Source organism: Olea europaea, unplaced genomic scaffold (assembly GCF_002742605.1).
Source record: "Olea europaea var. sylvestris unplaced genomic scaffold, O_europaea_v1 scaffold626, whole genome shotgun sequence".
NCBI classification, from domain to species: domain Eukaryota; kingdom Viridiplantae; phylum Streptophyta; class Magnoliopsida; order Lamiales; family Oleaceae; genus Olea; species Olea europaea.
In genome coordinates, this window is record NW_019264618.1 from 225,284 (window position 1) to 297,372 (window position 72,089).

General features: G+C 34.4%; 3 protein-coding genes across 3 annotated transcripts in view; all 3 read right to left on the reverse strand.

Moving 5' to 3' along the window:
• LOC111389824 overlaps positions 1–918 on the reverse strand; it is a 4,794-nt gene extending 3,876 nt beyond the window's left edge. The window contains exon 1 of the mRNA XM_023014802.1: positions 768–918. The gene's annotated coding sequence lies outside the window, so the exon portion shown is untranslated. The remainder of the gene's footprint in view (positions 1–767) is intronic.
• A 25,621-nt stretch (positions 919–26,539) lies between these two features.
• Positions 26,540–29,007, reverse strand: LOC111389829 (pentatricopeptide repeat-containing protein At3g12770). Its single transcript, XM_023014807.1, has one exon. It carries the CDS (start codon positions 28,850–28,852, stop codon positions 26,684–26,686), a length of 2,169 nt encoding a protein of 722 aa, XP_022870575.1. The 5' UTR covers positions 28,853–29,007; the 3' UTR covers positions 26,540–26,683.
• Positions 29,008–61,098: 32,091 nt separating this feature from the next.
• LOC111389830 (plasma membrane-associated cation-binding protein 1-like) lies at positions 61,099–62,725 on the reverse strand. Its single transcript, XM_023014808.1, has 5 exons — positions 62,623–62,725; positions 62,361–62,525; positions 62,171–62,260; positions 61,857–61,941; positions 61,099–61,768 (listed from the first exon to the last, which is right to left on the reverse strand). The coding sequence occupies exons 2-5, from the start codon at positions 62,472–62,474 to the stop codon at positions 61,431–61,433; spliced, it is 627 nt and encodes a 208-aa protein (XP_022870576.1). The 5' UTR covers positions 62,475–62,525; positions 62,623–62,725; the 3' UTR covers positions 61,099–61,430.
• Positions 62,726–72,089: the final 9,364 nt, after the last annotated feature.

Below are 72,089 nucleotides of genomic sequence, written 5' to 3' on the forward strand. Positions count from 1 at the left end.
ATTGCAAAACGTCATGAATCTGTCATCTAATGAGCCAATGGGGAAAGAAGAGAAGCAGAACCAGTTGAAGAGAAGAAGGAAAGGAAGAGGAGGAGCCAACCGAAAATTCCATCAACATATTAGTAAAATTGAAACCTAGAAATAATTAATCCAGGAATCTTTTTCCCAATTGCAAGACTTTTAAAAAGTCAATGGAGTATAACAATTCACCAGTTTGATTTTTGGAATTGTAAACTGTACATCAAAACAGCAGCAATAATCAACAACCTGCCTTCAAAAAACACCTTTCCTTGCTGCCTAGACAACCAAAAAATCCAGCAACAATACCAACGACATCACTTAATGCTTCCTAATTACATCACCCATACAAGCAGCAAAACCATCAAAAGACACATCAAACACCGTTCATCCAATCAAATGGTGGATACTATATTTAAGTTGACATAAACGAGGGTCGTTACATTCAAACACAAATAGAAAGCGTAAAATATTGAATCATTCAGTTACGACATAAGAAACATACACCAAGCGTAGTTTAAATATAAAAAACCCAAATTCTTGAGACAACATTGCATCGAGGAACTTCATTAATAAAATTAGATAAAGTAGATAAACTAAAATTTGACCTATGGATATGCCAGACAACAATACATAGGGCTTGTCATGCCCAAGACAAGCATTTTGATCAAAGAATTTCGAAGCTTTTTGTCTTGCCTTCGGTATCCACTTATTAAATGGAGAAACGAAATCTATGTTCGAAAACTTACCCAAATAGCTAACTTAGTAGCGTCTTCTTCCTTCGGTTCTGGTAGCGGTAGGTGGGTCGAACTCCTTGTTTGACAAAGATCACCGGATTCGCTAGTTTTTCGCCCTAGAATTTTTGGGGTATTTCGCTTGTGTTGAATTTGTTTATTTATTTATTATTTATTATTTTTTAACAAATAATAAATGTTGCAATCCTTGTTACAATATACACATTTTGCAACATTCAATTGAACATTAAAAAAATAATAATAATAAATAAATTTTTTGCAACATTTAAAGAACGTTGTAAAAAATAAAATTTTTCACAATAATGAATTAATATTGTGAAAGACTATGTATTAAAGAGTTTCAGCAACAGGCATTGAATATTGCTGTAGAACTAAGTTTTAAAAGTATTCATTAAACATTGTAAAAAATTAAATTTTTCGCTAAGTTCAAAAAACGTTGCAAAAATTGAAAATTTTGCAATAGCTAATAAACATTGGAAAATGCTATATATTAAGATTTTCAACAATAGTCGTTGAATTTTGCTACAAAACCAAGTTTTAACAACAATTATTAAATATTGCAAAAAATAAAATTTTTGGCAACATTCAAGGGACGTTGCAAAAATTGAAACTTTTCAAAACAGTCAATAAACGTTGTAGAAGGCTATATGTTAAAAATGTTACAATCCAAATTTTACTAGTCAGAAACTAAAAGTTGAATTGTCAAAATCAAAGTCAAATAGGAACTAAAATAAAATAAATTACTTTATTTGGGACTTAATTTATTATGGAAAATATTTTGAAGGTTTTAAGTTGGACAAATAAAATTTTGGGATTTACTATATATTTTTGAAAGTTTAAGATTTAAAAATGGACTTCCTTAGTAATTTAAGTTAGTGATCCATTATTTTATTCCATTAAACCCATTTTACACCAAAAACACGCACACAGAGTTGACATCGGGCATAGAAGTTGGGGAGGAGGAAAAATCAAGAAAAATGAAGAAAAAAAAGTGGGGAAAAAAAGAGAAGAAAAAGAAAGAAGAAGAAAGAAAAGAAGAAAATGAATGAAAACTTGGATTCAAGCTCTTCAATTTCTTCAATAGATAAAAGTCATAATTTTTTAAAGGAATGACGATGTTGAATTTTCTAGGATTTAAAGTAGTTGGTTTAATTTGTGAGCATAACTTATAGATTAAGAGAAATTAATACCATACTTTGATGAAGTTCATTGATTAGTTAATCTCTGTATACCTTAAGTTGAGAAAAACAAATTTTTAGCAAACCCTAGATTTTATAGTGGATGCTTGAGTAAAGATTATATGTGGATATGATTATGTGATGGAATTATTCACTTGAGAAAATGATTTGATGGAGCAAGATATATATTAAATTGGTTGTAGTGGGATTACTAGTTTTCACTAGAATAAAATGGATAAATTATTTTTATGCTTTGGTTGAAGGTTACCTTGAGGAATTAGTTATTAGAAAATGGATGAGAATAAAGTGGAATTAGCTCCTACTGATCAAAGGAAAATTTGGGAAATTTATTCAAATATCGGAAAATCTAGTTTAAGTACTATCATTACAGATAAAAAGGTTTCTTGTTTTGACAGTGATTAAATTGGAGCAAGGAGATCTGAAAAGCTTATGTACCTTCCTAGGCTATAGCTTGACTTGTGATTGGATAAAAATTTATTTTTTAGAAATTAGTATTTATTAAATTTATATTAGATCAAAAAATCTATTATTCCATACATTTGATTTGATATCATGATTTTGAGAAAAAATACATCTTATAATCAGTTGTTTTTAAAGTTAAATTCAGTTTAGTTAAATAATTTCATTAGCGTGTTATGTAAGTATTAAATATATCAATATATCTAAAGTTATTTTTAAAATCACTTGAAAGTACACAGGTAATTTTACCCTAGTCTGCACTGGTGTGAATGTATTTTCACATTGTATGACTTCATATGGTTATTTTACCCTAGTCTGAACTGGTGTGAATGTGTTTCTACAATGTATAATCAGTTATGGTGATTTTACTCACTTTATACTATTGTGAATGTGTTTTCATAGTGTACGACCTGATTATAGCCTTCCGGTAGCTTTGCTCGCGTATGATCAGAATTGCAGAATTTCATAATTAAATAGCTTTGCCATGTATATCGATACATGAGTAATGTTATTCCAGGTACCTTTTTGGTGTGATTTTCCATTATTATACAGCTTATCAGGTTTTAGATTATAGAATTTAGTTTATTCGGTTTTTCAGAGTAATGATTTCAGCTTATAGTTTCGTGAAAGTATATTTTCACTTATATTTACTGATATCAGACTATTTATATTTAGTATACCTTACAGTTGTTCATCTAGAATTAAAAACAAAGAATTTTATGATACAATCATGTTTAGCTTTAAAAGTGTTACTAAATTTCAAAATTTCTCAAAGTTTTAATAGAGCACAATTTTCAGAAAATATGTATAAATGGAAAAATTATACTTATTTGCAAATTATCCACTCACTGATCTATAAGTTCATATATCTTTTAACCTTTTTCTTTATCAGATAGTAGCCAAGTTGAACAGCTTTGTAGCCCATTGATCTATTAAGTTGAGGTGCGTATTGTCATTAGTTGTATGACCCATTTTGTCAGTTTAGACAATTCATATTTTTAAGATACATGCATTTTAGTCAGGAAATGTATCCATATCATGGGCTCATTGCATATTTGATATATTTTGATTATGTTGGTTTTTTAGTGTCCGTGACTTGTTAAGAAGTGTAAATTTTATTCATGTGAACTTTATTTTGAATGGTTTATATTCAAAGGGACTGGCTATATTTTAAAGAAAATTCTGCCAAATTTTTTATAAAAAGTATTTTACAGTTAAAATAGGTCAAGTTGCCTTGGTGGTGGGTTCGGTACTTAGCTGGTATCTATCATCGACGTATGGCATGTGTCGAGTCTAGAAGGGTGATTCGATATGGGTCTTGTCAAAAAGTTTCAGCAACAAGCATTGAATGTTGCTATAGAATTAGATTTTAACAATATTCATTAAACGTTGCAAAAAATTAAATTTTTCACAATATTCAAGAAAACGTTGCAAAAGGAAAAATTGGCAACATGCAATTAAAAAGGGTCATCAAAACTTAATTAAATTAATCAATGTCAACATTCACTTATTAAAAGTTTGTGATAGAGCCTTTTAGCAATCAGTTTTGCAACAGACCTTTGTTGTTATGGTGAATAAATTCTAAATCATGAACTTCTAGTTTTTTGGATCACGAACTTCCAGCTTTTAATTGCACGAACTTGATGATTCAAACATCTAAGTCTTCTTTGGAATTTTTTAAAGTCAATACTATACCAGTGGGTGGATGCATTCTTTTAATTAAATCAAGAAACTAATTTTTGAATTAGACATATAGAAGCCCGAAAAATAAAATGAAATTAGGTTCATTTTTTATGTGATAATTTAACACCACGAGCCTAGCCTATAGATGAACATTATGCTCGGCCCGTATAAGAAATGAAAAACCCAATACTAGTCAAATATGTCTTAAAATGAATTTCTTTACAACCTTGTGGTGGTTCAAAGTTCAACCCAGGTCCGGCCACCAACATTTTTTTAAAAATTCTTTTGATGAAGTTGGGCGAAATTATTTAATGTTTTCCCAAAGTTTTGACCCGATGGTAAAGATTTATTTTATGTATAGTAAAATTCATTCGCGAAAATGTTATTTTTCAAAACGACGGAACTATAAGTAAAAGAGATTTTATAAGTTTTTACTTGAGGATATATGTTAATATTTTTAAGTTGAATAAAGTTTAGAAAAAAAATGATGACAAATATATAGTATTATATACACACTTTCCATGAAATATGCCCCATTAATTGGTATAAACAAGTCAAATAAATTTCAATTAAACACACACCTTATCACAGGTCATTATAATGTAACTTAAAACCTTTGCTTTTAAAATGTTTTTAAATCCAGAATTTGGGAATGAAACCTCCAAGTTAGCCAATTAACCAATTTAAAATTTCTCTTAAATTGGGGAATGAGGAAAGCCACTGTATTGTTTGCCTTCCATTTTCAAATTTCGTTTCTTTCAACTTATACGTGTAATCATAGATACACATACAAACGTAACTGATCAAAATTGTTAGGAATGAAACCGGCCATTTACTATTTTTGACCATTTTATGGCTGGCAACGTCCTGTTATATTGAAGTTTTAATTTCCAATTCTACAAATCATTTATATTCTTCAAAGTTTCAAATTAAGGTAGGTAAAGGTGCAGGTATTTATTTCATTTTCAAATTATGATTTTTCGTTTAAAAGATTGAATTAAACGGTACCTTCGAATACGGTGTTTCGATACCATTATAGTTTAAATGAAGTTGTACTTTCGGGTACGGTGCTTCGACACTACAATTGTTGAATAATCATTCTCTGGTTCTATGTGTTATAATAATGCTATAGAAATTGGATTTTGTTGGAAATCCATCTACGTGCGACGGTATGAATCTATAGTTCGAAATTTCTAATTTAAGAACGAAATGCGCCGTTAATATCTATTGAATTTCAAACTTATAGGTTAATTCCCTTCCTACAGGTTGAATGGATTTTCCTTGGGGCGGGATGATGGTAAAGGATGATGCGACATGCCATGGAGAAAGTCAGTGACTTGAAAATTTTAATCAAATCATGAAATGTTTACGTTTATTTTTTTGGATTTCTACGGACGACATATATGGAACTCTTCTAAGAATATTTCTTTATGAATAAATAATGTTTAAAAGTAGATATGTATCATAGAAATAAATTTACAAATCACCGTTTACAAAAAAAAGTTAGCGATTCAAAGTCTTGCTATCTCTTCAAAAATTTCAGTCTCTGCCTCGTTTTTAAAAATTCATAACTCTTTCGTTAATTGGAATTTTTATTCAAAGTCAGTGGTGTTGGATAGCCTCATAAGTCAGCTACTGAATGAACCTAGAATCATGTCAATCTGATATCGATAGAATTTTATATGTCGCATAAAGTAAACTGCATTGGGTAGTGTTGCCATTTTTCAGCTTCTGCCCTTGATTTCAAAAATTCATAACTCACGTGTTATTTGAAATTTTTGGACGATACCAATTGGGTTTGATAGTCTTAGGGGTTAGCTACTGAGTATAGTTGAAATCATGTCGATTCGATGCGTGTAGAATTTTATATGACACTTAAGGTAAGCTGCGCTGGGTTACGTTCCAGCCCGAGTCACTGCGGGGTTTTGAAAAATATTTTAGTACCATATGTGCTGCCGATGGGAGCCAATTTTTGGATATGCCATATTATAAGGATTTTTATACTTTATAAAAAAATTTCATGAAGTTTCAAGGTTGATAGTTATGCAAACAAATTTATTTTGACAATTACCATTTGAGATAAAAACTAAAATAGTAACATTACTTTTAAAATTTTGCCAAAAATTTCTCGTTAATAGTCGTTACATGCATGGAATCCATTCTAAAAATATTTTTGAATTTTTTTTCTTTTAGTATTGAATTATTTTTTTAAAAGAAATTCTTGAATTAAATTCTAAAATTTAATCTTTATACCTTCCACTATAGTTAATTAATTTACGGCTAAAGTACAGTTAATCTTATGACGCTTCGATCCATGTGGATCGTGGCGTTATAGGACAATTGATAAAAGCAAGAAAAATAATTTTCTCTCTCCAAATTAGAATACTATGAATTATGTATTATAATTGTTGTACAATTCTATAGGATGTCTAATTTTCATCTAATCTCTATTTGTATAGATAGAATAGTTTCATTCCTTGCATAAAAATATTTCCACATTCAAATAATAGTTCTAATTAAAATCCAAGTGGAAGTTTTAATTAAAGTTCACATACAATTAGTTCATATTTAATTACATGTGTAGCCCTAAAACTTCAATTACAATTATAATTAAGTTTACAACTTTTAAAGTAATTATAACTGAGTACAAAACTCCATTGTAATTACAATCAAGCCCAAAACTACTATAATTACCATAATTAAGTTCAAAAACTTTATAGAGCTACCACAAGGACCTGATCGAACATATATCATCCAAAATTCTAATAATTAGATCCTGTCTTGTCGAGCCTAGACCGTCCAATCTAATTATTAGTCTTTACTTTTTTCACTAAAGGTAAAAGACTAAACTCTTGGAATATATAAGATCACAGAAGCCAATAAATTTGTAATACTTTCCTTTGACATGTTATATATGTATTTTATCTCCATCCGATAATTAGGTGCGAGTTAAATGACCGTTTTATCCTTCTAATTATTTTCCCTAACATAAGTACAATTTTTTTCAATGGCTCTGCGAACAAATCGCAGATGTCGAAATTTAACTTAAGTACATTTTTTTTCCGATACAAATCTCTTTTCCTTTTGAGGTCAATTCAAAATTAAAAAATAAATAAAAGTATAGAAATATTTAGAAAAATTAGGTAAGATTATTCAGAAAATGAATTAATGAAATAGAATCTTGAAATAAAAAATGAATCAACAGGTTCTAGAAAGTCGTCTGAAAATTAGAATTTTGCTGGAAGTGTTGTTCGTACTTCGTGTTTCAGTTTTCCAAAGGCAAAAAAAAGGGAGAGAGAGAGAGACAAGAAAATGAAAGAGAAACGTCTAGAGAACTACAGACATAAAGGAGATAAGGGGTGGCAAACAGGCCTAGCAGCTTGTTAGCTCGACCACTTGACTTGCAAAAAGGGAACTCGTGGGTGACTCGGGCTAGTTATTTTACGAGCCCAAGCACGAGCCGAGCGAGCAAGCCCGTTTGGCAAGCCGAGAGCCTGCTTGGCTCGCCCATTGACGAGCCCCTCGTGTGGTATGAGCCTAGCTAGTGTGAAAAGTGTGACCGAAACCAGAGGCAAAGCCAGGACCCACAAGCCGGTGTGGTTGCCTGTGGTGGCTCATCGGAAGAGAAATTTACGTATTAATCGAGTTTTAAAGTTAAATAAGTTAAACCTAAACTTTTAATTGAAGATGGCTATAGCGCATATGGTGACAAGTTTCTTTTGCATGTGAGAGGGACTTGGTTCAGTTCCCCCCACTTGCACTTCGTCTTTTATTTTCAATACAATAAACAATAATTAAAATTTTTGTCTTTATTGTTTACTTTTTGTGTAAACTTCATCTTGTTTCCCTTAAGTTCATAAAAATTTGAAATTTGATCATAATATATGATTCAAAAAATATATTTTAATTTTTTATTCCTTACTATTGTAAATTGTATCGAATTATATTTTTGTATGTATATGCTTTTTACGTTTTCATGCATTTATATATTGATTGGAGATTCTTTTAATATAAACTAATTAAATATTAGAAGACAATCTCGCTATATTGGATGGTTGTTTGATGAGTACTTGACGCTCCGCTCTAGCTCACCCGAGCAATTGGATCCGTCCCTGACCGAAACTGAAATGGTCACTTAATTGAAAAAGTGATTGTTTCAGTCACTTTTATGAACTTTTCGGTGACCATTTTGGTCATTGAATTTTTTTGTCTGTCTCTTCTATAAATAACCCCTAATTCCCCCAAATATTTTTCATCAAGCAAACAATTCTCTTTCTCTTAATCTCTCTTGTGCTCAATAGCATCAAATAGTCAATTATCTACAATTATACAATATAAATTCATTTTTACAATTTAATCATCTTCAATTTCAACCATTCAATTTCAATTCATTCAATTCTCATTTCTCACGCTACAAATTCACAATTTTAACTTTGCTCTTTACTCAAGTCTTAATACCTGCATCTTACTACATCATCTATACTGTATCGTTACAGTTCACAAATTGAAATGGATCCACATTCATTTGTCTAGGGCTTGTTCGATATGAGAGGCGAATCACCTGTGACGCTGCAAAGACAATATCGAAATCAAATTTTCGATCTAAATGAAGTACAAATTCCTGCATATATTCCAAATTTAGGTGCAGAAGGAAGCAATAATCTAATTAATTTGGATGACATTGATGTTTCCAAAGTTGAAGTGGAGCAAGAGGAGGAACCCGAATTAGACATCCTCGATGCTAGAAGGAAGTGAAAGGGAAAAAAAGGCAAAATGTTGTAATCACTTCAATTTGATTTCAATGGACCGTGTTGTTGATGGAGTCCAGAGTCTAAAGTAGTATGTAAATACTACCAACAACAATTGGCATGGTAAAAAGGCACTGATACCACATACCTTAACCGTTACTACAAAGCGTGTACGGCCTAACATGGACTTCTTCAACACAACTACAATTTGGTAGTACAGGCACCATTTCTACAATTTCGCTCCTCAACATATGGATGTATTCAAAGGAGAAAGCTCGTACGAGAATGGTGAAACTTGTTGCTTGTGTTGAGTTACATCTTGTAATAGCGGACAACCGACATTTCGTCTCATACATAAAAGAATATCTTCAACAGAAGTACGTTATGTTAAGTCAAAATACTCTTCATTCAAATACAATAAAATATTTTTTTCAAACAAAGCAACAATTGATTTTGGATTTGCAATAATATGGCGGTGTTATATCTTTAATTTCGGATATATGGGAGGTGATTAATAAAAGAGTTTATATAACTACAAATGCACACTATATAGACCCACTTTGGTGTATACTTAAAAAAATTATTGCTTTTAAAATTATTGTATTCCCCCATAATGCTAACAATATAAATAATGCAATTATGACCATTATCAGAGAATATCGGTGAGAAAGTAAAATTCGTTCTTTTATATTCGACAATGCTAGTGTTAATAAAATAGTTATTAATAAATTGTGTAGGGTATTGCAACTTGATTTCGGTAGTTATTTGTTTTATATTCGTTGTGTGTGCCCTATTTTAATTTAAATATAGAAAATGGTTTAAAGCATATTAAGGATGAAATACAAAGAATTAGGAATGTACTAATATCTATCACGATCTCCTCTAGTAAAAAAAAGCATTTGAGGAACTTTGTGTCAATACGGGGTGACAAATGCTAAAACATTTTTAGCGACGTAGGTCATAGATGGAAATCCACTTACTTATTACTAAAGTCATGCGAAGGTTTTGAATATTTAATAACTGAGTTTTATAATAATAGGCATATTAGAAATGGTGACAACATTGTTTTTGATGAATATAATTGGCTTTTAGCTTTAAAAGTTTAAATTTTTTTACAAGTTTTTTTGACATCACAAATATTCTATCTGAAATTTACTATCCCTCTAGATGTATGGTACTCGAATATCTTTATATAATTGCAAGAACATTTTATAAATACAAAAATGACCCGATTTTAGTCAATTATATATTCTATGGAATTAAAATTTAAAAAATATTGCGAATAATTACCTATGTTATTTCCTTTAGCATGCATCATGGACCCCAATATAATTTATCAGGAACTAAATATGTAATTGATCAAATTTCAAGAGCTTTAACATTTAATACACTTATGACGTATTGAATTTTAGAACAAACTTTATGTAAAATGTATGAGTTATACGCATATTGAATGTATACAAATATTAGTCGAGTACCCTCTGCGTCTACTCCTTTCGCTGATATTGAAAAAGATAATGCTAAAATATTAAATTTATTTGAAGGCATTAACATGTATAGATATGTTGCAAATGCAATAGGTTCATCTGGTAATGCTTTATCTTTTGCGTCTAACCAAACATTGGAGGCAAGTGCAAATATATTACCTGTTGAATTAATTGATTATTTTAATCATAATATGCCTACTAATAAAACTATTAAAAAAGCTTCGAAAAAGTTATTGAATTTTGGCGACGGTATAAACGATGACGGCCAGTAGTTTCCGCAATTGTAAAATATTTACTGACATCTCCGATTAGCACTGTAGTTTCGGAGTCTGCCTTTAATGCATGTAAGATGGTTTTGTCCGAGGTCAGGAGTCGACTGGAAGAAGATATTTTGGAAGCATTAATGTGCGTGAAAAATTGACAGGACGCTCATTTTCAACTACAAGATAAACACGTCAAAATTGCAAGTCGTTCGGTAATTGATATTTAATTTAACCATATTAATTAAATTTTGTTATTTTATAATACTGTTTTTAATTTTTTTTCAAAAAAATTGTACAATTTGTAAGTTTTTCGTGTACAATTTTAAACTCTGCTTACTCAAAACTTAAGTAGCCGATCCCAAGTCCGGATAAAGGAGGAGGATTTACTGTTTTTATTTCTACCTTTTTGCAATATATGATTTATTTTTTGCCTATTTTTTTGTAATAATAAAAAAAGAGCTCACGAGCTTAAGCTCGCCTCGGCCCATGAGCCAGGAGCTCAAGGGTCGAGACGAGTTTGCCCATCGAGTAAATAGCCGAGCTTGCCTATTACAAACGAGCCACAAATCGATCTCATGGTTATAAAAGCTAGCTCGGCCCATTGCCACTGCTAGAGGAGACTATTTTTGGCATGATATTTTGCTCCTATTTGACAGTCATTATTAGAGAAAAATAAATGCTTTGAAGTTAGGAGAATGTGTAGTTAAAAAAAAAGGAAATTTTGAAATTTATATACAAAATATTTTATTTTATAAATGTATAATTAAAAATGAGTATCTAAAAAAAAAGTTTTCAAATAATAATTTTGAAAAGGTGTTTAACGAAGAAAAATACATATGGATCTATAATGATTTAAAACAAATAAATTAATGGTGACGTCACAAAATTAGGAATGACAATAGTTCAGGCTACGAGCTAATCTCAAACTAGAGAAAAGGAAGGTTAGTTTGTGACTTACCTAATCCTTAATTAATTTCTCTCAAATTTGAAACTTAAGCGGACAATGCTAATCCCATTAATCACACTACTACGAGAAGTTTATGGCGACCAATTCTTTACTCAATGCTAAGAAGGATGTGTAAATTGTTTCTATCAAGCTTATCAAGACCAGATTATGAATATTAAGAAATTATAGCAAGTAATGAAAAGTAGAGCCATAAGTTGATAAGAAATCAAATTAAAATTTGGGACTTAATTGTGATTTCCGAGAAGTCCAGGGCCTAAATTTAAATTTGAAAAGATTGCAAATAAGTTATTTTAAGGCTGATTTCAAGTCCACGATATGTTATTTAGTGCCTAAAGACTTGTGAGAGATTCGAGAAGTTCGGTATAATTTGCAATTTTGCACTTTTTAGGGACCAAAGTGCAAATAGGGTAAATTCATTTTCTACTCTAGAAAATTATTATTTGTGAAAACCGGTGATTTTTGGGTTCTAGAAATTTATTTTGAATCGTGCCCTGTCCGTCCAGGGGGCTAACATTGCCCTGTCCGTCTAGAATAATTCATTTATTTTAAGCTTCGGATATTAAATTAATCTATTTTCTGAAGAAAAAAACTAATTAATTGTCAATTGCATCTCGAAATCTTAATATCAGCTTTTTTCTTTTTTTTTTCTCATTTGTTCGAGTTTTCCTTTTGATTCTTTTTATTCAGGATTATGTTTCGAGTGGAGGTCTAAAACTTCATGAAACTAATAAAGAATTTTCAAACTTTTAAACTTGTTTGGACTTATGCTAGGAAAAAAAATCTCAAGATGTCATGGTTTTAAAACCTCATTAATGGTTAATTTCCAGTCGAGCAGTTGTCATCGTGCTTAACCACATCCCATTGCCAATTGTTGGTGATGATAAGGGCATATTAAGCACTTATTTGGATTTCTAAATTTGTTTATTTATTGGGCAGTAATTTAGTGTCAATAATAATAGGTAAAAATTCAAGTTGGATGCAATTTATACGAAAACGGTGTTTTGGAGCTTAATTGAAGTTGATTCGAATTAAATTGAAAATCATCTCGATTGTAGTTATTCAATATGAATAATTAAGGGATCAATCACAAGAAATTCAGAAGTCTTAAAATATTTGAGGACTAAATTGTAAACTAGCAGAACTTGCATGAGATTGATTTGGGATTTTTTGAATGTGGCAAGCCAAATGATAATGACTTAAAGATAAATGACCGAGATTTCACATAGGAAGGGTTGAATTGAACAAAAAGACAGAGTCGGAGATTGAACATGCAGGAAAACTCGTGTCTTGCGATTGCATAGCAAACGCCCTTGTAATTGCAAAGTCCTAATGTTGACAAGTAGTAGGCAATAATCCAAGTAGAATGTTTTATTTCCTTGTTCGAATAAAATATTTTTTTCGGTATGGCTCAAATTTTGACCTAATTTTGGGTGATAGAATTTGGATGTGACCTGAATTCTTGGAAGATAATTGAAAATTCTAATTAAATTTGACTTAAGAAGAATTCTATTTGAAGTCTGATTGGAAAATTTTAGTTTGAGTTCTATTTGAAAGCCCATTTAGGAGTTTGTGTTGAATTTGAAGAGATGAAATTATAGATCAGGGTGGACTTTTCAGTGCAATTATGCTTGTCTGTCACTTGCGCACCCAAAGTAGTAAAGCCCTGAAGCCAATTGGAGTACCTTGCTCGGGCTTGTTTTTGCATCTTACACGTGTTTTCCTCTCCAACACCAAGACTAGGGTTGTGACGTACTCTAGTTGTTCCTATATGTATTTGGCTATTCTCTAGAAGTTACATTGGTAATTTAACATAATCATAAGTTAGACAAATTATAAACAGAAAAATATTATATTTTTTCTATATATTTAAGGGAATTCTTATTTCCTCTACAAATTATTTTGTCCTTAAGTTTGAGATCAATCACTTATTACTACGTCATATTTTATTTTTTCACCTATTATTACAAAAAATTGCGTATCAGAGCAATCCGATAATTTCTTCGTTGCATATAACAATTGGTATCAAAGTCAATGTTTTATTCATAAAGAGATTTTTTGTTTTTTTGTTTCTTTGTTTTTCTTTTGTTTTTTTGTGTGATGGCAATCACGAAGATTGATGTCCCACTATTAGATCACAGTACAAGATCTTCGTTATGTATTCGCTTATATGGAATTGACTTTATTGTGTTTTTTGCCTGTTCCATATTTGTTGTTTAGAGACACGATTTTACGAAGCCTATGATACTCTATTTTCAAAGGAGAAATGAAGCATATTATTGAGGTTCATGGAGATGGCTTTATCCTTGATGGTGGTTGTGTAAAAGCAAATTAAGATCTAACTTCAAAATTTATTGCAAGAATTCTAGCACTTAATTAAGAATTGCTATAAGTTATAGAATAGAGAAAATTTGGCTGCAACTTTTCAAAATGAAAAGCAATTAGATACTTGAGGTGACGCCATCACTGCAGTAACTACTTACAGTGCCATAGAACTTTTACTTATTTCTAGCTAAAACTACAAATTTGACGAGAATTGGATTCATGATACAACTTGCACTTTTCATTTGTGTACCTATTGGAATTTATTTTCAAAATATGGAGCAATTTCAAAACTTCTTGTTGTAATGAGAAAATATACTCATTGTACAATAACTAGTATTCGCTGGGTTAAAAAAAAAAAAAAAAAGATGTTTGATGAGACTTAAATTAAATTTTGGTGCCAATCTCACTTATGAGAATTTAGGTCTCATAAGATAGAGGTCTTGAGTTCAAATTCTGAGAAATGCAACAAAAACTCGTGAGGGGTAAATGGACTACGTTCTCCCAAAGTAGATAGTACATAAAAGAATGGTTAGGCACAAGACTTGGATCATTGCATAAAAATGAACATTTTCTTATAATGACTAGACCTCTATAGAGAATAGATAATATTAATTAATATCAATGAACTTATTTGACATCATAATTTGTGAAATAATAAAATATCAAACAATTCCATAAGGTAAAATACATGGTCCAAAATGATTTATTACTGATAGTAATTCTTAAAAGTTCAAATTATTAATTTAGAATATATCTAGAATGTTTGATCTGGGACAGTACTATGCCCATCTATCCTTAAATAGTTACATCGCACCACCTAGTTCTCATCATTTGAAAATGGTGACCACGATTTGACTAAGTCTCTTGATAGTGTTTTTACACACTTATTCAAGCTACAAAACAAGATAAATTCGTGATAAATACAGTTGGAATGTGGCTTAATTCTATTAAATCTTGTTTTTGTAGGTTATATTGATGGATGTTATGGGAATCGAGAGAAATGACTCGAAAAAGGACCAAAATGAGGAAAAACAAAAGTTCAGGGATCAAAATGCAAATACGCAAAAGATGACCCGAGGGAGGAATCGAAGACTTGATTGAGCTAAGTACCAATTGGAGGCTTTATTGGTCGATGGAATGAGAAGATTCAAGAAACGAGGTCAAAATGGAAGAGAACACATTTTGGGGACTAAAATGACCACAAGTGAAAGATCGCTCTACTATGCGGTCACATGGTAGAGAGACTCATGCAATCACATCCACTATGGAATTTTAGAGCAATTTAGAGCTACAACAACGAAGGAATTCAGGAAGATCAACGGAATTTTACTCGATTTATTGATCCGATCCCTTTGGATTTAGTTGAGCTTGAGGTGGAAATTTTCCACGTTCCCCTACAGCTAAGGCATTGGTTAGTTTGGATACATGATTCTTTATCTCTTTGTTTTCCTCAGCTAATTGGCCAATCATATTCTCAAATTTTTAATGTGTTGTACCCTGTGCCTCAATAAATGCATGTAAAGTATCTTCTAAGGAATTCCTAGAGGATGTGGGTTGACGTGAGGTGCATTGTAAGCTCTATTGGATTGGACAGGTTGTTAGTTTTCAGACTTACAGCTAAAGTTGGGGTGATTCTGCCACCCTTGGTTGTAAGTCTCGAGGTAAAGAGTATCGAGCTTTTGATATATGTCTAGAGCATTACAGCATTCCTCATAAAGTCCTCTTATCTCAGCACAAGTGACACACTCTTGTGTTGGGCGATCACTCCCTCCACACACAAAACAAGGCTCTAAAGACTCAACACGAGAAATTGATCAAGTGGTTTATGAATCCGTAGCACGCAGGTTTTCAAGTTCTCTAGCAAAGGTTTCTACGTTTGCTCTAAGGTTATCTTCCTCCCTAAGATGACAAATACCTGTGCTATTCGGTTTCTAGTGGGTCATGACATATTAATACTCTCAGTGGCACTAGGTCCAATCCAGGTATGGGCTTTCTCAGCTAAGTCATCTACGTAGTTTATAGCCTCATCCGGATCTTTTTGAAAAAAATTCACCATTACATATCATTTCAACAAATTGACGCTCCCTAAGTAATAATCCCTCATAAAAATTACTCACAATGCGCTAACTTTCATAACCATGGTGGGGGCACAGGGTTTGCAATTCTTTGTACCTTTCCCACGCTTGATATAAAGTTTCACTCTCCTTTTGAGTAAAAGAAGAGATTTGATTTTTCAATGCAGTTGTTTTGTGGTGGGAAAAGTACTTGTCAAAGAATACTGGGTCATTTCAGCTCAAGTCCCAATCGAACGTGGTCTCAATGAAATAGCTAGCTCTTTGCTCTTTCTTTAGGAGAAAACAGGAAAAATTGACTGCATCGATTGTACCACGTTGAGTGTTGAAATCTGCAACCACCTCTTCAAATTCCCTAATATGGACGTATGAATTTTCATTTTCAAGACCGTGAAAGGTGGGAAGAAGTTGGATCATTCCCGATTTAAGGTCCGTAAGTGGCATATTAGGTGGAAATATAACGCACGATGGTGTAGATATACGTGTGGGGTAAAGATAATCATGTAAAGTTCTAGTTGGTGCCTCTTCGTGTTCACTATCAGTCATTGTGTTATGTGATGTGATGTGTGTGCCAATAGATTTAATATCAAAGAGAGAGTTAAGGAGAGATTCAAACACTAGTTGCGACCTTGCAATGAATCAACCTTGCTCGTCTCGATCTCTATTCATAAAGCACCAAAGAATATGAAATTTTGTGAGAAATAATAGAATAAAAACTAATAAAATTAAACTAACTAAAAAAAATGTAAAAGAGGAACGAAGTCACCAGTTTGCTCAAAAATCCTTCGATTATTTGTATCGTCTCCTTTGCAACGTTGTCAAAATTTGATTATACCCAAAGAATAACGCGATAGTTATAGCATAGTTTTGGGGTGACGATTTCACAAGAGATGGACGAATTGTTTAAAGGATTTATCGAACTAGGATTTCATGAATTATGTGAAAATAATTTGTCAATTGGAATGAGATTTAATTATCAATATGCGAGATTAGTGAAGCGTCCGAATTCCCTCAATTGGATTGGATCATCAACGTCAATAATTCATGACTTTTTGCTCAATTAGAGATTTTCAATCCAATTCTCTAATCGGAAGATTTAACAATGAAGATCAATCAAATTTCAACTGTAATCCTAAGACCTAGACTTTTGTAAACCATTCCTACACATGTTTATTGGACTAAGATTAAGAATCAACCATATACACAATGTACAAGGCAGTAAATAATCCACCAATAAAGTTGATTGAATTTGAAATTCAACAATTAATTCAATTCCACAATAGAAAAAATATGATTGAATCGATGAAGAATCTAGTAAAATTAAATAAATTCCAAACTAAATTCATGAAGAAAGTCTAGATCTAGAAGTGTTTGACAATAAAAATACCAATTTACATGAATAAATGACGTAAAGTCGCCAAATCCAATGAGTTCCTTTGTAGCTTCACCAAGAAATTTAATTCTCCATTGAATTCTTTAGCCCAAGATGAGAGAAAATTGTTATGGAGGTGAAGAGAGGCGTGTTCTGTCTAGTCTAGGGCTTAAAACCATGTGCCAAGTTGTTTCCAAAAGTGGTTGAACCGAATAAGGAAACTAAATTTTCAGCTAGAATATTTTGTAAGAATACTTTCAGTATTTTGACCATAACTTTTTCTCCTGATATCCAATTAAGGCAATTCAAAGTGCGTTGGAAGCTAACATAAAGGGTACAAGTTTACTTGAAATAGATCCTTCCAAATTCGAACATTTACTAGGTTAAAAGTTGATCTCAATCTCCAGTTGAAAATCTGAAAAATCCTAATGCAGTTATAATTTGATTTGTGAAAATATTATGGTCATATACAAATTGAAGTGTTAATTTTCCATATTTGACACTACCCACTGTGTGAGTTAGAAGACGTGTGACTTGATGTTTCTAAGTCTCGAGGACATGCTTGTGTAGCAATGTTCTAGCTTGTATAAGATTTTTAATCTTAAGCATTAAATGAGCTAGAATAAATGCGGGATAGATGAGGAGATTAAAAAAATGGACCAAGACGAACATATTAGAGAGTAAGTAAATGAAAGTTATTTTGGTCGAGGATCAATGTTATAAAGGTTTAAGTGCTTCAACTATACGATTTGAATCTCTTAGCTCAAAAGTGGTTAAGTTAAAGGATATTGTACTTGAATATATTCCTCTTAGTGTTGTTTACGCGTCAACATTGTATATATTGAATCTTATCTTGTATGGATAGTGGATTCAAGAGCTAGAAATCTATTTTATATGAGATCAAGAAGTGTCTTTAGTCTATTTTCGAGTCTTTGACTTGGTACAAAATAGATATATACAAATAATGAAGATGTGGTGGAGGTTTATATGACTGGTACTGCAAATTAGTAGAGAAACTAGCCTCCTATTCAATATTAAGATAGTATCAAAAACAACATTTGATCTCAGTTATTGTTCTTCGAAGAGCGGTCTCTTACTTGAACTTAGGTGTGGTAGATCTGTTCGTGCTCACAATGGTGATGTTTATTATGGTTTTAGACATTTGTACAATGGATTGAGGTTTTGAATTGAGAAAACCATTCAAAACTGTAAGAGCTAAACTTACATAAAATAAATTCATCCAAATTTCTTTGCGGACTATGATTAACTGAAATAAAGATGGAACTTTACTTTTCATTACATTTATAGATGGATTTCTCACTCATTTCAAATATGCCTTTGATTTTCTTGAGTTGAAGATATTGTAGGTTTAGACTTTTTTGGAGTCGAGTGGAAAATCAGATTGTAGAAATGAAGACTTTTGAGAAATATCTGATGGCGTGAATCTCTATCACGAGATATCAATGATCTATGTAATGAAAGAGATCTTATTTGATAGACTATTCCTTAATCACCAGTAATTATATGGTGTATTTGATAGAAGGAATAGAATATTGCAGAATATGACGAGGTTTGAGATATACAGTCCAACTTATGCATTTACTTTTAAAAAGAGCATTGGCAAACTACAATGTATCAGTTAATGGAGTTTTCTCAATGTTGGTAGCGTCAGAATATAAGTTTTGGACACGTAGATAACCAAATATGGGTTATCATAGACTCATAAAATTCATATGTTCTCGATAATGAGTTCGAAAACAGAAGTCTATTAAGAATGAGACATGTCTCGATGACGTACATGTAGTTCAAAAAAAGGTATTGAAGTAAAAAAAAATTATAGATATCGAGTCACAAGATGTGACATTTGACATTTTTCTCAGTAAGGAGAAAAGATTGGAGAACATTGTTGAAATTGATATTATACGTATTGATGAATCGATTTTGAATATATAAGAGTTTATTCAAATTTCTAATTCAAGTGGGAGTAATCAGTTTTCGAGATGGACCTATCTATCCGAGTAGGAGCCATCTAAGAACTATTTAATTTCAATGACTTTTGGTTTCGAGTGGGAGCTTAGAGCTATTTAATGTTAATGATTTCTGGTTTAGAAAATCAGTGGAGAATTTTGAGGAAAATGATGGAAGTATATATATGGAGTATAGAATTTCAACCTAATATGGGATATGGTGTAAGTTCTATTTGGACATTATGTTTACTGAGAACTTTTGGGTTTTTGGAAACTATGTGGAAGACTAATGAGTTTCTGATAGATAAAGCTCTCTTTCTTTTAAAAAAAAGATTATACTCATTATGAGTGTATTGAGTTAGATAATTTTTTTTTTCATAACAATGGGAATCGCTTCTGTACGTCAATGTTAGCCATGATAGTATGTTTAAATTTCAAGTTACATCAAATAGACCTAGAGATTGTATTTTTATTCTCAATTAAAAAATGATTGAAGAGATCAACATGAATCATCTTGTAAATTTCATGTTAAAGGCCTTTTTAGTATTGTGATAACTTTATAGTTACACTCATGGCCTAATATAGTAATCTTGAGAGTGGTACTTAAGTTTTTAACAGGGTTAAATTTCGTACAAAAATTTCATCATATGAACGAAAATTATTGTATTTACGTAAAGGTCTAATGGTAGGTTGTAATTTTAATTTTGATGTTGATTACATTGAATTGGCTAAACATGAAAATGAATGTATAGAGACCATTTTGAAATGGTTGTCCTCGATCTTTGAGACGAAGGACATAGGTTTAGCAAATTGTATGATTTGTGTTAAAAATATTATTTGAGTTTTCTTGCTCTATCACAAGAGTTTTATACTATAAAAGCTCAAGTGGAATTGCTACCCTATTGATACTCCTATATTGAAAGGTGATCATATAAGTCTTCATAAATGTCCAAAGATTCTATAAATGCACATAGAAATATCCAGAGAACCGTACCTAGTATGATTATGAGTTAGAAGATAGAAGTACACTATGATGTATACTTACCATAACATTCGTCATGCCATGGATCTAGTCAGTAGGTATCAATAATATCTTTAGAAAATGTATTGTGATGCTTGAAGGGTATTGCTATCATTTATTCTATTTCGTTGTCAAATGAATAACTTATGATTGAAATAGATATACAATTGTCGACTAAAAATGAGAGTAAGTCGAGCATAATTATTATTAGATTTGTGCACTCTTGCTATATAAAGTAGCAAGAAGCATATATTGCAATGTATATATTGGCAGCTAAAGAAATTCTTTGGTATAGATGTATTGAGCATTTAATGATACTGGTTGAAAATATGAGATCCATGTTAGTTATGCAACTATCTTTCATGGTAAGATCTTAAGTATCAAGATAGAACCAAACATTTGATGGTATTTCTTCGAGAGACATTAGCAAAAAAAGTGCCTTTGCATATATCTACGTAAATGATGATATGTAATCATCATACTCTAAAGATGTTTAGAGATATATGTTGGTAATATCATGGTAATATCAAATCTCTAGTGATTGTGTTGTGTACATGATCCAGTCACCTTGATAAGACATCAAGATGAGATTACAACAAGTAATCAAAATGGATTTTGTTATCCATTAAACCTGTTTAGTAGCCAGATCGAGTTCTCGATTTGAGATTGCTTGGAGGAATGAACATAAGGAGAACTTGAATTAGGTATTGGAGAATACCTGAACTTGGATCTATACGATGTTATTTGTTTACAAAGAATATGACATATGCCCCAAGAAAGGGAGAAAACGTCATAGTACGTGTTTCATACCATATGTGCTTTTACTACCAATATTGTGTAAATAAGTGATTGTATCACTACTTCCTCATTGTGTAAAACCCTAAGGTTTATATAACCTCATATATACCCTTAAGACTTTTGATTGTTTCTTGAGATTTTATTTCAGTGCTGCTACTTTAGCATGTTGCCAATAACTATGATTAATTCAGTTTGATGGGGTATGCCTAGGAAAGCAGTTGATTTAAAATTGAAGGATTCAAGTAGGAAAGGAAAACTATTTTGACCAACATTTATGTTTATATTCATCGGTCGGACAATTGTGTTTAACATTTAGAGTATAGAACACAATTGTGAATAAAATGATACGATATGTGGTTTAAGTATGTTCTATAAATACTCGATGGATCAAAAATAATTGAATTAATGTTGAAAAATGAGTTTAGGGTATAGCGAGATGTAATATTCCTCTAACAGAGCTACTATATATATACCTGACAAGTTCTATATTACCGTGAGTTTTAATATTACTCGCTTGTCGCACAATTTATTTGCCGTATGAATCTTTGTGAGTTAGATCTTGAAAAGGATCTAAGGTCTGACATTCGGTATCACTTGTGATTCGGATCGACCCTGTCATGTGCGAGTGGGAGATATGTGAGATAGATCATGGGGTTGACCCGACTCGCAAGATTTTAAAAGGGTTAGGAGGAAATGTTTTGAATGGAATTTAAATTCATAACTTCCCCAACTCCCTGTAACTCCCAAGATAACTACGTAGAACCTCCATATAGGAGGGAGGCAAAAAAAATTTAAAAAAACAATGACAAAATTAGGGCAGGGATGGTGAAAATTCGTATAAAAATTCACACCAAAATTAGAAAGTCCCCATAACCATATTTTTGGCATAAAGTCTTACAAAAAATGGCACTTAGATTGTGGATGATAATCTCTTTCCATCGTGATTGGGATTATGACCATTGGAGAACAAGAAAATGAATATTTTGGAGTTTTGGAATGCAAGATGATTCAACCACACAAAAAGATCTTGGAATTTATCATTTCAAATAAGTTTCTTGACCCAAAATTAATATCAAAGTATGTTGCGAATTCCTACCTAGACAATGTAGCTTATATTGCATAATTCGAAGGAGGCTACATAAAAAACGATAGGACAAAGCATATTTCTCTAAATTTCTTTCATACACGTGCTTCAAAAGAATGACGTTATCGATATCCAACAAATTTCCTTAGTGACAATGTGGCCGATTTATTCAAAAAATCATGATCGACATCTACATTCAAGAAAATGGTTCATGAGAGTGGAATGCGTCGATTCAAAAATTTGCAGGGAGTAGCTGTACTCTTTTTCCTTCGCTCAGGTTTTATCGTAGCTTTATCCCACTGGATTTTCTTAGTAAGGTTTTAATGAGGCAACATTTAATTTTAATACTCCAAAGTAACTGTACTCATTTTCTTTCGTCTGATTTTTTTAACCCATTAGGTTTTTATCAAACAAAGGTTTAACGAGACGGATATTTTGTAATGTATCGTTCAAGGAGGAGTGTTATAAGTGGTAAGTTTATTAATAAATGACAATTGTACTCCTGCAACTCGATAAATTATTACTATTGTATCTCTAATTCTTACTAATCAATATAGGATTTTTATTCTTAATAAAACACATAAAAAATTTATTAACTTTTATTATCTCCTCATTTTCTCTCTTTTTATAACAATAATGACGTCATTGACAAAAAATAAATAAACCTATTGTGGTCAAGTGGATGGATTGCGGACCGAATTCCTATAAGATTGAAACAGTGAGGATGCAGTTAATACAAATTGATGGTTCGGACCTACTTTCTCATTTCACATAGTTAGAGACGCAATATAATTCTTCCTAGTTAAAAAGGGTATAAGCAAACTCAATTCTCGGTGGTTCAATAGAAATGGTTGGAAAGGCATCTTAAGACAAAAAAAATTATGAAATAAATATAAATTTAAAATCCATATCCATCGGAAATTTGTTCTATAAGTATAAGTACAATGAAAAATAGTTTTATCTTGTCAGCCTATCCTTATTATTATTAGGTATCCTAAATCATAATTTTTCACAAATATCTAACAAAAAAAATTGAGAGAAAATTATCAAAATAGTCAACTTTTGGCTTTATATTTTATATGTGTTTTTTCCGATTGGATTGAAGGTTTTCTTTCAAGTTTTTTACTAAAGTTCCTTTTTTTTTTCTTTTTTTTTTTTTTTTTTTTTTTTTTTTTTTTTTTTTTTTTTATCTTTCTCTTAGATTGCACTACCAATTTTGAGTTCCCTACATCTAGATCATGAGTTTGATTGTTCTCTGTTTTGGATTCAGCTTTGTTTGAAGTGTACATTTACAGGTAATTTGGATTTCTCCATTTTTTGAGGTTTATACTTTTTTGGGCATTTTGTTTTTTTCTAAATTTTTTTGGGTGTTATACATGAATTTTTTTATATTTTTCTAATAAAGTATTTCACGTTATGTCAATTTTTTACTTCATATTTCTTTTAATTTGTTTTGTTTGTGAAAGTTGATTGTTGTATTATACTTGTCATTCCAACCTACCTTATCTATTATATTTTTCTAGGTTAGGCATGGATATCAAATCTTCTAAGCGAACTGTTTAATTTGTCACATTAAAAGTCTGTACAGTTATGAATTCTCGACACACGAGAACTTCTCGAAAGATCAGTTATGTGGCCCATCTATCGAGATAAACTGTCGTTCCTAACAGTTCATTTTAGTTATTCTCGATAGATGAGTCATCTTTCGATATGAGCTGTCATTCTCGAAAATTAAAGGCAGTACTTCTCGAACATTATAGTTTGTTTTTTGATTTTTTAAATGTGTGTTTAGCATTAACACATGAAGAATTCAAAATTTTAAATACATTCATCTCATTTCGTAATATGCAACCAGAAATATTGAATTCATGTCCATTAGTATTATAATTATTGCTTTCAATTATATGGAGGAGGTATCAACCCGTACTAGGATAATCATGAGGATCCATTGCTTAGTGGGAACCAAGAGGTGAACGGTATGTTCCTTAATTATGAGGAATTCAAAATTTTGAATACTCTATTCTCATTTCGTAATTTTAAATGTTAGTGTTACAAATGTTATTTTCAAATAGATGGAGGAGATGTTTTCAAATAGATCGAGGAGACATAAGCTTGAAGTGTCATACTTGGACAACGAAAAAATTTCCTCAGCTTGTAGCTAACAGAGGCTGCCACCATACCTATCGAAAGTAATGATGTTGTTAACACAAAGAGGCAATGACCGACGCACATTCGATTTCCTGCGGCATTTGCAAGGACTTCATACACTAAGGAGAGAAGAAAGGGAGTAAAGAAATAGTGTGACGAGATTTGTTAATACTACATTAGAATTGATTTGTGTACTAAATGACCTCATTTTGCTTCCCTCCAAAAATGTGGTTATAAACATGATTTGGTGATTACATCCACATGTGGTTACACATTTTATCATTTCTCATACTTGTTGGATTGTTCAATTAACACGAAAAAATTCTTGAGTTATGTAGTATAGTTTTGTCAGGGATAAATATCGTAATGTCTTTACCAAATATTCTGTAATATCGATTCCCTTATACATCTTATTTGTAGTTACATTTTCTGCTCGTAACCAACTATTGAGAATGATAGAAACCTTTTGTCGAAACCGATAATTTAACTGTCACGATGTTATGCAATGTTTGCAAATGATAATAAAATGCTAATAATAATGTAAGTTGAGAATGTGTTTGGGAACATGTTCCTTATACATTTTTTTTGCAGTCAAATTTTCTATTTTGCAACCATCTGTCGAGAATGATAGAATGCTTTTGTCGAATGGTATGCAGTTTTTGTCTATGTAATTATTTTGCTTGTGAACTTAAATACGACTAATGTCTGCAAATAATAATAAAATGAAAATGATAATATAATTTCAGAATGTACAACGCTTTTGGGGGAACATTCAGAATACAACTTCAACTACTTTTAGACATCAAGCCTATTTACATTAGTTGTGCTAGAATGGGGTTGGAATACGTGGTCCGGTTATAGCAACTCTACCATAACGAGTGCATAAGGTAATACTTGTTGGAATTAAAATGAAAGTGGTTTTGTCCACTCTCCACTTCCATTCGTCATCCACATAAAAAAAACCTTCACCAATTTTATACGATGAATTTCAAATGATTACTAATACATGAAAAGTTGAGATTGCAACGGTAAGAACTCAGCAAAATCAATATGTTGACATTTAATAGCATGAAAGTGACACATTTGAATATTTAAATCATTCAATAACAAAAGGTGATATGAATGGTTGAATCCCAACAGTTAAATTATCTATCCTGACATTTTCTAAATGTCGACTTCGACAATTGAGATGTCTAATATGACGGTTTCAAAATGTAGAATTCGATAGTTGAACTGTCGAGATTGTCGGGAAGCTTGAAAACATATATTTGGTACCTTGGAAAAAATTATTTAAAACATTAATATTGATAATTAATTCTCAACAACAACATCACAACATCTTTCCAAAAATAAATAAGGAATGACTCAATACTTCATTAATTATAGAATCCTTAACATTTTCTAAAAGATGTTAGTATCTTTTCACATCAAAAATATATCAAGAATCAAACAAATCAATGAATAAAAGTTTTAAAAATTTCAAATAAATATGACTATGTTTTATTTAACATTTAAAATAGTAAGTTATAAGATGAAAATATAAATAATTTCTAATAACTAACCTCTGAAAAATGGATAACGAATCTAATGATAATGTCTGCTTGATGTTGAAATGAAGAAGATAAATAGGAAGTTAGGATTTGTGAATGGTACGAAGTTATGTTTCTTTTCTTTTTTTTCAATATTTTTATTTTAACAAGAGTTCAGACTATCCAATATAATAATCATATCTCTAATATTTATAATATATAAAACAAATCCTCACATCACAACATTAATGACTTTCAAATCAAGCATTAAATGCTCCTAAAAAGGTGTCACTAAGGGTAATAAGGACCTTTAACACCAAAAAAGTGATATTTTTTACCATATTTATTACAAATGAATTTTTTTTTGTTTTTTGTTTTTTGCATATTTTCAAATTTAGTGACATTTATGAAAATTCCCCAATAATTATCTTGATGCCTTTTTGCTATAGGCTATGTTAAGCATGCTTCTTTGATAGAAAACAAACTGTTTTTCCATGACAACAGTCGCGACTATAAAGGGCGAGATGGTAAGCTACCTATCAACAACGGTTGCTACCCATTCTCAGAATCGTTAAACTCTGATGGTCTGAATCCCCTCAAGGAAATTTTATGTAGATTGTACATATGAATTTTACATAGCAATCATTAAGAACTTTAAAAAAAAAAATAAAAAAAATAATAAATCAATAAAATGCACCTTTATAAGAATTAGTTGACTCATTCCTGTCAGCCTTTTCCAAGATTAGTCTGTGAACCGGTATGCGTGATAATTCACAAGATAAATACACTTCTCACCAATAATCCCCACAAGAACAAATTCCATTCTTAAAATGATGGAACCGCTTTGCATCTCTCACAACTATCTTCCTGTTAACAAGCTTTGATATTAACTTGGTTGCTAAATGGCAATTTGCACATGCCCTCAGATTTTTGGTTATTCTAAGTGTAATTCCGGGAGGTGTACTAATGAGGCCATAGGCAATTGCTAATCTCTCGCTATGATTACACAGAGTAACCTCTTTGTCTTCTTTGTCTAAGTCATGCAAAGATGATTCTGTATCTGGGACAAATCCAGACTCCAATAATCTCTTCTCTAACCTCTCAAGCTCGTTATATATTTCTTTTGATCTTGGATGAGACTTATCTCCCATTCGAAAAGCCTGAAGCTTCCCATCAATCTCAATCATAGTATATCCCACATCTTTACTTAATCCTTTCTCCCGCATCAATACTCTAACTTTTGCAACACCAGCCCAGATGCAGGCAGAAGCATAAAGATTAGAGAGTTGCACATAGTGGCCTGTATTTAATGGGTCTAAAGAAAAAAGTCTCTCTGCTGCATATTCCCCAATTGAAACATGGCGATAGATCTTACATGCGCTCAAAAGAGCTCCCCAAACTGAAACAGTAGGTTCAATGGGCATGTTCATGATAAAATTGTATGCTTTTTCTATGTATCCTGCACGGCCTAAAAGGTCAACCACGGATGAATAATGCTGGTCGTTGGGCTCGACACCATAATCCTTCATGCAGAGGAAAAATTTCCAGCCCTCTTCTACGAGACCAGAATGGTTGCATGCTGTGAGGAGACCAACGAATGTGACATCATTAGGGCGCACCCCTGCTTGCTTCATTATGCCAAAAAGCTCAATAGCCTCTCTTCCCCATCCATGTAATCCATAACCCACTATCATTGCACTCCATACGACTACATCTTTATTTACAGTACTGTTAAATAGTTGGCGAGCCAGTTCAACACTTCCACATTTTGCATACATGTCAATGAGAGCTGTGCTCACAAAAATGTCACCTTTGTACTCACTATTATTAACAAAGTCATGCATCCATCTTGCTCGATCAAGTGACCCCACTTGGGCAGAAGCCAAGACAGCAGACTGTACAGAGACAGCATCAGGCTTAATGCTTTTGGATATCATCTCACTAAAAAGCTCCAAGGCTTCATCTGCATAACCATTTTTAGCAAATCCAGACAACATGGCATTCCAGAGAATCACGTTGGGAATCTTCATTTGATCGAACAACGATTTCGCAACAATCACCTGCCCACATTTGACGTACATAGCAGTAAGTGCTATCCGCAAGTCAGGCTCAAATTCAAGTCCCACTTTGATAACCAAGCCATGAATACTTCTTCCCTGTTCTAAATCCTCCACATCAGAATAAGCTCTTAGAACACTAACCAAATTGATCCAATCAGGTTTCACATTTGATGCTCTCATTTTACTAAAAATCCTCAAGGCCTCCATAGGCTGCCCATTCTGAGCATGCCCAGAAATAATCGAAGTCCATGAAACAACACTCCTGTCTTGTAACCCATCAAAAACATTACCAGCATAGCAAATTTTGTTACACTTAACATAGAATGCCACGAGCCCATTTTGTACAAAGACATCGTTCTCAAACCCAAGTCTAAAACTCTGTGCATGAACCGCAGTACCAATGCCTATAGCTACTAAGCCACCACAAGCTTTAAGCACATGGGGAAACGTAAATGAATCTGGATTCACGTAAGCATGCTGCATTCTTGTGTACAGTTCAATGGCGTTTGCAAACATGTTGTGCATGGAATATCCCCTGATAATTGCATTCCACAAGAAAACATAGGGATCCGGGAATTTATCAAACACTTGGTGAGCATAACTAATTTCTTTAAGATTTGAGCAAACATGGATAAATTTGGCGATTATAAAACCATTGTTTTCGAGGCCGTTGGTGTATAACTTTGCTTGAATTTGATTGAGATGGTTCTTGCTGACCGATTTTTCAAGAAGGGAAGTGTAGTAGGTTTCTGGATCAAATGTGTAGAAAGTACTGCAGAGATTTGTATTCGAGGAGAACAGATGGTCTAGATGAACTGGTAATGAAGAACACAATTTGCCAAATACAGACAGCGGCGTAGGAAAGATAAATGTCCGTAGCTGCGAAGCAATAGAAGACATAAAGATGATCAGCACAGACAGTATATAATGTTATAGCAGCTCGTAGTGTAAAACAGTGGACTATACGCTTCCTTAAACTACAGTTGGCCACTTTTCCTAGTCTTCGCTGCTGTTGAAAAATATGGGTCACGGATCACCCATGTGAGATGATCCGCCTTGCAAGACTTCAAAAGTGGATAGCTAGTAATGTTTTGAACAGAATTTAAATCCATAACTTTCTTAACTCTCTACAACTTCCAAATAACTTCTAGCAACTTCCTGCTTGAAGTTATGGAAAAAGAGGAAAAATAATGAAAATTTATATGGAAAATTCTCTAAAATAGAAAAATGACTAGAAATACATATATGGCATCAAAACTCACAAAATTAGGCATTTAATTTATGGATTATAATACCTTTACATTGCGATTGAGATTGAAACCATTGAAGAACAAGAAAACACATATTTCAAAATTTATAAAGCAAGGTGATTCAACCATTCAAAAGATTTTATAATTTGTCAATTTATGCAAGATACTTGATTGGAAATTTATGTTCAAGTATGCTACGAATTATTAAATTGGTATCAGAGTCTTAAAGTTGAATTCCTTGCAATATTTCATATTTAAATATGTTATATGATTCAATTGAGTTGTGAATTTTGTATGTAAAGTTTTCAAACTTTATGTGATCTTTAAGGCATATTTTGATAATTTACTATTTTCTTTACATTGATAATTATGCAATAATATTTAGTATGGTCTGAAAGGGATTTCAATGAGCATTCAAACCATATAAAAATAAATAAATTTTTGACTTAAAATGAAGAAGTTATGAGGTTTTGAAATTTGGATGGAAATCTGATTTTTTATATGAAATTGGTAAAATTCAAAATTTCATCACATGATAGTTTCTTCTACACTTCCCCCTTTGGTATAATTGGATAGATCTTCTCGAAACCTTTCCAATGGACTAAATATTGTTAATTTTTGTCATGAAATAAAGAAATTATGCCTTCGTGAAGTTTGTATGAAAATTAGTAAAGTTAAAAATTTCATCACATAATAATTTCTTCAACACTACGTTTCATGATTTATTTTTAGCATTATTGGATAGATCTTTTCTAAACCTTTTCAAATGTACAAAGATCATTAATTTTGACATTGAAATGTAGAAGTTATGACATCTCGAAATTTGATCGAAAATCTAGAAATTTTGCATGAATTTTGTCATTTTCACTCTCAGACAGAACTGTTGATATCTCAAATGTGATATTACAAAAATTGATTTTTTTTTTTTTTTTTTTTTAAATCTAACTACACTGAAGAACTCAGAATGTTGAAATTCATTCGGATGACCAATCGACAAACAAAATTTCGAGCACGGCACAACAGCGCTAACTCGCTCCCCATTCTTTTATTAATTTAAAAAAATAATTGTAGATTGGTCCAGCACATGAAGGAACATGAGGGACCTGATTTGAATTATGAAATTGCAGATTGCTCTCTAATTTTTTCTTGATTTACACTATAATTAAATTAATTTTGGATAGTTAAAAATATTTTATTTTAATGCTTAAAATAAATTTGTAAAAAATATTAAAATTTTTATTTTTATTTTACTTTTTATAAATTCAAGAATATTTATTAAGTAGTATTCAGTTAGTGGGAATTTATTATTATTATTATTATTGAAGTGCTCTCATTTTTTAAAAAAAAATGAAAAATACTCCAAAAGTATTTAATAAACTACGTTTTATATACGTTCATAAGTTGTGTGCGTCTTTGATTAAGTTATGTGATCCATTATAACTTTTTTCCAATTTTTGTGATTGATTAGATATTATTGAATATATGTACACTTGTAGCATTTTTAGAGGGAATGCTAGAAAAACAAAGTCTATAAAACTTGTTGAAAAACTATGTGCTGATTGAAATTAATAATTGGATCTAGAACATGATGGAACACTAAATGTTTTTGAAACAACTTATTTTGTGATAAACAGAAAATGAGAATTATGATGTCACCTCTCATTTGTTAGGATTGTGTTGCAATAAATATTAAAGCAAGATTGAGAATTTGTATAATAAAATATGGGAAGTGCTACATGTATAAAATTGTCTACATAATGGTGTCCATAATTACATATGACATTGGATCCAACCTTTAATTCAAATCTCACACTTTCACATCAACAATCGAATGATTGTCATATCACATTATGGACAACATTATGTGCAATAATTATGTACATGTAGATTTTTTCACAAAAAGTAAATGATGTGAGTTTCATTTTTAGATTATAATTAGAATAATTTATGGAAGAATTAATTTGTGATATCATGGTATATGTCATAATTGGATAAATGTGCATGTTTTTATACTTGTATTGCACATTACGGAATTACCTTACTGAATTATAGAATATTTATTAATTCATGAATTGTACTGAAAGCTAAGGTTAGTAGAATTAGTAGGATTCTTATTTAGACCTATTGATTGTCAGTTGGTAGTTCGATTATTGAAAGATTTAGAGAAAATCTTACCTAAAACTATTTGATTTACCGAGTGAAAGTTCTCAAACTGGACGAATTAATGTAATTCTCGCTTAGAACTCATGGGATTTTGCATTATGAAATTAAGTTTATGATAGTGAAACAATCAATGATTGGAACATAGTAAATTTTCGAGTCTGGGGCCAACGTTGAACTATCAAAATTGTTTATGTGCATAAATGGGCACTGGTCAAAAATAAAATGTCTCTAGACTTTGATAGATCATGGCAACAAAATCTATGATAGTTGACCTTAATAAAGATGATAAGTTAAATGCGATAACATTTGGTATGATAATATTTTGAGTGTACTAAAAGAACATGATGCTTTAGAGAGCATCAACCACATAATGGTAGACCTGATGTGGGTCATACTATTCTAGAGAATAAAGATAATAAGAACTTTGTCAAGTACGTGAAAAATATAGATTCTGGTGCTTAAGCGTTTGAATTGTTGAGTTCTATGATAGATAATCCTTTTTTTTTTCCTCGAATATGACTTAGTTGAGATCATTAACGTAGTGCTCACATTTTTTGTTGGTTACATTTTTTAGATGTCATATTGTTTAAGGGGCAAAAAGATGTCATATTCTTCCACCAAAGTTTAAATAGCCAGGGATGAAAACATGTATCACACGTGTATCGCACAAAAATATTTAAATTATTGCTTAACATCTAAAGTAAATGACCACTAATTAATCTGTCAGTACTTTATGGTATAGACTATATACAACTTGCTTTTGTTAAATAGAATTAACAAGAAAATATAAGAAACGACAATATATTTGTTGAATAAAACAAGAAAGATGAAAACCGCACGTATACCTAAAATTAACATTTCATTAAGTGCAAGTGTCTAAAAGGCAAAAATGTTAGACAAGTGTACTAATTACTATTAGGCAAAAGCCGAGTTTGAAATAGACTTATTTTCTATGAATGGACGGCTGAAGTTATGGCTATTTAGCCCCCATTTGTCATCTTTTAACAAATTAAATTGTTTGTCACAGAAATATTTTTCACCACACATTCACATAATAATATATTCTGCACACAAACCAATAAAGTTTCTTTAAATTTTAACCGCATATTCTTAAAAAAATATATATATTATTCAAAATTCTATAATTTATCTCATAATTAGAGACAAACAGACTAAAAGTGAAATACGTTTCTTGAGAGATTCATTATTTGCAATTCACCATGTGTACTCTCGAACCAAACTTGAATTTGCTAATATGGTATGCACAACTTGTTGACGTCTTTTAGATCTTAACATGTATTTCCTTATCCATTTTCTTTGTGGTTCTACACCAAACAGATAAAGTTGAATGAACATGAACGGAGGACGAGTCTAACACAATGAATTTTAGAATAGTCCCCGAAAGTAGGAAATCAAGAATTCGTTGATTTGAAAAGAATGTCTAATAATTTATTTTGTTTAACAAATTAGTTACTCTAATCAATACAAATTTGAATCACGAAAATGGAGAAACACACACAAGTCCATTTATACGTAGGCAAGCAAATCCAACAAACAGCCATTAGTTTTGGCTACTAAATGAAACCTAATGCCTATATTAAAACACTTAGCAACTTTAGTCTGTTGAAAACTTATAGATTTGTCTCCAATCAAATAAAATAACATTATTATTAAATAAACGACCAAATAAAATTCCAAGCCCCTAGCTTGTACGCATTTCTTGTTTTATTGGGCTCCATCACAAGGACTCTATTTTGGCTATTGTAAATCGCTCGTAATGCGCACATATGCAGTTGTATATGGTGCTTTCTAAAGAGAAAATATATAGAATATTCAATTTAAGAAAACATTAAATTCTTGTTAAAACATATTGTTATACCTATAAATTACGTGGCATACGCGTGCAAAGGGGTCCCACATTGACCAATGTGGCATCAACTATTTAATTTGATTGGACATATTAAATCAAAAAGCCTAGTCTTGGGCTATTTAATTGAATAATTGCATATTGGGCTTGAAACATGGTCCAACCCATTAGCTCACGAGGCCCATTTCCATTTCTCTATATGTGTGTGTGTGTGTGTGTGTGAGAGAGAGAGAGAGAGAGAGAGAGAATTTCATTCATTTCCAAGGTATGTTCTCTTACTCTAGCCAAAAGTCCCCCTCCTCTCTTGATCTCATATTTTTCTTGTCCAGCCGTTGACTTGACTGTCTGAGTGCAAACAGTTGTCGAACTTTTTTTTGACCGACAGGTGTTTAAATTTTCTAACTCAAAATTTAAGTGCAAGGTTTATTTAAGCAAAACTTAGGCACTAATTTAATTTATCCACTAATACCACTACAAAACGTAAATTACTTCCCCTCACTCTTTCACTCTTCTCACTTAACAGCATGAGTTCCATCCCTGGAAGAAAGTCTTTGGTGGCAGAGGTGTTACCTTCGAAGTCGAACAACCTACACGACGGTGTCACCACCGGAGAAAATCGTCATGAGTAGCGGTGTTGAATGGGTATTTGTTGGTGCGTCATGATCTGACCGTTTTCAAATCAACTAGATGATTTGAGCACCGCACACTCTTTTCTCCCTAATCTCTCCTCTCTCAATGTAGCGACACCCGCAGTGGTGTTACCATCGGAGTCAAAACACCTGCACATCACCACCGAAGAGAACGTCGTGCAATGTTGAATGGTTATTTGTTGGTTTGCCCTAATCTAAGCGACGATTGTTAGATCGGAGCAATGATTTGAGCATCGTGCACATTAGTGCTGAGCCATGGTTTTGGGGTGGAGGATTCTTCGGGTAGGGATTGTGGTTTTGGTGTGGTAGTGTCGGTGGCGTGGTTGAATTGTTCGTGGTGCAGGTGATAGAGGCGATGTTGCTACAGTGATGGTAGGTGCATTGTTTCAATGGTATCAATAGTGGTTGTGAACAATTATATACTTTGTTCAATTGGTGCCATCATGATGGCGATTTTGGTGGTGTGTGTTGATCTGTTTTTGTCGAAAGGCGGTGGCGACGATGGTGTTGGCTACTATGCGACTGGAGGACGCAGTGGAGAGGGGTCGTCACAAATTGTAGTAGTGGTCACCATTTGTGACCTTAGTATTGGTCGTCGATGGGGATCGAGGTGGGAGTTTAATGATGTGACTAACAATTTGGTTAATTTGTTTCTAATTGTGATCTAAAAATTCTGAAATTTGTGACTTAAAAGTAATTTTTTGATTTGTGATCAATTAATTGTGACCTACAAAATTTTTGATTTGTGATCTTGAAATAATTTGTAATCAATTAATTTGATTATATGTAACCAGTAAATCGTAAAATTGTAACATTAATATATTTCATTAATAAATATTTTTAATTAACTAACTAATAAACTTGATTTTTGCATTTTATAAATTAAGATCTGGTTTTTGAAGTCCCATACTTAATACTGGATTTGTAACTTTTTACCTTTAAGTTGCATTATTCGGCCAGTTCATTTCATTTTCCTTGGGCAATGTAGTCCACCGGCTTTTGAAGCCTTATGTACTTTAGTATCTTTAATGGGCTGGATTTCTTCTTCTTAGGCTCGTTATTTATTTAGGGAAAAATTCATAAACTCTGTATTAACTATACACAATTCTAAAATCATGTTTTAAGTTTAACTAATGCAAAAATCAGGTTTTTATTTAATTAATTAAATATATTTATTAATTAAATATAATAAAGTCACAATTATACAATTAATAACCATGTGTACATAATTATAGGTCACATATTTATTCAGTGGTCACATATCATCAAATTAATTGATCACAAATTATTTCGAGGTCACGAATCAAAATTTTGATAGGTCACAGACTATTTCGAATTTATAAATCACAATTTATCTATCGATTTTATAGATCACAACTTATGTCATTGGTTACAAATTTCAAAGAATTATAGGTCACGGGTCACAAATATAGGTCAGAAATCGTTACAAATCCAAAATATTATAGGTCAGAGGTCACGTATTTTCCAATTTGATGATCACAAATTATTTTTTTAGTCACAAAATGATCGAATTTGAAGATCACAGATTCATTGTCGGTCACAGACACCATACACCGATCTTGATCCACCACAGTACATGGTCACAAACTCACAAATTATAGAATTTTAAGGTCACTGGAACCAAATAGCGGGTCATAGACGCCAAACAACCACCGCCTCGTCGCCACCTGAATAACTACACAATCCGCAACCACCATGACCAACAAACAATACACCACGAAAGCTAGATCGACTCACCCAACCACCGCAACACAACCGCCCTACAGTACCACTAGTCCAATACCACACCGCACACCACCACCGAACCGTCATTCACCACAACACTAAAAAAAAAAAAAAAAAAAAAAAAAAAAAAAACAAAAAAAAAAAAAAAAAAAAAAAAAAAAAAAAAAAAAAAAAAAAAAAAAAAAAAAAAAAAAAAAAAAAAAAAAAATTCACACCACCACCGAACCGTCATTCACCACAACACTAAAAAAAAAAAAAAAAAAAAAAAAGAGGAAGCATGGATCTGCACAGTGCAACTCACTGGAGTGAGTGCCATGGAATCACCGGAGTCAGTGAAAGCGGTTGACAGTGAGATCGAAGAACATAAGTGGAGATCGAAGAGCCCATACATATCGATGGAAGAAAAGCAAAGCAGCTGTGCATCGCCATCATTTCACCATATCCACTGCTGAAAATCGAACCTCCACCACCACACCTGAAGCCGTCACCACACCTGACCCGACGAGACCCCACCGCACAAGACAGGCTCACCACCACAACACAACACACCATACCGCCACCACACCATATCTTCAGACTGTCTTTAGAGCACCGGCTAGCGATCTGTGATGGAGAACAGGAGAGAACGTAACGAGAGAGAAGAAAGACGTAGAGAGAGAAAAAATTATTAGGTTTTGGAGTAATTGAGGGAATATTAATATTTAATTATTATATTGATAAACCTGATTTTCAAACATTGTCCATGATTTTAGAATTTGTATCTTTAAACTCCTGCATCTGTGTAATTTCCACTTTTATTTATAGAGTGATTATACTATTTGGCCTCCTTATTATGCTCACTCTTGTAGTAACCAGAATGGAAGGCAGAAATAACTAATGCTCTATCACACATTCCTTCAACAACAATAAATTAACGTATCTTATGCCAAAGCAATCAAAGGCTGAATTGAGATACTACGACAAATTTTCTATGGTACTGTATTGTGCTTTGGCGATGTTAAAAATAGTTCTATTTGGCTGGAAATTATTATCACACTTCGGCCTCTGTTTTAGGGATTCCAATAGCTAGTATTTTCTTCAAAGTGGGTGGTACCTAGAGAAAAATTGGGCCTTCGTTGATAATAATAAATTTCAAATCACAGTAATTTGGAGCCCATGTGTTCTTTTATTTAAAGCCATCAAATTTCATTTATTTATCCACTAGTGATTTGCAAAATTATTTTAGCAGCACTAAGTAAATGTTTGTTTACTGCTACATAACAATTCTAAACTAAATCCAAGCACTGCTTACCAACAGAACTATCTTGTGTACCAACCTTACTTGAATCATCTCATTCACTTCCAACTACATTCGAGTCATTAAAACTACTCGAATCACCATGAGCACTTCCAACGCCACCTGAGTTGTCAAACCTACTCAAATCAATATGAGCAACATGATTAACAAGATCATAACTACCTCCACCTGAGCTACTGGAAGATTCCTCAATATTATTGTTCAAATAACCACGAACAATCCAATCACAAACGACTCCACCTGATTCACCGCTTATCAAACCATAAGCTGCAGTTGCTGCTGCATCCAAAGTGATCATCGATCTTTCTAAAATATATAACCACTCCTTAGTTCCTTATATTGCTTCTCCTCCAGCATCTGAACAAAAAATATCTGCCATAATAAAAAATCTTGTTGCGATCCAAAAGTGGAACGTAAATTTTCATACTTACCATCCCTGAAACAATCAACCTTGCTCAAACCTTGCTTTAGTAACCAATTTAGCCCACCGAAGAACTACAAAAACCCATGGCTCCGATACCACTTGTTGGGAAAAAGATGAGATAGATATGGCACAATATGAAGTATTGATCGCACAAGTAAAAATAAGATTAAAAATAAGAAAAAAGAGTGGCAGAGGAACCGAGTAATTTTATTATTACTGACAACTAATGGAGAGAAAAATATAATTTCAACAATGCATAAACTGGAAAAATATTCAAATATATATAAAGACAATTCAAGCTCTAGAAGTAAAGTTATAAATGAAATAGAATACCCAAAAATTTTCTCATCTTGATCTATTTAAGTCAAATACAAATTCCAACTCCAATAGGTCTTCCAAAAAGAACTTCAACTAGAATTTGCTAATAGATTTTGAATAGAATTCCAAAAGCATTTCAAATAGAATTTTTCTTAATGTGTACTTTAATTAGAACTGTCCATTATTTTCATCAAAGAATTCGAGTCACACCCAAATTCAACATGACAACAACACCTTGCATCATCGTTTCATATGCTTCAAACGAATCCCAATTGGGACACATATGGAACACACAAGCTATATCCAAAATTCATTTCTCATCAGGCTTAGATTTTAAGTTAGAAATAGTCAACACATCTCCACCACCAAATAGTCCTCAACTATGTTGAGCTCGTCAGAAATATCGAATTGCCTTCCATGACTTGTAGATGTATTTTCCTTATTTAGCAACTTCTCGTATCCCTTTTGATGTATCTCCAAATCAACGACGATCTCCTTTAGCATGGCCAGATAGTCTTCCAAAGATCCTCATTTTGTCATGCGATGAGAATGTAGCCTCTACTTCAGATGCAACTTGCTTGTCAGATTTTTTAATCGTGCACAGTTTCTCCAACTTCAATCATAATACAGCTCTTGTCTTCTATTTCAAAACGTCCTAAAGTATGTTGTTAGATAGATGAAGATGAATCTACTAAAGTGCCTTCTGATCGTTTCATTTTTCCCAACAGCTACTAGAAAATTCTACGCATTACTTTTCGAGACAATCTCTCATAGAACTGGAACTTATGACAAGGTTGTGATCTTGCTAAAGGACAATAATAATGGTTTTCCAAAATCAAAATTATAACGATTTTCCAGAATCACATTGAGTTATGAAAGTTTGTCGAGACCGGCTCGAAAATCGTATTATACAACCTTGAGAAATCATGTTTTCAATTTTTCAGAATTTATCAATCCATACACCATTTGAAAGCTCTATTAGTCTAATTGCATGTGAAATAAATGATTTTTCAAAAATACAATCATGTTTTGAGTTTTGAAAGTTTTGCAAGAATAGAACAAAAATCGTGCAAATCTTCAAAAATCATCGATTTTTCATAATTGTGAGAATTTTTCGAGCCATAAACTTTTGGAAATATCTATTACTCTTCTTTCATATGGAAGAAATGGTTCTTCAAAATCAAACTGATGCTACGAGTTATCAAGGTTTTTGGGAACAACACGAACTCATGAACTTCTTCGTCAATTCACCACACATTTAAAGTCATTCACCGAACATAAAATTATTTTACTCCACCATTCCATATACGTGTTTTACTCCACTATTCCAAACATGGGTAATTAAATCCAATTCAGAAAGTCTCGGTGGACATATAACCACTCATCATTATTCAAAGGCCTAAAAAATTGTACATGGCCCTATGACGACTTGTACATTCCTGCAAGATCAATACCACAAGATCTTAATTGTTTGAGTCCAAATTGCATAGTTACTCAATTTGGATTATAAGGTTCTTCATAATCCATCTTGACAAGTGTGCACGTCCTTTAACATTTCACCATGGGTTCTGTTTAGAACCCAATCTTTGTCAACAACCTAGTATTCATCATAGTTGAAAAGTTTAGCAATAGAACAATTATCCACAGCAGTAGCATACAGCCACCACAAAAAGGTCCAACAAGAAAAACCCATAGCCAACCTCACAGTGGCCGATCCAGCACCTGGTGAGCCCCACGGCCGCCAGTACTCAATCCGCCAGGAGCATCTTTTTTGATTGGTAATAGATAATGTTTTAGTTTATATTACTAGTAGTTCATCCTAACTTCAATCAACTCTTCTAGCTAAGTTGGTTAGAGCTTGCGTATACATGTTGCAAGTCCCAGGTTCGAATCTCTTGACAACCAAATTTTTTTAGTTCTACAATTTTTAGCAAAATTAAAGCAATAGAGATGATGCCGGAGGGATTCGAACCTATGAGGTTATGCTAGTATCATTGAAAGCTTGGCCATTATGGCAGTCGTTAAAATTTGACACTATGTTCAACAAAATAATATATGTTATATTTTAGCGATTTAATATAAGGATTTAAACATGTGCTCTTCCATTGAATTATATAAAACTTGGCAACAATGTCATTTGGTGAGTAAGGTTTATTCTTGTAACTGAATTATATATGTTTAATTTTAACAAAATAATTGTTATATTTATATTTTAGGCCTTGTTTGATTTCCATTTATTTCAAAATGTATTTTATCTCTCTTATTTTCAACCATACTTTTTTCAATAAAATAATATTACATGCAAATTCAAAACTTTCCCTTATTTTTAACCAAAATTCTCATCAAATCACTGCTCTAAAATGCATTTTTTGCAAAAAAAAAAAAAAAGACATCAAACGAGCTCTTAATATTTTATTGCGATCGATTATCGACGGTCGACGACCGCCCGTCCTGACTCAAAATCCTGGATCTGACATTGCAACCTCACATTCCCAGTATTAGATTTTCCAAGCCTGTCCAATGAGTAAGTTAAATTTCACTATAGTCCATGATATGCGTCGGGTGCAGTGGTGGGAGCCTCTCCCAAGGCCACACTTGAAGTGTTCAACATAACATAATGGGGATAGAAGTTTAAGGGCCAAAGGCTGTCACAATCTTCCACCTAAGTTCAAACAGCCATGGATTCTCTCAATAACCAAATGTCTTTTCTTATCCATTTTTTGAATTTGGTATGCACAACTTGTCGATGTCTTTTAGTTTTTTACATGTCTTTCCTTATCCATTTTCTTTGTTGTTCTACTCTAAATAGAAACCATAAAATTAGTATGAATGAAGAACAAATCTAACACATTGATTTTTAGAATAGCCAGTGATGCTAAAACCTGCACCTTCCCAAACTAGAGGACTGTGAACGAACACGAGCAGTATCTTTCATTACTAGAAACAAAGGCGTCGAGCTATGTCCTTGTCGCCCATCTGATGCTTAAGTCAGAAAAGGAAATTTGTGCATAAGGCTATGAACTAGAAATAATGAAAGATGTACCTAAATAATGATCCAACGCTTTGTATTTATAGAGGCACGTAGTACACTCCTAGTATGATTAGGTAGTTTATTCTTGATGGGATGGTCCCGTTGAACGTCCTTATCCTAAGGAGTCCTGCTAGATAGGAGTGTTGGACTTGTACTAGGATTATAAGTCCAATCATGATGAGGCATGTAAGATAAAGTCCTTGTAGAAGTCGCACCTCAAATTATTTGGATAAGGTTAGAGCCCTAGGCTTATAGGAGCCCTTTTGAGGTCAAGAATAGCCATCTTAAGTTTGACATAAGGATAGACTCGAGGAAATCAAGCCTCCCAGCAACTATTGTGTCGAGGACTCATCCTAAAAGGTTGCCTATAAGTCCTCGAGATCCAAGGCACGGGAATGACACAACTATAGCTCATCACTTGTCCCTGTGGATCTGCTCATGAGATTGAGGTCGACGATTAATTTTCTGGGGTGAGCTACATAGAACTCGAGATGGTGATGTGTAGGATCATCGATATATGTAATTTGATGTGATAGTGAGACAAGCACAAGCAATCACAGTAAAAAATGGAAGTCGCCTGAATGAACGACATGTGGTGTAGGTTAAAGGCTAGGATTGATGTGACTGTTGGTCTTCCCCTAGAGTCCTATAAATACCCATTCACCACATTCATTTTTCACTTCTTACTCTATGAAACATTATCTGCGAGATCGGGGTCGAGCTAAAAATTTGAGAGTTTTCCTTTGTACGTCGGGTAATCAAGGTAAAGCTCGAGACTATAAATTATTCTTTTAGTTAAACTAAAAGGGATGTCAAGTAGTGAGAGTGACTGAATGGGGGGATCTAAGGATGAGAGGACGTAGCTCATTCCTACGGCCATACCCTTAGACGCTCGACCTAGGAGGCAGGGTGGTCTTGAGCTTACTTAACACGATGAGACTTGTAGGTTTAAAGAGCATTTAGCTATATCGACGGTGAGAGAGTTTGAGCTCATGCCCTATAATTACTGTAAAGCACCTAACCCCGAGGATAGGATAGCTAGGGCGTGGGATGGTAAGTTTGTCATTCTTAGGAATTTCTTGAAAGCTGGGTTTATGTGACCCATGCATCCATTCTTTTTGGGTTTGTTGGTCGAACATTCTATGTGCACAGGGCAACTAGTGCCTAACGCTTGGAAAATGCTCATTTACTTTTTAATTGCTTGTAGATACCTAGGTATAACTCATTACCTCGACCTATGTAGAATGGTGTTTGAGCTAAAACAGCTCTCCCTCGGGCGAATTTCTCCTTTTGTTCCTTAGCCTACGGGGTATTAGTAGCCGTTTCTAGCTGTTGTTCCCCTCTCAAGGGCAGTATGGGTCTAGCTTATTGATACGTTCCAGAAAACTCTACTTGAATCCATTTTCTTTTTTTATCGACAAAACCCGTGCTCCCCCTCCCACCACCCGGAAGAAAAGAAGCAGAGGCTTGGGCCTCTCTACATGTTTTGTCTATCTTTATTGCTGAGGTGGGATTAGGGTCCGAGGATGTTCATTGAAGGGGTGGAAGGATAAACGGTTTTATGTTATAGCTCGAGATTTCGATCTCTCATTTTGGCCTTTGTAGGGAATCTTGCAGGAGGCCGGTTTTCTTCCTTTGACTCTATTTTAGATAGAGAAAATGCTAGCTAAAATAGAGTGCCCCCCTCCCACCACCCGGAAGAAAAGAAGCAGAGGCTTGGGCCTCTCTACATGTTTTGTCTATCTTTATTGCTGAGGTGGGATTAGGGTCCGAGGATGTTCATTGAAGGGGTGGAAGGATAAACGGTTTTATGTTATAGCTCGAGATTTCGATCTCTCATTTTGGCCTTTGTAGGGAATCTTGGACACAGCGAAGTTCTTTGTTGTACAGGCCTATTTTGAGACTTTAGATAGAGATTGGTAGATGTTAGAGGATCTCAAGCCTTTGGTGTATGATTTAGATGATATCCTTGAGGATGACATCCTCAACCTTGCAAGTGTGAAAGGCCTCGAGGGTAGGAAATTTAACCTTCTGTCGATATGTTCCATTTTAGCTTGATCTTTTGCTTGTACCTAACACTTGTATTTTGGCAAATATGACTTTCGATCCTTCAGCTCTTCGTCTAGCAGTAAGCTTGAAATCTAAGGAGTCCTATGTCAAGGCTCTTGGCCAAAAGAAGGGGAAAAGAGGCCTCGAGTGGTTACAATTGACCTTTCATCTTAAGGATCGGGAGAATCGTCGAGCTCCAAGCCCTCGTACCGAGCCCTGTTCTGCCTCGACGACCAGCAAGCTCCCCCTGACCTCCTTCTATCTTGTCCCAGTTTATTTCTCCTCGAGTTACCCTGGAGGTCGTTGACCTCAAGGACAATTCCATACCTCCGATGGCCTTAGTCATCGAAGACTTCAAGCATTACCACCTTGTACCGAGCATTGTGGCTAAGTACCAAGGTAATGTGGGGTTCGACGAAAGCATGAAGGACCTCGGCTTCTTACTTTGAAGGTAAGCCTCGATCTTATCATGTGATAATTTGCTAAGTGATTTTCCTGTTCTTTTGCATTTTACAGACCCTCAGTGTTACCGGGGGCTTTTGCTATAAGGGATGATCGAGTCCCACAAAATGCAAGGGCTAATCGAAGGTAAGAGCTTTAGGACTAGAAGCTCGTTAATGCAGAGGCTGCCCGAGCCCAGCTCCTGAAGGAGCGTAACGAAGCAAGGCACAAGCTAAGGAAGGCTCGGGATGATGTTGGCATCGTCAAGGACCTCAAGCTTGAACTTGAAAAATTGAAGATGTACATGGAAACACGGATTGAAAGGGCTTGAGCTTCAGCCATCGAGGACTTTAAAAAGTCCGAGGAGATGGACAGGCTGAAAGGCGAGTATGCATTAAGCCATTACCTTCACATCCTAAAAGAGGCTCAAGCTTTCCTTAAGGCTAAGATGTTCAAAGTTGCTCCCAATTAGCTAAAGGCAATCTTGTCGATTGCTGAAAATCTCGAGCTCTCCAGCTCCGACAACACCGTTGATGGCACTGTCGAGGATGAGGACGAGTTCGAGGAAGACAACAATTTTCTTGGGGACAATGATTTAGATTAGGGCTCCCCACCCCCGAATTATGTATCCCCGGGCCTTCTTAACAATGTAAATTTTTTTTATTTTACTTCTAAATTAATTTTCCAGACGACAAGTATGAGACCTTTAGTGTGTTTTTGTTTTTGAATGAATGACCGACATCTTTTTTCATTTTTATTTAATCTTGATGTACGACAAATAATCAGAACCACGATGTGTTGACAATAGATTGGCTCGAGCATTAGGTTTAGGGTCAACAATGAATTAACCCTATCTCAAAGTTTGTAGTTGACCATGAGGACAACATTTACGATGGATAAGCTCGACGACTATACTATCATAATGTAAGTAGTTAAGCTCGACCACGACTTTGAATGATTTATCTCGATGATTAAGATAATTTTGATGTTAATAGCTCGAAAACGATGCAAAACTTAATGCAAATAGTTTAGCTCAATGTGTAAGCCGAGGCCTTTATATATACCCGAAGACCTCCAATGCCCAATGAAGAAATAATGCTCAAACGATGTATTAAATTTAATGCCAAGGATTAAACCCTACCATGAGGTTAATCCTAATGTAAAAGATTAAACCTGATCATAAGGTTCCACCTCGACCATAACTGTATATTATCCTGAGCTTTTGAGGCTGCGATTTGACAGTTATAGCCTCGAGGACAAGCCCACAAACAAGACTTCAAGGTGACTGCTCGGGGCAAGGCTTTAAAGTGTTTGCACCAAGGGGTTAAGACTTTAAAGTGCCTGCTGGGGGTAAGGCTTTAGGATGCTTGCATGGGGCAAAACTTTGTGGTGCTTGCTTGTGGCAAGGATTTAAGGTGCTTGCTTGAGGCAATGCTTTGATGTGCTTACACGAGCAAGGCTTTAGGGTGCTTACACAAGGCAATGCTTTGAGGTTCTTACATGGGATAAGGCTTTACTCATCTATGGCAGAAAGAGAACTTTTATTAGGACATCATGCTAATCCCTAAAGTCAACTGAATAATAAAGATGGACACGTAGGCTCGACAATCTAAAAAATAAAAAGGGCATACAGGCCCGACAAACTAAAAAATAAAGGTAGGCATGCATGCCCAACAAACTAAAAATCAAAGATGGGTACGCAGTCCCGACGAATAAAATTTAAACTGGCAAAAAGAGATGATCTGTGGGGTGAACTATTTGTAGTAAGTCTTCAAGTTATCGGCATTCCATGGTCAGGAGACTGGTCTTCCTGAAGTATCTCTTAGTCTGTACGCATCTCCCAGAAGCTGTCGTATGACCTCAAAGGGCCCTTTGAAAACAGGTCCAAGCTTACCCGGATAGTGACAGGGGCTTCAGCCCTTCTCAACACGAGATCTCCGACTTTGAATCTCCAGGACTTAACTTTGTTGTTGAAATACTTCGCCATTCTACTCTGGTAAGAGACCATTCTTAAGGTAGCCTGATCATGAACCTCCTTCAAGAGATCTAGGTGTTCAATTGTGCATTCGGAGGCCTTGGGCTCAAGTCTCCTTTAGCTGGGCAGTCTGATCTCAAGCGGGATGGTAGCTTCAATGCCAAAAGCTTACATGAAAGGGGTCTCCCCTGTAGCAGTCTTGTGACATGTTCTGTATGTCCAAAGTATAGAAGAAAACTCGTCTGACCAAGTACTCCTTGCATCATAATCCTTGTTCGGAGATCTTGCAGAATAATCCGATTTGTGACCTCAGCTTGACCATTACTTTGTGGGTGTGAAACTGATGTCAAGCAGTGGTCGATCCCTAAGTTGGAGTATAAATTTTTGAATTGCGTATTATCAAACTCTCTACATTGTCAATTATGAGGACCTTAGGAATCCCAAACCTGCAAATGATAGACTTCCAAACAAAGGCCCTGAGCTTGGGCTCTAATATTGTTGCCAAGGGTTCTACCTCTCCCACTTTGTAAAATATTCTACTGATACTGCAACGAACTTCGATTGTCCCCTTGCTATTGGAAAAGGCCCGAGGATGTCATTACTCCACTACTAGAAGGGACAAAACATCTAAGGTTAGTGAGATCTTATGTAGGAGAGTGATGGAATTGTCAAACTGCTGGCATTCATCACATCTTTTAACATAATTTGAGGCATCTTTCTTCATGGTAGGCTAGTAATATCCATACATTATGAGTTTGAATGCCAAAGCTTGAGCCCTTTGATGATTTCGCAAACACCTTTATGAACTTTAGCCAGGGCCTGGGATGACTCTAAGGGTTTAAGGCACCTAAGATATAGAAGTGTGAAGCTTTTGCGAAATAGAACCCCTCTGATTATGCAGTATCTTGGTGCTCTTGATCGTAAACTCCTTGCTACTCAGGGATCATCTGGAAGATTTCCATTAGTTACGAAATCCATTATCGAGTCTATCCATGAGGGATCATGGTCAATATCGAGTACACCAATGGTCTGATTGATGCTAAGCTCTATGACAATCTTGATATGAATTGTCCTATCAAGTCCATCAACTCCCATGAATACTAGTCTAGAGAAGGCTTGGCGAACTGTTGTTAGCTCGAGCAATCTTCACAGTCTCACAACTTTTGAATCGCCGATGAAGGTCATGAACTTTCAGACAGTATAAGCTCATCTTTTCTTCTTTCTTCTTAAATGTCCCCTTGACCTGACCAACCACAAGCTGAGAGTCATTGAAGCTTTTGATGTATTCGAGTTCGAGGTTGATAGCGAGTTCCAAAGCAATGACGATGGCCTCATGCTTTGCTTCATTATTGGTGGCTTCAAACTCGAATCTAAGGGCACACTGCTTACAATAATGGCCCCTGCACCATAGCTCAAGGAGTTTGATACTCCATCTACAAAAAATCTCCAAGATGTCGTCAGGATTGATGTTCGAGATATCATCTGCCCCCCTAGGCCTTGAGTTGAGCTCTGCAATGAAGTCGGCTAAGGCTTATACTTTGATAGAAGGTCGAGGTTTGAACTCTATATCAAATTCTCCAAGCTCAATTGCCCATTTTAGTAACCTACCTAAGACATCCGATTTCTGGAGTATATGCTTGAGGGGCCGATTAGTAAGCACGGCGATGGGATGAGATTGAAAATATTGTCGAAGTTTTCGTGCTGCCATTATCAAAGCAAGGGAAAGCTATTCAGCCAAAGTATAACTTGTCTCTGTATCAAGCAAGACTTCGCTCACATAATAGATAGTTAGCTGAGCTTTATTGACCTCTTTTACCAACACACCGCTTGCTGTATTCTGAGAAATAGCCAAGTATAGAAGGAAAGTATCTCTGGGCTCAGGTTTAGTTGGAACAGAGGAAGACGCCAAAGTTGTTTGAACTCTTGAAAAGCCCTTCCACACTCCTTATTCCAATCAAATCATTAATTACCCTTGAGAGCTTTGAAGAAAGGAAAGCACATGTCTGCTACTCAAGACATTAACCTATTCATGGTGAGGACGTGGCCCGTCAACTTCTGAACCTGTTTCTTATTCCTTGGTGATTCCATCGCTGCTAAGGCTTGAATCTTATCAGGATTTGCCTCACATCCCCATTGTATGATTATGAAACCCAAAAACATTTCTCTGGGTTGAGCTTTATCTTGTACTTTCGTTGGTGGCAAACACCTCTTCGAGGTCGGATATATGTTGTTCCATTTTCTTTCTTTTCACTACCATGTCATCAACATAGGCCTCAACATTTTTCCCTATCAAATTGGCAAAGACTTTGTTGATGAGTCTCTGATATGTTGCCCCAACATTCTTAAACCCAAATGGCATGACCGTGTATCAGTATATGGCCAAATCAGCCATGAAGGATATTTTTTCTTGGTCTTTCTTAACCGTAAGAATCTGATGATACCCTGAGAATGCATCAAGGAAACTGTACAACTTATGTCCCAATTCCCATCCACGAGATTGTCAATCCGAGGGAGGGGGTAGCTGTCCTAAGGACATGCCTTATTGAGATATGTGAAAATGATGTAGACCTCTCATTTACCACTATCCTTCTTTACCAAAACAACATTTTCCAACAAATTAGGATATTGGATCCCCATATGAACCTAGCTCTAACAAGTTTGTCGACCTCTTATTGAATTACCTCACATCTTTCGGGTACAAAGTGTCTCTTCCTTTGCTTAACTGGTTTGGCACCTGGGCTGATATTAAGCATATGGACTGTAACTCCGGGGTCTATACCTAGCATATCTTCAACCTTCCATTGAAAAACATCAATATTACGAGACAGATAGTGAACAAGTTTGGCCATGAGGTCGACGTTGAGATCCCATCCTACCATCACCTTTTTTGTGCTCGAGCTCGACCAACATCAATTCTTCAACAGGAGCAAGTCTACGACGTGGCTCAAACTCGAGGTTGGGCATTGAAAGTTGCAAGACATCAACATTTATTTCCCAAACGCTAGTAACGTAACATTGTCTTGTAGCTTCTGGTCTCCTCATACAACCTCAACACCATGACCCGTTGGAAACTTCATACAATGTGGATGGTGTATACAATAAATTGGATTTTGTCGAGCAGCAGCCTTCCCAGGATGGTATTATAAGCCATAGAAGTACGAACTACTTGGAAGGGTATGATTTCAGTCAGTTGTCCTTTATCAGAGCCTAAGGTAAGTGGAAGCTCGACGAAACCTTCCGGGACAATAACACCACCACCAAATCCCTAAAGAGGAGTTTTCACTGCTTTGATCTGTCCGGCTGAAATCCCCATCTTAGTGAAAGCTTCATAAGAGAATATGTTTATTGCACTCCCATTGTGTATCAAAATCCTTTTCCTCAAAATTGGCCACAATTGCAGAGGGCATCGTCATAAGGAAACGATACTTTTTCCAAATCTTTTGTCCCAAAAGTAATGTCCATAGAGATCATCATGGAATTCCTTTAAAGCAAGAACATGCTATCGGGCATACTACTTTCGCCTACCGTTAGTGTCTCCCCCAGATGCTATGCCTCCAATGATGATATTAATGGTTTCTACCGTGGATTGTCCACTCCTTCTAGCTTTGGGCATTTTTCTCCTACCACAATCATTCCTTGGTGTTTATCATGGCCAAAGTAATTACTTACGAACCCTATTTTAATAAAGGCCTCGATTTTTTGCTACAGGGCCTTCTAATCCTCCATGGTATGCCCGTTATCTCAAAGGAACTCAGGATACTTGCTTCTGTCCTCAGTGTTAGGGGGTGACTTCATTCTTGAAGGCTACTTCAATTCTTTCATATCTTGAATCTCCATCAAGGTATTAGCCTTGGAAGTATTCAACCGGGTGAGGGGTGCTAGAGGTCCTTCGTTCCTATGCTTCTCCCAAGGGTGCCCTTGTAGAGAACCCGGATCATGCTGCCTCTTGTGCTCAACCTTCTCAAGAGATGGACCAACTTTTCTCGAATTTAATGTTTCCTCCATATTAATGTACTTTTCAACTCGGGTTAGGAACTCATTTACTATCTGCGGTGGGGTCTTTGATAAGGACATTTTGAATGCCTCATACCTTATGGCATATGTGAGAGTGGAGATGGTTGTTGTAATATGCAGGTCAGGTATATGGAGCATTTCTTCATTGAACCTTGTCATGAAACTGCCTAGGGTTTCATTATGCCCCGAAAAAGTTGTATAAAGAAGGCTGCTATTTTCTTGATACGCTTGCTACTCGCAAAAAATGCAAAGATTTATTGACCAAATATGAGAAAGAGGCTATGGAATTGGGCTCTGATGTTGAGAACCAATCCTTGGCAGCATTAGTCAATGTTTGCGGGAAAGTCTTGCACATCACCTAGTCAGGTGCAACTTGTAAATTCATCACCTTGGTATAAACATTGAGATGATTGATCAGGTCGATCGTCCCATTATACTCTTTAATGCGGGGATATTTGAATCTTTCAGGCGAAGTATATGACAGTATCTCTGGCATAAACAGAGTGTTGGGGTGAAAAACTCATTGACCCCCGAGCATTCCGAAGTAAGCCGGTTGTAATTCCTTTTTAAATGATCTGGACAATTTTACCGGAATCCATTGTCACCGATCTCCAACCTGAGGCCACATTAGGGACCCTTGAAGTTCCTACCCCGCCAACACAAGGAGCGGGGTTTAGTGCTCGGGCTCGAGCATCATTTATAAAACCACCTTAATTTGCTAGCGTTGGTGATGAAAGTGAATTTCTTTGATTCAGCAGCTAATTTAGCATGGCCACCTATTGACGGAGCTCTTCAAAAGCTCCAGTCATGACAACTACCGGCAGGGGTACAAGTATTTCTGATGACTCTTCCTGAGGAGCAGGGGGGTCTTTAGGAGGATGAGGGTTGGAAACATATGAGCTTGCTAGAGGAAGACCTGATCATGTGTTAACCATGGCTTTTGGTAGCGCTTCTTACAAACGATGCCTATGATGCTACCAAAAATCTGCACATGTTGATTTTTCGAACTGAGGACTGTGAACGAACACGAACAGGATCTTCCGGTATCGAAAACAAAGGCTTCGAGGTATGTCCTCATCGCCCCTCCGATACTTAAAGAAAAAGAAATTTGAGAATAAGGCTATGAACTGAAAATAATGAAAACGTACTTAAAGAATGATTCAATGCTTTGTATTTATAGAGGTATGTAGTACACTCTTAGTAGGATTAGGCAGTGCACTCCTGATGGAATGGTCCCATTGAACATCCTTATCCTAAGGAGTCCTACTAGATAGAAGTGATGCACTTGTACTATGATTGTAAGTCCAATCATGACATGGCATGTAGGATAGAGTCCTTGTAGAAGTCGCGCCTCGAAGTATTTGGATAAGGTGAGTCCAAGGTTCATAGGAGCCCTTTTAGGTTAAAAACAGCCATCTTAGGTTTAACCCGAGGATAGACTCGAGAAAGTCAAGCCTCGCAGCAGCTATCATGCTAAGGACTCATCTCGAGTAGATCCTGCTGTCATCACCAGATGGTGTAAGCTCAAGCATCCACAACATGTCAAGGACTTAAGCTCAAGCACAATGTGATGGAAAAAGCAAGAAATGTTACCTATGAGTCCTTGGGATCCAGGGCTTGGGAATGACACAAATGTAGCTCATCAGTTAGGAAATAGGAAATCAATAATTTATTGATTTGAAAAGAATATCTAATAATTTATTTTGTTTAAAAAAATTAATGAATCTAATGAATACCAATTTCAATAACGAAAATGAAGACACACACAAAAGTCCATAAATATGTAATCAAGCAAATCCACAAAAAAAAAAAAAAATTACTTTTGGCTACTTAATAAAACTTTTTCTTGTTTTATTGGACTCCATCACAAGGACTTTATTTTTGCTACTGTAAAGTGCATACGTACTATGGAAAGTTTAATGTTACAGTAGTATAAGATGCATTTAAAAGAAGAAGAATTTATTGAATATTCAATTGAAGGAAACATTAAATTCTTTTTAAAATATATAAATAAACGACTGCTATAAATTAAAATTTTAAACAACCAATTTTCTTCATTAAATAGCTTCCTAGATTCAACATTTTTTTTTATCTAGTCTTTCGTATTGTTATTCTTGCAAATTCATTTTGTATTATATCTTCTTCTTTCTTCTTTGGTGGTTGAATTTATTGAACAAAATAAAACACTTTTTCCTTTCCCTCTAGCAGATTTGTATAGAAACCAGAAGGGCTATCAGGGCATTGCGTGAATTTTGTTGTTCTTTATCTTCTTCTAGTTTTTACCGTTGACTTCATCCTTGTAGCTGATCTGACCCCTTAAATCAAAGGCAAAACTATTTAAAGCAACTGGATAATGCTTCACTTTCCAAGACCATCACTCACATCACAGGCCATCAATTTAAAATGAAGCACCCAAAAAAAATTTTGCTTAAGTTTCGGAGACAATCCTTCATAGAACTAAAACTTATGATAAGATTGCAACATTGCTAAAGGAAATTTATCTGTTTTCTTTTCTTTCACTTGTTTGAATAATTATGAGGTACTCATGAATTTCTTTCAATGATTAATGGGATGAATTACAACATTATCAAGCCGAAAGTCAACATGGACTAGAAATGTGTGTTTGAGCGAAAAAGGCTATTTCGTAGATAACCTCTATGCGATTACTCAATGGTTGCACCCAAAGAACCATGACCCACCAACCAAACCCCCCGGATAATGTTTTCACTAGTGTCGACTCCTCATCGCCGTCCAGCTACCATATCTCAGTCGGCCTCATGATTAATCGGCCACCACTTCATTGACATTGGATGCTCTGCCTCATGGTCAAATTTGTTTGAGAAAAGAAGGGTTTATTAACTTGGATTAGCTAAGGCATTTAAGGATGACAACACTAATAGGAAGAAGGAAGTGAACAAAAGGAAACTTGTATTTCTCAACTTCAAGACTTGCACACTTTTTTGGCTTGTTACACAATGGAGGACACTACCCCTTTATATAGTGTTTACATGAAGCTTCTACTCTACACATTTTCTAGAGACACCTATACCACACATCAAAATATTTTCCTAGAATTCTCTAGATATGCTTTATAAGACCACATATTTATATAGATTTTTTTAGTAGATATTTATATAGATTTTTCTAGATAATGTTTCTAGAAATGCTAGGCATGTTGGGCCTTTTAATTAATTTGGGCCTATGAGCAAAATCCTTAAGCCCATATTATTTAGTCCAAAAATCAAGTTTACTACACAACGAAATTTAAGGATTTCATCCATCAATCAATGTACAATAGTCTCGAATTTTGTGAATGCCTTCTCTAATTGATGGTCTCACACATGCTGAAACTCCAAATTGGCCTCAACAAATATTCTACAGACTCAATCAACCATGCATAACACTTGAATTGATCCAATTGCTGTAGAAATTGATTAAATTTTTTACTACAATCATTTTCAAGCGTGGTTGAGATTGTAAATTTGAGTTTTGATGGGACTCACCTCACAGGATCACTTTTATTTAACTCATAAGCCATCTAAACCTCTAATGTGATCATTCGACACCTAATTTAGGCAAAAATAGCCCCATAACTTTGGGAGAAGGGGTGAATATATTTCTATTAAAGAACAGAACATCTAGTAGACATCAGTGTTATGGATTTTCAACCAATCTACAATGAAATCCCTCGCTACTACATTTCTGATAAACCCCCTATCTCTCAGGCTGAACATGGCCATAGAAAATCTATTGCAACTATTATTCAGACCCCACATGATTCCACATCACGTAGTTTCGCTGATAAGGAACCTTTTATTCATATAGATTAGTTGACTATTACAGTTATTTAGGAGGATGAGGTTTTTTTTCTGAGTCATACAAGTACACACTTGTTGGAAAATTTTCTCAATGCAAGCCTTTTGATGATTAAGGTACGCGAATGCTTTATGCTAGGATTGATAGATGCTAAGCATATTCTTATTCACTTATCACATGAAGATGACTACATTTGTTTATTTGTTAAACCGTCTTGGTACTTTGATGGTGGTCCAATGCTTGTTATTAAGTTGACACCTGGTTTTAGCTCTGAGCATGAGACCCCTATAGTTCTCGTCAATTCCCTTTCCTTTATTGCCAATACATTTTCATGCCAAGATCCTTTTTATTTGCGTTGCCTATGGCATTGGGATCCCATTGGCGACTTTAGTCTTATGGTAGCCTAGTGAGGCTCCGATACATATTGAGATTAATCTTGAATTTGAGCTTCCTGGACATGGTCAATCCTTATCAGCTTGGTATCGAGGCAGTTGGAGGTGCATAGTTTTCTCTCTTATATCATTGGCTGTGTTAGGATCTTCCTCTAACTGCTCAAGGTGATTTTCAGGCTCAGTTAACCATTAAACATTGAATCAACACCAAGAAACTGGAGGTGACCGACCGCCAGCGTGCTTGTCTTCCTATGGTTGCTATTGCTCCTTTTGCTTGTTGTTTCTTCCACTCACTTAGGATGGATACCACATAGGTAAGGGTCACAAAGACTCAAGCAAGAAGTAGAGAAGATCAATCAATAGGATGCACAAGGAAGAAGAAGGAAACTGCCTCTCTCTCTCTCTCTCTCGGGTTCTCTCACGCACGGGACTAACATGAAAAAAGGGAGTTACCAATTTATAATAGTCCAATGGACAACTTAAGGTAAGTCATAATATGGTAAGTAGGCTCGACTAGGGTTAAGTCCCAATAGCACACCAACAAGCCACAAAAGTTATTAGCCATCCAATAGGTAAAGCAACGCTAGGTCGGGTCATCTCATTATTCGGTGTTGATTTATCGTTCAATAATTCATGTCGACTGATAAAACTGATTTTCATCATCGCCCGGGAGGTCATTTGACAACATGATGTCTAACAACCTCCACCTTGGTGTCAAAGGACCTGCAAAGAAAAATGTTTTCCATTAGTGACACCTCTAACAAAAAATCGATAAAATTGGAAATCATTTACCTGTACCGATGTTTAGAAGCTCCTTGCAACTTCTAAACTTTACCAGTGGCAGCACTTTCGTGCCCATATCTGAAGGATTATACTGTGTTTGAATTTTTTCAAGTCTTACTACTTCTTGTGATATTATATCCCTAATGAAGTGTAACCTAACATTGATATGTTTAGTGCGTTCGTGAAAAACAGGATTCTTACACAGATGTATGGATGACTGACTATCAAAATTCACAACCACATACTCATTCAAGACACTTAGTTCATCAGTTCATGAAGTAGACCTCTAAGCCATAGAGCCTCTTTAATTGCTTCAGTGGTGGCAATATATTCTGACTCTGTAGTGGATAGTGCAACTATGTGTTGTAACTGTGATTTCCAACTAACACACGAATTTGATAAGGTGAATACGTAAGAGGAAGTTGATTTCCTACCATCCCTATCTCCTGCATAGTCAGCATCTACAAAACCCTTTAATTTCACGCCTTCCTTATTAGCACTAAATTTTAGACCTACATCACTTGTACCCTTCAAATATCTTAAAAGCCACTTTAATGCTTCCCAATGTTCAGGACCTGGATTAGACATGTACCTACTGAGAGTACTAACAGCGAATCCTAAGTCCGGTCTAGTGCAAACCATCAAATACATTATGGAACCGATCACATTTGAGTATGGAATTTTACTCATGTATTCCACTTCACGTTCATTGCAGGGAGCTTGTTCTTTAGATAGAACAAAATGGTTTGCAAGAGGCAACGTGACATGTTTGCAGTCACTCCTATTAAACCTTTTCAACACCTTTGATATGTATGGAGACTGATGCAAGAATACGATGGAATTTAACCTATTTCGTTCTATTTCCATGCCTAGAATCCTTTTAGCCTTTCCTAGGTCTTTCACGTCAAATTCTCTACTAAGATCTGCTTTTATATTGTTTATCCACTTAGGAGATGATCCAACTAAAAGCATGTCGTCCACATAGAGCAACAAGAACAAATAATTGTTATCAGTCTCGTTGTGTTGAAAGTATAGGCAGTGATCGAATTTACTTCTTTGAAATCCTATAGTGAGTACAAAGGAATCAAACCTCTTGTACCACTGTCTAGGTGATTGCTTTAGATCGTATAGGGATCTCTTCAGAAAACACACATAATCAGGTTTTAACTTGTCTTTAAAACCTTTTGGTTGATTCATAAAGATTTGTTCATCAAGCTCTCCATGTAAAAAAGCGATTTTTACATCGAGTTGTTCAAGTTCCCAGTCAAAGAGCGCAACCAATGCGAGCATGACCCTAATAGTAGTGTACTTGACAACTGGTGAGAAAATCTCGTTATAATCAACACCTTCTTTCTGTGTGTAACCCTTCGCTACTAACCTAGCCTTAAATCTTAAGGGTTCTGTACTACTAGTACCTTCCTTAACCTTAAAGACCCACTTGCAATCAACGATTGATTTATTCTTAGGTCTTAGTACTAACTCCCAAGTTTGATTCTTTTCTAGAGAACTCATCTCTTCTTTCATAGCCTTAAGCCACTCCTTAAATTGACCACTATTCAGAGCCTCTTCAAAAGTTTCCGGCTCTCTATCAACTAGTTCTTCGTAACTAGCGTATGCAAAATCCAATTCAGATTCATACCCGAACCTTCTAGTTCTCTCGTTTGTCTTCTCTCTCTATCTCTAACTAAATTATAGTTAGCTAATGGATTTTCTTCCTCAGGATGCTCTTCTATCACTACTTCATTTTCCTTTTCAGGTTCTTGGACCTGAATCTTCACCTCACTCGAAGTACTAGGTACTGATGTGTTAAATTTTCCTAACTCCACCTTAAATCGATTTCTTTCTTCACCTGATTCAGTTTCACTTACAGGTTCGGTTTCATTCCTTAGACAAGGCATCTCACTCTCATTAAATGTGACATCCCTACTCACAATGATCTTAACTCCTTTTTGGCTTCTATCCCATAACCGATAGCCCTTAACTCCTTCGGGATATCCTAGAAAGACACACTTCCTGGCTCTAGGTTCTAATTTTCCCTCACTTTGATGAGAGAAGGCAGCACAGCCAAACGCTTTAAGTATTGAGTAGTCACCCAATTTTCCAGACCATTTCTCATGTGGAGTATCACCATTTAATGCAGCCGATGGAGTCAAATTTATCAGATAACAGGCAGTTACAACGGCTTCACCCCAAAATGACTTAGGAACACCAGAGCTTAACATCATGCAGCGCACTTTATCTAGTATGGTCCTATTCATTCTTTCTGCTACCGCGTTTTGCTGGGGAGTATAAGGAACCGTTTTGTGCCTTGTTATTCCACTTTCTTTACACATCCTATCGAATTCAGCATTACAGAATTCTAGGCCATTATCTGTCCTTAAAAATTTGATCCTCTTGCTAGTTTGGTTTTCCATTTGTTTCTTCCAATTGTTAAAGTTATGGAAGGTTTCAGTTTTGTCTTTCAATAGATAGACCCACACTTTCCTGGTATATCATCTATGATAGATAGGAAATACCTATTCCCACCCGATATGGGATTACTAACAGGACCCTACAGATCAGAATGCACATATTCAGCACATATTCAAGCATGCTTTTAGCCTTATGCGTACTAGTGGAGAACGACACTCTATGGTGCTTTCCGAGCACAGTGATCACAGAACGATAGGTCAGACACACAGTCATTACCAAATGCAGCTTTTTCATTAAGTAACTTAAGTCCCTTAATGCTTACGTGTGCAAGTCTATTATGCCACGTATGTGTGTGATCGATTTTGACGGAAGAAATAGAGGAGTTTAATCCTCTAATTACTTCCCCAGTAGTGATGTAAATATCGTTGTTCTTGATTCCCTTAATAGAGATTAATGCTCCCTTCATCATTTTAAACATACCGTTTTCAATTTTAACGGTGAAGTTGTCTTTCTCAAGTCTTCCTACTGAAATCAAATTCCTAGATAATTCAGGAATGTATCTAACTTCCTTTAACATGTACACAAAGCCCGTGTTAAATTTTATCTTTATATCTCCAATTCCAGCTATTGTATAGGCAAAGTTATCACACAAAACTACTTGCCATCATTAGATTCTTGCAAGTTTTCAAACCAGTTCTTTTCAGATGTCACATGAAAAGACACACCAGAATCTAATATCCATTCATGCATGTGAGAATTAGTGGTTAGATTTAATTCAGTAGTGTATGCGACTGGACTAGTGATCACATAGACTTCACTGTTTTCGGTATCGGAGGTAGAGGATAACATATTTACCTCATCTCTTTTCTTAACCTTTTGTTTTCCCTTTTCTTTATGACAGTCTTTTATAAAATGCCTTGTGCCTTCATAGCCATAGCATTTTCTAGCCTTACTTCTAGACTTTGACCTAGGTCTACCATTCCCCTTCTTTTTCCAACTATTACTACTTGATTCACCACTACTTTGGTATCCATCATGACTGGCTTGCCTAAATTGAGTTCTACCCCGCATCACATGCAACTCTCCACTCCTCCTATCCTGTTTTTCAGCCCTCATTTCCATCTCTTTACTCCTAAGAGAATCTACGACAATTTCAGGTGTTAACGTGTCCCTACCATACTTAATGGCGTTTTTAACTTCTTTATAAGAGTCCGGGATTGAATTGAGCAAGATAATGGCCTTATAGGTTTCAGACACGGCTTCGTCACAATTGACAATATCTTACACCAATTTGTTAAATACATCTAAATTGTCGTCGAGATCCTTTGAAGGATCCATCTTAAAGCTGAAGAATCGTTCGAGTAGGTAGAGTTTATTTGGTGTAGATTTAAGCAAGTATAAGTCTTCCAGTCTTTTCCAAAGTTCTTGGTAGTTTTTAGTTTTCTCACTTTTCTCAAGACAGCGTCAGAAAAGTGTAATATTATTGAGGTATAGGCAAGCTCATCGACTTCCTCTTTTTGTTCTTTTAAGATGTCAGGTGCAAAATAGCCTTCGATGGCTTTTGACACCTTTTGTTGGACTAATATGCTTCTCATCTTTTGTTGCCAGATAGAGAAGTCCCCTTTACCGTTAAATATTCCCAAATCAAAATTATGTGTTGTCATTGGTTAACACACTAATTAAACCACACGAAGTAGTATTGGGAATCGTGATAAGGTAATATCTTGTTAATTCTTAGCAAAAGTAACAATGAACCTAAACGCTACGTCTACCAAGAAATACCAAGCACTTTAAATCAAAAGAACAAGCACTCAATTAACGCAATAATCCTAGTTCTAGCACAAGCAATGGTTACCCCTTCACGGTAACCCCAAAACCTAACGATCACCCCGCACGATGATCTTGCTATTGCTGAATTTAAATGGATTAAGCTAATTTACCAGAGCGGACCTATCTGAGTCCGTAGAGTGGAGAAAAATGAGCTTGCTGTTCAATTTCAGTCGGCGTCGCACCAAGGGCAAAATCGTCCAACTTTTTCTGTGTAACCTGAAACACAAAATAAAGTATATCAGCGCGTTCAGGAGATCGAAACAAGCAAGTTACCTGAAGACAGCTTTGCCGGACTGTCGCCCACGCGCCGCCGCCGTCATCGTCCATGCGCCACCTCAGCAGGGGCGCCTCGACCTGCTGGTAATGGGTATGGCCTCCGTTTGTCCAACTGAGCTTTGGTTTGTGAGTCATTGAAGAATTTCAGATTCGGGTTCTACGTTGAATATCTGAAAATCAGCCGATTTTGAGCCATTTTTTGCTACCCACGCTCTGATACCAGATGTTAGGATCTTCCTCTAGCTGCTCAAGGTGATTTTCGAGCTCAGTTAACCACTAAACATTGAATCAACACCAAGAAATTGGAGGTGACCGACCGCCGGCGTGCTTGTCTTCCTATGGTTGCTATTGCTCCTTTTGCTTGTTGTTTCTTCCACTCACTTAGGATGGATACCACACAGGTAAGGGTCACAAAGACTCAAGCAAGAAGTAGAGAAGATCAATCAATAGGATGCACAAGGAAGAAGAAGGAAACTGCCTCTCTCTCTATCTCTCTCGGGTTCTCTCACGCACGGGACTAACATGAAGAAAGGGAGTTACCAATTTATAATAGTCCAATGGCCAACTTAAGGTAAGTCATAATATGGTAAGTAGGCTCGACTAGGGTTAAGTCCCAATAGCACACCAACAAGCCACAAAGGTTATTAGCCATCCAATAGGTAAAGCAACGCTAGGTCGGGTCATCCCATTATTCGGCGTTGATTTATCATTCAGTCATTCATGTCGACTGATAAAACTGATTTTCATCATCGCCCGTAAGGTCGTTTGACAACATGATGTCTAACAGGCTGATCTCCTCTCCTATTTATTTCTAGGATGTAATTCATTTTTCAGGTATATTCCTATTCATTTGCTCATGATACTTGAATGTAAGAGGCTTTTGTCATAGCCTATTTCCAACTGCTCCAGCACCCAACCCATCGAAGACGCTGGAGGACCTTTCAATCTCTGCTCTTGTTCATAAATCGGAGAAAAGTTATCTTCTCCATTGAATGAGTTATTCGAAGTCTAGCAAGATGGGTAATTTTGAGGCACATCAGCTTCTACTTCTATTTAATAGGGCGACGTCTCTTCTATGCCTGTGAAAGTGAGCCATATCACTTTGCACTTTTTCCTCCTCTTGCTGGTTATCACATTGGTATTGATGGCCTTGGAAGAAGCCTAGCTAAGGCATGTTCTAGGGCACTGCATGTCCATTTGTGCCTGCATCTATTGGAGAAGTTACTGCATTGTAAATTTCTACTCTGTGTTGTTCCTCATGTTGGCATCTATTGCTACCACTTCTCCAGTGAGACGGATCGTAACCCTACCACTTCTACAATGGTAAGGTCCAGGTCCCTCGTTCATCTACAACTCATTCAATCTTCACTTGAACTCACGATGGGTGGACGCTTCTCTTACACAAATAGAGGGTCTTTTTCAGCAGATTTTTCTCTTCAAAGTTCGACTTTTTATGGAAAACTCAAAACACTCAAGAATGAAGCGCACTTCGAAAATATTCTTTTTTCCAAACTCGCACTTCTTCTTTATTTAAGAACAAAGCCTTTTTCAAGGGGAATGTAAATGCACCTTTCAGTTAAGCTTTTTCTCATGAGGTTGTTTGTTGTCAATAATGTGGTTTTTCACAAACGTCACCAATCTATTGACCTGATTTTGACAAGGGTGTCGTGATCAATGGATTTTGGCTCCTTTCACATCCATGCATATGGCTTCTACATATGTGGCCTTTTCCAAAGGTAAGGAAGGCAATCGCAAGCACTTCAATGAGTCAACTTGTACAAGTATATTTGGGTATGGGATGTACAAAAGACGAGAGCCACAGAGGTATTTGGACGCCCGAATCTTTTATAGAGAACAATGTTACAGAGACACATGACGTCATCCTAATAGTTGATGCTCCTTATCATATGCATGAGGTCACATTAATCAATTATAGAAGATGTTGTACGGATCTTAAGAAGGTGCATCATATGCCTAAAACATATTTGGTTTGAATTGATACTATGGCATGTTGTATTGCCTCACCTTATCCATGGAGGGTTCGACCTCTACATGAGGATTCAACCGAGTTTGTCACTCTGATTACGGAAGGAAATCAGATAGGCCAGGTAGGATAGTGTGGAATACGAGCCTAAATTTGCTTACTACGTAGTTGTCACATGACCGTTTCAGGTTCGTTTGATGAGGCCTAAAAGAGACGATCCAAAAGCCCATTGCTACATAAAGTCCTAGGCTCGATCGTCTTTTAAATTTTATTATATTATATTTTTTCCAAATGTTTCTTGTTTCCCAAAACATTACCTTCATGTTGTTTGGGCCATTTTGAAAATGTTCTTTAACAAACAGATTTTTCTCCTAACGCATTTGAGTAACGTGATACAGAGATTATATTAAAATAACAACCAACAGAACAATATTAATTTATTTTCTTTAATGCATGTAAATGCCAAACTGTGGGTACAATTCACAATAATACACAACATATGGTATTTAACAATATAAAGGAAGAAGAAGAAAGGGGAAAAAACAAAAAAATATATAATATGTCATCTTCTGTCTTCATTCAAACAATAGATTGTAAAGTAATCGGCCATCAGCCAGGCTTCAAGAGTTGAAATCTGCTGTCCTCTAAAATTTTGTCACAATTCAGTGAATAGAACGACATTTTTGCTCAGAAGAGTTAATGCAGTGAGGTGTCAAAATTTTACTAGGGATACAGCTGATGTCAACTTGGACTTCTTTCATCAAGGCTTTGCCGGCTCTGCTGCGGGAGCAGGTGGTGGTACTTCTTCAACCTTCGGTGGCTCAGCCGTGGTTGAACAAGTGCTGGCCTCCTCAGCAGCCGGTACTTCTTCTTTCTTCACTTCTTCCACAGCAATATCCTTCTCTTTCACCTCTGGGCCGCTCGTATCTTCTCCAGTTTTCCCTGGAGTAGCCTTGGCTGGTGGTGCAGCCTCTTCTTTTTTCTCCTCCGCGACTACAAACGTAGAGACTTGCTCAAACACGAAGAAAACCGGGCCTGCTAAATATGCTGGCCCGACTTTGGAAGCTGCATCACAGACTGGTTTGGTTCCCGGAAATTCTTTCAATGACAAGGAAAAACAAGTTTATCAATCGTGATAAAAATATGCAGTTTCACTGTTCACTAATTAAATAGGGTAGATAAGTACCAATCTTGGCAAGCTCATCAAGGAATTTCTGAACTGCTGCTGAATGTTTCTTAAGACCTGCCTCCTTGGGTTCCTTCACCAAAGTCTACAGAAATAAAGATTATTCAATAAATATCAAGTTTACGTAAAGACCCAAGTCTTAACATGGCATTAGAACTTAAAACGAACTATTAAATCCATTTAAGTTTACTCAAAAATTCGAAATTCAATATAGATGAGCTAAACGAGTCACTATGTTATCGACCATATATATTAAGGATAAAAATCTCATATTGAACTTTTAAGATGGAACATCAAATCTTAGTATCAAGTACCTTGATTTCAGTGGATGACGCTTCATATATTTCTATAACTTTTGGTTGAAGCTCAGTCTTCTTCTCTTCGAACTCTTTCGTGTATTGCGCCTGAATCCAATAAAAAATATCAACTACCATTAATATAGGAGTTGTTGAAGACAAATACTAGTTATTCATTTCATTCTTAAAAATAAACAAGAGCTTCTACCTTAGCATCATCGAAGAGCTTGCAGGCTTCTACGGCAGCAGTCTTCTTGCTGTCTTTTTTATCGAAAACCTTCTTGATCGTTGGAAGAACCTTGGATTTCCAGTAATTCACCATCTTTGATCTACTGCTGATTTTTCACTTCCACCCAAGTGGAACTCTCGAACTCTATATAGACACAAAGAAAATCACAAATCAAAGTAATTAATTATACATATGCTTAAAAGGAGAAATGGGAAGAAGGAGGAGGAGGAGGAGGAAGAACCTCTATCTGAATAATAATGCTTGAATGCGAAGGTTGCTTTCTGAGGTCTTCCAATAAATTCAAATGTCAGCAGATTGTGTCTTTTGTATCTATTAATTGTATTTGTAACCAAATCAAAGGAATTTTATAAGGGCTGTGGGGTAGGGTAATGCTGGTCACCGCACATATCAATAATCCTTAGCTTATGTTTTACTAACATTAAAACAAAACTCTTTTCTCAGTCTCTTTTTCGATCACGCATTCTCACAATAAAATATTTTATACCTAAATTCAAAATTTTTCCTGCTTTTTAATCGTACGTTCTTCATCAAATCACTATTCCAAAATTCCATTTCTCAAAAAAATAAAATAATTTAATGCGTATCAAGCAGGAACTTAGTTTTTCTTCATTATTAGTGTACATTTCGTCAATGATCATCGAAATTTAAGTAAAATTTCAATTGGATTGCTAAATTTAAATTTATCTCAATTTGATCATTGACAGAAATTAACTGCTATATCATCGGTGGTCTTTCACATAATCGCTATGTGACAAACTAAAAATGAAAATCATGAACTTGAGTATATGGTATATATATATTAAAATGTTAAAGGACGTGTTTTTTCACACTTTATGACGTGATCGTAGTAGTAAATTAGCACATATGAAAGATTAGGTGAAAATATACGTTGTGCAATGGCTTCTAATTAAAAAGATTATCAATTTGGCAGATGGAAAGTTACAAATTTCGAAAACAAATTCAAATTAGTAACATAGTTGAAACTAAATTGAAATTTAATAACTCAGCTAAAATTTGACACTTGTATATATACTTAAATTTTTGATGGTAATTTTGTGTAACATGATTGTTTTATTAAAATAAAGCCAATTAGCCAGATTCAAAAATAAGGAGCGAAGAGATCGACTGATATGTCAAAAAATGATTTGGTATTTTTATTTTATTTTTTCAAATTGTTCAATCATGTATCGAAAAGTATCACATCTGGATTTAAGTTTGAATTTGAGTCTGAATGTGTAACACGATTAATTTTATTAACACAATTTTGGACCGAATTGTCACACATATATCCCCAATGTTTTTTCCACATTCTTATCCTCAATATTCTATTTAATCAAGTCATTGATGACTAATTCAATCCAAAAAGTCAGTTAAGATGTCATAAATGACGTATTTAATATTTTCAATGAAAAGCATATCCAAAATGAGACGTAATATTTGCTCATTATTTGAAAGCATAATAACAGAATTTGAACAGATGGAACTGGATATATTATTTAATGGAAGTGTTCATATAAAAAAAAATAATAATAATAAATAAATGTAATAATAACTAAAAATGATGGCTTTTATCATAAATAATTATATAGTGGCAATATAATCATCCTTTAATTGCCTCTACTATCAATAATTGGTTAGTGGGATATGATTGGTTTCTTACACTAATATATTCTCAGTCTAATAAAGATTTAAATTATATTTTTAATAAATTTTAATAAAGTTTGATAAAATGTACAGTTAAATAATTATGAATTATATGTTATTAAAATTAATTATTTTTTTAATTTAGATTAAAAATTATATTTTAATCCTATTAGAACATTAATAAATAATAATACAAGGTATGGTAGCAACTCAACTCCAAGCAAGCAAACCAGTAAACAACTCGGTTACGTGAACGGGTGGAGAATGACGGGGGTAAAATAGGAAATGAACATGGTGGATAACAGCTGGCAATCAGATCATTCATAGGTGGAAGAATATTCACACGTGGGACCCCCTTGCACGACTATACTGATCTGTACACTTATTCCCCCTCAATCTCTCTCTCACGTGGCTTACCTGTTTCTACAAGGGAAAAAGATACACGTCGAGAACCACATTGGCCTTGGCCCTGGCCCTGGCCCTGGACGTCAAGCACGGCTCTCCTGCAAGCTAAGGAGCCAGCCAATTGACATCCAATTCATCTGCTAATGTTGTGGATTTTAGTGCTACTAGTTAATGTTGACGCACGTTATTTTGTAATGTTCTATAAGTACGATGAAAGAAATATTTTTGCTCTTCATCCACTATTTTTATATAAATATTATAGAAATGCCAGTATCTGAAAATAAAAGGTTAATTATTATACATGCAAAAAAATAGTAAAATTGATTCTAATCAAATGAATATGAATATTAATTAATTGAAAATTAATAATAGGGACATGAACGTGAATTTGAATGTGAAATACTAATTAAATGAATGTGAATGTTAATTAATGGAGAATTGACATAAGGAATACATGCGTGAACAAGAATTTTGTAGCATTTATTACGGTTTATGAATTAAATACATATTAAAAAATGAAAAGTTAGGTATTATTGAAATAATTGAATTAAAATGGGGGCTATAATCGTTCAAAAAATTATTATCACTTGACATAATATTTAATCTATTATTCTTCTTATAGTTTCCTTTTTTGTTTTTTTTTTATTACAATTAGGAGATATTTAGCCCACAATATTAAAGGGAATTACGGGTTTCCCCAACTAAAATTTTAATGAATTTTAAAAAGACTCTAAAAGGGGTATCCTCAATTGAGATTGTGACGAATTTTAAAAATCCTTCCAAATTTAGGTGTTCTTAATTGAGATTTTAATGAATTTTAATAAGATCTATTAAAATTTAAGTATCCCTAATGAAATTATAATGAAATTCAATAAAATTAGCCCTTGCTTGAGCCACACTATTTTCATAAGAATGTATTTTGGAATAGTATATTGATGGAAAATATATTTTTAAAAAATAAAGAAAAATTTTGAATTTGCATTTAATATTATTTTATTGAATAATGTGTGATTGTAATGATATCAAACTGCTATTTAAGAATGTATTTTTAAAATAATGTGAGTTAAATAGTGCCTTAAAATTTAGATATTCTCAATAATTAGTAATTTTATAACAATTTCATTAATAGAGGAATTTTAAAATTTTTGGATGGATTTTAAGCTTAAGAGTACAAATAACTAATTTTTTTGAAATTTCAAAAAATATATTCATGATCCCAATCATGTGGAAAGTTATCAAACTTTGGAGATATAAAAAGGCTAATCATATGAAGAGGTCCCAACGATGATTTTAGATAGAAAGGTGCACCAACTAAGAAACAGAGAGATTCTCCTGATTAGGGTTCAATGGCAAAATATTGGACTTGGAGAGTCAACTTAGGAGAAGGAAGATAAACTTAAAACTAAGTATACAGAACTTTTTGATTAGCCACGTAAATTTTTGAGGACGAAAATATATTAAGGAAAGAAAATTGTAAAACAAAATAAATAAATAAATAAATAACAACAACAACAACAATAACAATAATAATAATAAATTCATAGAATAGAATTTCTTGTTTTAGATGCTATATCTTATATTTTGGAAAATTAGGGGACTGAAGTAATATATGTATTAAATTCAATTTTATTTGTGCTAAATAATTAGATTTTGATAGAGCAATCATACGTATATCAATTTGGGCTTTGCTTTGATAGCTTGTATTTAAGCATGTATATTAGGCTCAAGAAACAATTAATTAGGATAAGCAAAGCCTAAGTTATTGAGATTTAAAGAAGTTGTTATTTATTTAGTATTTGCATAAATTTTGGTTACCTAACTCTAAAGGGTGGCAGCCACGTGTATGTATGGTTAAAAAGGGATAAAGTAGTTTCCTTTTGACCTTGAATGAGATAACTATAAGCGTTATGATCTTGATTGAAACCTTTCCTTGTAGGACATGACACAACTATCAAGTACACTAAGAGTGTATTTGATTCACATGGAAAATATTACCTAGAAAAGAAAATGTTTTCCATCTTTTGTGGAAAATAAAAATTACCTCTACCCAAAGAAAATGTTTTCCTTAAAAACAAGGAAAATTAAGCATATTTTCAAAAGTTGGAAAATATTTTCCATGGAAAAAAATAGCAATCAAACACTCTAAGTAGGAATTTGGGTGGAAAACTGATATTTTTCATGGAAAATAAATGTAATCAAACACACCCTAAAATTTATGTCTTGTTAGAAAATTGTAGAATTGTCTGTGCTATATACTGTTGCAGCTCGGTCTTTCTTTCTCCTAGAATTATTCATAAAAATTCAATTTGTTTATTTATTTTCATTTTCTTTTTACTTATAATTAAACCATTTTCTATGAGCTTATTTAAAGTTATCTCTAAATACTTCATATGTTCTTTATGACCTTTACTATGTACTAAAACATCATCTATATATACACAAACAAATGAAAAAGAATTAAAAATACTATCCATCTTTCTTTGAAAAATAGAGGGTGCAATTTTTAATCCAAAAGGCTTGACTAACCATTCAAATTTCAAAATGTCCTAATGAAGAAATAAAGCTATCCAATTCGGGGGTTGAATTTCGACCATTCAGGGGTCGAAATTTCTAAACGAAACTTTTTAGAAAATCTTTTCTCTTAAAAAAGGAATCTTTGTATTAATATTATTTTCTCTTATAATCTTTACATCTTTTTTTACAATCTTTACGATCTTTTACCAAGAAACTTGGATATTGAGATATAGAGAGTTCAGTGATTTGCTTCTTAAGCTGTAAAGAGGAGTCACCTCTATTTATATCTAATTCATATTCATATCAAAGCATATTTATTAGTCCAAAATGATTAGTTTATGAAAAGAATAAAATACTTAAATCTAGAGATTCTAGGAAATTTTAGTTTATGAAAAGAATAAAATACACCTTTTTTTAATTTGTAATTTCGTGATGTGATCCAGGGGGCAAAAATTATCAAGAACTTGTTGATAGGCGGATAAGAGATCGAGACCAATACTCAAACTTAATTTGAGCCCACAAGACCGCACAAATACTTGGTTGAGCTTTGGAGTTGATAGGGACGAGTGGAACAAGCCAAACAACAACTTACATGTTGGTCATGAAGGCAAAATCATATTTGGTACATTGGATTCAAGTTTTGGAAGATATATGGAAAAACAAGTAGCGTGGATTAAAAGGGACATAACTTTCAGCTCGGGCATCGAATTTTGTCCACGAGCACAATCCGGAATAGTTGCAAAATTCTGCAAAAGAAGAAAGAGGTTCAAAAAATAAAGATATGCAATCGCATAACTTAAAAGCCATGCGACCGCATACCCTGTTGCAGAACCAAAAATGAAGTTTGAAGAATGAACTATGCGACCGCATAGTTGTAGTCTGAGGCAAATTTTCCCTTTCTCGCGAAAGTTTCCTAATTACATCAAAACTTTATTTTTATGATATTTTTGTAATCTTTTAAACTTGTTTTCCATTTCAAACTAGAGTTTTAGGTTTTCCTATAAATAGGTTCATTATTCTCATTGTAAGTGAGACTTTTGACATGATTAATTAAGAGATTTCTCGAGATACAATTTGCTTCCAATTCTTTTGTTCTTGATTGAAGAAATTATTGAACTTATCAAGATTATTATCTTGTGGCGTTCAAAACTACCAGGTGAGATTCTTAAATCTTGTAATCAAGAAGTCGGCATATCAATTGATTGTTAGCTGTTTGATTCAATAATGTAGGGTCAAATCCAAAACTTTGGTTTAATTGGCTTTCTTGGGTTTGGTTCAATCTCGTTGTGGGTTTCATAGCTATCGCTACTATGCGGGTTCAGATCAATTGGTACTAGAGTTTACGCTCCAAAATATATCCTTTTTCATTTTTATTGAGTCCTTTTGTTTTTCGTTTTCCACGTTCTTTGTATTATTCGTGTTCTTCATTATTTTTGAGTCTTTGGTCCATAAAATTTTCGTCAAATTTTTAAAAATTATTTTTGGGCTAATTTAGCATCTAAATTGATTTGTTTGTTTTGTTTAATCGAGTTTTCTATAATAAAAAAATGAGTCAAAAAAATTCGAAATTCAAAAAAAAAATGAGAGGGAAAATAATTTGTTATTGATTTGATTTATTAAGAAAATTACCAACATATTATAATTCTTCCAAGGTCAAATTTATTTCTGTCTGGTCCAACCCAAAACTTAAAAACCACTTTTTGGAATTAAAATAGTTCCCACTCAAAATTTCAAAATTTTATCTAAAAATTCTTTGAATCCTTTTAAGGTCACAATTCTCACTCACATCCAGTTTGAATTCTACAAAAATAATTTCTGGTTGAGTTCGAAATTATTTTTTGAAGCACTTAGGCGAAGCATTGAGTGGAAAAAAGGCAGAGTGGTGAGATCAATAGAGGGTAAAAGCCAAAATTTGAGTGATACACGAGAGAAAATGTACGTAAGGAAGAGCTTGTTTTAGCTTTAGGAATTATGATAGGGCGATTCAACCTCAAGCAGGAACTAAGATCAAATCAACGGGTCAGAAGAGGAGATACGATGGTTTGAAAGAATGTTTGGGGATATTAGAGACGGACTGGACAGGTTTGACACAACGGTTGCTAACATTCAAATGAGACAATGTATAGAAGTACCGAATGCAAGGAGGCAAGGTAGGAGGGAGCCTATGGTGCAGTTTCGTGGTGTATATGACGATGTCAGTAACATAGGTGAGGATGTATTAGTTGAGGCTAAAATATGGAGAATGAGAGATAGAGGAGTTAGGTATGAAAGAATGGGTAGCAATCTTGTAGGAGATGGTGTTGATAGCAGAGATAGGCGTGAAAGGGAGTTTAGTAGGAAATGCTATGGAGTTGAGAACCCAGTCTTGGGGGAAAAACTTGTCGTGATGCGTAATATCCATACACCAGTCAAAGTAGATAATGTGAACAACATGGGAGAATATCTTTCAAACTGGATGCCATGTCAACAACAAGGTATGTGGTTTCATTATCGATGGAGGTAGTTGTCTTGATATTGCTTGTACTATGCTTGTTGAGAAGTTAGGATTGATTACAACCAAACATCCTAAACCTTATAAATTACAAAGGTTAGATAAATGTGAAGAGGTTAGGGTATGTAGGCAAGTGTTGTTAAGTTTCTCAATTGGGAGATACCACGATGAAGCGTTGTGTGATGTAGTTCCTATGCATGCTTGTCACATTTTGTTGGGAAGGACAATATGATAGGAAGGCAAAACATGATGAATTCAAAAATATATATAGCTTTACGAAAGATGGAAAACCTATTACTCTTGTGCCGTTGACACCACAACAAACGTATGAAGATCAATTCAAAGTAAAAAGTGAGCGAGAGAAAAGAATGAGAGAAAAGACCAAGATAGATCTTTCACAACAAGAAAGCAAAAGAGAAAATTGTTAGGTGGCTAATTGTGTAAAAAAGGAAGAATTGCCACCAGAGAGTTGAAAAGAAATAGAGAGTGAAGAGGTAGCTAAAAGAAAAGTGGAGCCACAAGAGGGAAAAGAAAGAGAGTCTTAGAGAGAAAGAAAAGTCAGAAGTAAACTTACATGAAAAGGAGGGTGAGTTGAAGAGGGCTTTAGTGAGAACTAACAATTCTATCCCTAGTTTGGCTATTTCTGTCTTACAGGGTTTTGAAGACTTGGCACATTAGAACAATCCTATTGGGATACAATATTATCTGGGTAGTGCGCATCAACTTACCTTTATTTGGATATCTTTGTATTACCACTCTTTGATCCATGCGATGGCGATGGGGTGTACATACGAAAAGGATGGATACGAGCTCAAAAGCGGTCCAAACTACAGCCTAGAGAAGATGGACCATTCCATGTTCTTGAGATGATTAGTAGTAAGGGCTATAACTTGGGTCGGAATTTGAGGTTGAATCCTTTTCGAAGAGATAGGGAATTATGTGATCCACTAGGGGAAAAATTATCAAGAACTTGTTGATTGGGGGACAAAAGATCGAGACTAAGATTCAAGTTTAATTCGAGCCCACAAAACCGCACAAATACTTGTTCAAGCTATGGACTCGATAGGGATGAGCATAACAAACCAAATAATAACTTACATATTGGTCATGAAGGCAAAATCATATTAGGTGCATTGGATTAAAGTTATGGAAGATATATGGAAAAATGAGTAGGTGGATTAAAACGGGCATAACTTACTCGAATATCGGATTTTTGCCCATGAGTACAATCCGAAATCGTCACAAAATTCTGCACAAGAGAAAAAAGAGGTTTAAAAAATAAAGCTATGCGATCGCATAGTTTAAAATTCATGCGACCGTGTATCCTATTGCAGAACCAAAATTGAAGTTTAAAGAATGAACTATGCGACCGCATGACTTATAACCATGCAATTGCATAGTTCTAGTTCGAGGCAAATTTTCCTTTTTCGCGAAAGTTTTCTCATTACATCAAAACTCTATTTTCATGATTTTTTGTAATATTTTAAACTTGTTTTCCATTTTAAACTAGGTTTTTAAGTTTTCCTATAAATAGGTTCATTATTCTCATTGTAAAGGAGACTTATGACATGATTAATTTAGAGATTTCTCGAGAGGCAATTTGCTTTCAATTCTTTTGTTCTTGATTGAACAAATTATTGAACTTATCAAAATTATTATCTTGTGGCTTTCAAAACTAACGTGTGAGATTCTTAAATCTTGTAATCAAGAGGTCGACATATCAATTGATTGTTGGTTGTCTGATTCAATATTTTTGTGTCAAATCCAAAACCTTGGTTTAATTGGCTTTCTTGGGTTTGGTTCAATCTCGTTGTGGGTTTTGTAACCATCGCTGCTACACAGGTTCACATCACTTTGATAAAAATTTCAGACATCTTTTACATTTTGCATATAAACAGCTATATAGTATTGTAGATCTACTTGTAAATTTAGGAAGAAAACTTATAATGGAACAATTAAAAAAAAAAAAACCAGGTAGAAACTCAATTATAAAATATAGATAAAAACATATGGACTTTAGAAAGTAATTTAGAGTATATTAAAAGCCAACGTAACGGAATATTAAAAAAAGTCTTACAATACAGGAGAATTAGATATTAGTTCTAATTTAGAAAAATTGGAAAGTAGAGTTAAAACCTTAGAAAAAGAAAAGTCAATAGACACTAGACAAGAAATAGATAACTTAACAACTAACTAGAAAAAAAGGATTTAGGGAAAGTCTGAGAACCTAGAAAATTTAAGAAAACTAAGTTGATTTATATGTAATGTATAAAGGAAAAGAAATTGTAGATAGTAGTAGTAAATTAATTGGTAATCCTTTATTAAGGACATTAAGTAGAAAGAAAACATTTCGAAACAAGAGTAGAATCCCTTATAAATATAGAAGAGCAAATAGAAACCTTAAGACAAAATAAATTAAAGTTACTAAAAGCTTCAGATATACATATATCCCTAGATGTAATAGAAATAGAATCTTATAAAGAAATTGTCGATAAAAATCTTCAACAGACTTATTAGGATTATTAATAGAAGGAGTAAAAGGACTTCATCAAGAAAATTTAGAAGCCAAAGTATTAATATGTTTATATGATAGTAGTAGATTCACAGACATAGAATAAGGATTATTAGGAAGC

Excerpts from the sequence above, each read along its gene's own strand:
- LOC111389829 (XM_023014807.1), bottom strand. The coding sequence starts at position 28,852 with ATGTCTTCTATTGCTTCGCAGCTACGGACATTTATCTTTCCTACGCCG.
- LOC111389830 (XM_023014808.1), bottom strand. The coding sequence starts at position 62,474 with ATGGTGAATTACTGGAAATCCAAGGTTCTTCCAACGATCAAGAAGGTT. Across the intron at positions 62,261-62,360 it reads AGCTCTTCGATGATGCTAAG|GCGCAATACACGAAAGAGTT; the intron begins GTAGAAGCTCTT and ends TATTGGATTCAG. Across the intron at positions 61,942-62,170 it reads CGTCATCCACTGAAATCAAG|ACTTTGGTGAAGGAACCCAA; the intron begins GTACTTGATACT and ends TTATTTCTGTAG.